Here is a 72,089-nt window from a genome sequence, read left to right on the forward strand (position 1 = left end):
ACACTTTTTCACGATTCCCTCAGCAGTTACCGCAGCATGAATTATGATCGACAATAGTACTACAATTCCACTTTTAGCGTTTATCTTTTCCATGATTCAGTATCAGTAGTTTAGATTCCTTTATTTCTCAGGATCCAGTTACAACAACATCAGTCACATTTTCCTGATCCAGCAGTAGCAGCAGCAGCTACATTCCTATTGCATAGTTCATCATTCTTGGGTAAGTAGAGGTATGTTGTTTTCTAAACTTCAATCATGCAATTCCTTATATGCTACCTTGAATATTTTGGAAAATTCCATCACCATGCTACATTTCCTTTCATGAGCCATGTCAAGTTGCATGAGTACAAGCAACCAATTCAGTTGGGGGGGGGGGGAGGGGGGAACTATATTCACTGCATATTCACTACCATGATTCCATTTCTTCACCACTATCACTCCATTTTTCTTTCTCATTTACCATTCACCAACATTTATTTTCCAATGATACTTTGTTGCATTTTGATTCATACACAATATTGGCATGCTTCATTAATACTACAAAAGGGCCTTCTTATGCACATTATGATTTCTAATGAGTGTTTACATTATTATTGAAGTAAAGAGAATAGAAAACGAAATGAATGTTGTTAACACAAGAACCAACATTCTTTGTATTCATGGTTGTCACACAAGAACCAACCATAAGAAAATGTAAGTTGTTACTCATGTCTTTCACATATCCTGGAAACATTCATTATTAAAAGACATCATCATGTAAAGCCAAAGTTCAAGATGCCAAATGTTCTTAAAGAGACCCATGCATGGTTGCATGAGGACATGCAACAAGTTCAGTTGGGGAGGATGTTGGGACTCAAAAATGTCATATTTTCATCCACCTTTTTCTTCGCTATTCCTTACATTTCATCATCCATTAACCTTTTATCATATCATTTTCATAAATACATTTGGGTTTCACCTTCTTATTTTCCATTTTATTCATTTTTGTATTACAAGTGAATTTATGATTAAATATTAGAAAATATACATATTTTTATATATATCTCAAGAATATATGAGTTTTGTGATGTGTAGGAAATATGTGAAGAATTAATTCCAAGAGACTTCTCAAATATCTCCTCCACCATATTAAGGAGATAATTATTCAAGTCTATTCCTAAGGAGAAGATCATGGAGGACTTAGTTGGCATATCTTATCCAAGATATGTGAGAGATGTGTGGAGGATTCAAAGGGATCATATTTTGTAATAATGGGAAAGTAGTTGAGAGTTCTTAAGAGAATATTAGATATGTAATTATGAGATGGTTATCTTCTTCATGTATATAAGAGAGTGATCTCTCTTCATTTTAAAAGATAGAGATTAGCTTTAAGAGATAGTTTTGTAATTAGGAGAAGGGGATTCTTAGCTTTGATTCATATTCTTTTATTGTTACACTTTCATGATTTGTTATTTGGTTCTTGTAATATAATTTAAAATATCTTTATTGTTGTGAGCTCACATATGTTGTTTGTCATTCAAATTCTTCACATGTTGTATTGCTTTTCCCTTATGCAATTTCTTGCTTTTATAGTTAATGTTTCAATGCCTTCTTAGATTAATTTGACCTCAGTAATTTAGATTAGATTAGATTGGATTAGTTCCACTTCGGTCTTGCGCATATAGTGCATGTGCCTTGTAAGCCTACGAACCTTGGATTGACAAATTAAATAGTTGGGCAAGTACTACAACAAAATTAAACAATAATATTTTCACCCAACAGTGTATATGGATTAGTCTTCTATTGTGCTATACCACACTCCTTATAGAATTCTTCAAATTCCTTGCTGCAAAACTCTCCACCATTATCTGTCTTCAGCACCTTTATTTTCTTCTCTGTTTGATTTTCCACGAGAGCCTTAAATTCTTTAAACCTGTCAAAGACTTCAAATTTCTTATTAAGGAAATATATCCATGTATTCCTTGACAAGTCATCTATAAATGATACATAGTACACAAACTTACCGAGTGATGGAAACTTCAAATGTCCAAACACATCACTGTGCACAAGCTCTAATATCTGTTTCGCCCTCTTACCACCATAGCGGAAACTCACCTGATTCTGCTTCCCATATACACAATTTTCAAAGAAATCAAAATCCAGAGAGCTATTACTCATACCTTCTACCATACCTTTACCATTAAGTATTTGACAACCTTTCTCTCCTATATGTCCAAGCCTTTGTTGCCACATCATGGTCTTCCCTCCAGAGACCACTAGATTTTTTGCTCCACTTTTAGGAACCATAGAACTGTTGCACCCATCAACAACCGTACTACCTTGTAGCTTGTACATAGTTCCAATACAAACTCCCTGCATCAATACTAGTGCTCCCCAAACCATCTTGTAGGTATCTTTCTCAAACATTGTCTTTACATTTGCATCATCTAGCTTGCTTATAGAAATCAGATTTCTGGCCAATGTAGGAATATGCAGAACACTTGGAAATGTTCTAACCCTTCCACCTTGCAACTTCAATTTTATTTTTCTGTGACCAGCGATTCTAGCCTTCTTATCATCCCCTAAGAAGACATCACCACCATCGTATTTCTCATATTTGCAGAACCACTCTCTATGGGGAGTGAAGTGAAAGGATGCAATTGAGTCAATCAACCATGCCTCATGATCTACTTGTGTACTTGAAGAAGCCAAGTACACATCCCCACCTTCATCTAAGGTAGTTTTCACCTCTGCAGAAGGAGCATCATCAGATCCCTTTCCTCTATCAGAAGCTTTAGATTTACAGTCCCTTTTGTAGTGCCCTTCCTTTCTGCATTTCCAGCACACCACCTTTACAAGTTTTCCTAAATACTTAGATCTCCCTCTAGATATAGATCTCCCACTAGATGACTTATTTTTATTTCTATTTTGGGACTGTCCTCGTGCAGACAACGCAACACCGTTCTGGCTACCTATTGCAATAACTAGACTATCCCAAGAATCTGGTAGAGAACACAACAAACTAATGCACTTATCTTCATCTGATATTTTAATATCAACAGATGCTAACTGGCTTACCACAGTATTAAATGCATTCAGATGCTCTGTCACCGAGTCTCCATCTTTCATCCTCAGGTTATATAGCTTTTTCCACAGGAACAATTTATTCACCAGAGACTTAGATTTCTACAAAGTCCCTAACTTGTCCCTCAAAGCCGTCACCGTAGCTTCCCCTGATACATTCAGAAATACTAAATCTGAGACACACAATCTTATTGTGCTCTTTGCCTTCCGATCCAACTTCTTCCATTCTTCAATGGACACTCCCGTTGGTTTAGTACCCAAATCTACAGTGATCCACTGATCTTTATCCACCAACAGATCCTCCATCTTGAGTTTCCACAACTAAAAACTTTGACCATTAAATTTCTCGATCTCTATCTTTCCATTGCTCGCCATCTTCTTTCACCACCAGAATTGATCTCCCAGATCTCCCACTGAATAGGCTCTATCATAGGCCCGAGCGAAACCCCTCATTAACAAAGGCGTCCCCTTGAAGCCAAAGTTGCTCCGATATCAAATGTAGGTTCTAACCCTGTACAAAAATTAGATGCATACGAATTCTAAAACACATAAAAGAAACAATAGCGAGAGGCTAACACATAAAATACATATACACAGAGATTTTCCCCTGGATCCCAAAACTGGGACTACCAACATGATTTTTCATTACGTTCCTTTCAATGTTATAATACATATTTATACATGCTGAAGCATCTAATGCCATGGACCGAAAAAACCATCACGTCGAATACCATGAACCAAAAACCATTGCGTCCAAAAAAACCATGTGCGTAGATAATGCACAAAACCATAGGTGGGTCCGCCCAACCTAACATAGAGTCCAAAATCCAAATTTTTCGGGGTGCTACCCCAGACCCCATAAACTGGGGTTACAGGCACCCCTCAAACCCCCTGTTAACTATGTGGAAAGAATATAACACAACCCAACACAGGAAAAACATAAAATTACTCAAAAGGGTGCTCACTAGGAATGAGTTGATAAGGATTGATGGAGGAAACAAGAACAAAATATGCATCAATAATGAACTAAGGATGAGAGGACTATGCTTTATCTACAAGGGACCATGCACCCTTAACCATTCATGTCCAGGTGATAAGAAGAAACAAGGGCAGATCATGAAGATTCATCCATAGTTGGTTTCACCGGTTTTTAGAAGAGAACCTATGAAGGATCCAAGCAGTCAAGTACAAATGGTGAGCAACAACACCATGTTTTTCAAAGAAACTTATAGGACAGGTCGATGATAATCAATCAACTTGACAAAGTAAATCGGGAAAGGAAGGAGGGAATTCCTCCTGATGTTGAGGTAGTTGAGTCTATAGATACCCAAGAGAACATCCATAAAGAGTATGGGCAATCAAGTATAGATAATAGTCCACCAATACAGCAATGTTAGACAATCAAAGAGGGTGGACAACTTATCCCCACATGTGAAAGAGGCCAGGAAGAAGACATTCTAGGAGAACCAAACGAGGAGCCAATAATAATAAATCAAAATGATGAGCATGATCATGCAGGGTATCATGACAAATATAGTATGCATGATAAGCCATTTCTGGAGGGTCAAACAAAGGTTCAAGTTAAAGTTGTGATCATGGGGCATCTGGTGCAGTCAAATATAGAGACATTCTGTAGGGCACAAGAATTTCTAGTAGAAGAATTTTGGGAAAGGTTCATGCATTTCAACACAGATCTTACAATGTTGAAGTAGACAGTGAGGGTAGCCTGAGACATTGTCTTACAGAAGAATAGAAAATTTGAGGACCTCATAGTGGTATGTGTTGAATCAATGACATAGTTTTCTAGTGTTGAGGAACAACTCAAGCCCCTCACAAGGCGGAAAGAGGAGTACATTTGGGAGTTGCAAAGCAGCCCTCTACAAGAGTACATAGATAAGGCTTGCAACTCTACCAACCTGCCATTATACATTGGGGATAGTAAGGAAGAGTTATACAAATGGATCATGATGGGTGATTGGGTGGAGCAACATGAGTTGAGAATTAGGAAACATCAGCATGTAGATTTATTCCATGTGCAAGGATTCATGCATTATATACTTCCCACGAGATGGATTTATGAGATATTATGAGTTGGAACTCTATCGACGGGATACTCTTAGCCAAAGGCATATTGCAACTTGGGCCCTCAAGCACAGGCAATGATGGAGGGCTGAGGTGGTGTCATAACCAACATGTCCAAGGACTTCGGTGGCATTGGGATCTAGAAGAATCCATTGGGGGTAGGATTGACCAAAGGATTGTTTTGGATTTAGGTATCGAAGGATCCATTCATGATGATTTAGAATGGAGGCATGGAATAACACATTGGGTTGTATGGGATCTTGGTATCAATATACAAATTCTTCTTTTGTGGATAGAAGTGTATTACCTGAGGGCAAACAATCTATGTTTCAATATATTTAATTTCTTTGTTGATGGGCAGCCATACATGCCAAGGCATGGGCTTTAGTAGGTCTTGTGTGGGCATGTAATTTTGTTTCTATTTATTTACATAAAGAAGAGGTTGCATTCTTAGATCACTATTGTGTTAGGTGTTTTAAGTGTAACAATTCCATTAGAACACCTAGAGTGTACCATATCTCATTAAAATTTTGATGTTGGGATATTACAGGATTCAATCATGCAATATTTCCATGTTAGTGGAGCCCTATAAGCCAAGTAGACTTTCTTCATGGTTTTTGTAATATTTTGACAAAATTATCACCATTCAACAATGGGGTTAAGATCCATTGCAATTTATTCTTTTTAAATGAAATAGTCAATGAACACTACTTCCATAATTAAGGATAATTTGTATAAGTTCAAAATATACATCCAAATATGCATATAAAAAATAAATGGCTAACATGCATGCATATAAGCGTAGTAGTTATATTTCTCATAATGCATTTTTAATGGGGGGTTAGGCAAAAAATATATTCCATCATTCCCAACATAGCTTCATCTACAATATCCTAGTATGAAAGAAATAACCAAAATTGCTTCTCTAGAAGGCTTTGAGAAGACGGAGACTTCGAAAGGAAAGACAATTTCAAGAGGAGCGACTTCTTTTAGGAGGTGATGAGACAATAGGTTTTTTACTTGAATTGTTATTAGAGTTTTAAATATTGTGACGAGGGATTTCCATTGTTTTTAAGTATTTTTAGAAAGTATTGACATCTTGAAAATAAAAATAGAGATGTAGTTAGAGTAAAAATAATTGGGAAACAATCATGAGACGTCATGGCTTATTGAGGAGGACATCATAGCTTGCTTAGAAAGATTTTTGAGTTTAGCACACTGATAAATAAATTCTAAAAAATGGTATTTTGGACAATAGCTTGGCAAGGCCACAATAAGTGGCGTCTAAGAGGAGTTATGGCTACAATGCGTGGCTGCCTAAGAACAATAACTCCTTTGAAATAGTATAGTGAGCAGTTGTCTCTTTAAAATTCTATGTACATTATTTTTAATGCAAGGAAAATAGCTTGGCAAGGCCACAATAAGTGGGTGTCTAAGAGGAGTTATGGCCACAATGCACGGGTGTCTAAGAAGAATAACTCCTCTGAAATAGTACAGTGACTAGTTGTCTCTTTAAAAGTCTATGTACATTATTTTTAATGCGAGGACAATAGCTTGGGAAGGCCACAATAAGTATGAATCCAATATAAATGATAAAGACTCCCCGTTGAGATATATCAAGTCTTATTTTGTAATCGAGCTCTGCTCAGTTGGAGGTTGTAATCGAGTCTTATTAATCAAAATACTAAAATATAATTAATAATTAAACAAAACCTTTATGCAATTTTAACCATATAATTAAAATATTAATAAATTTTACGAGTAATAATTTTCATTATATTAAAAAAGACTTTCACAAACAATTAAATGCTACGCTGAGATGCTTAATTACATGAGAGTATTTATAAAAGTCTTAATCAACACAAGGATACTGCTATTTTCCTTGAGGGTATCTCCAACCCATTCATAACAATATCCCATAACACTTTTTGCACAACGCATGATTCGCACAGTAATTATTGGTTGTTTTATAGTTTTTATATATACATAAGTTTCATATTTAGCTTAATGCCCATGCATTTATGAACCCAAGCTTGTTTGTTTCATTTCCTCCCTGTTCCTTTACTGTTTAAAATACCACAACCATTGTTTAAAATATCACAATTAATATTTTATCATTTTAACTAGCCATAATAGTATGCATAATTTGATGGCAAATTTCAAAATTTGATCGAACAAAATTAAATAAACTTAAATAATTGTAAAAATTCAAACAATTTTGAATAGCCAAAAATTGTAGACAATTAAATTACGCTTTACTATAAAAGTTATCTATTATTGTAATTCATTGATCCATGAGAAAACAATGTCGGGGAGCGTATTCTAAAGACGTTGATGCAAAGCCAAACATTTCAACTCGTGAACAAAGGCAAAATAACTCTACCCCTTTGCGCGTGAAGAAATCCAAGAAGAAGAATAACTCATCAATATACAAATGCTTCTTTTCTGGATAGAAGTGGATTACCTGAGGGCAAACAATCTTTGGGCAGGAGGATTTGTAATATATATATATGGATATGGTCAAAGTGGATGGAATCTTCCCATGGTATTTAATGTGGCAGTTGCCCATGGCATTCACCCATGGTAGTTGCCTTTGTTTTTCGAGGGAAAAGAATAAAATAAAGTCTCTAAAGAGTCAATCAAGCCTATAAAAGGCGATAGGAGAGTTATTTATCTATTTGGATTTTGATGTGAACTTGGCAAGGCTAGTTCTAGTTGATCCTAGGTATGAAAACCCATGGGAGTAATTTGTGTAGTGGATCCATATAGGATCTACGATTGTGCTTCAATATATTTAATTTATTTGTTGATGGGCAGCCATACATGCCAAGGCACGGACTTTAGTAGGTCTTGTGTGGGCATGTAATTTTGTTTCTATTTATTTACATAAAGAAGAGGCTGCATTCTTAGATCTTTATTGTGTTAGGTGTTTTTAGTGCAAGAATTTCATTAGAACACCTAGAGTGTACCATATCTCATTAAAATTTTGATGTTGGGATATTACAGGATTCAATCATGCAATATTTGCATGTTAGTGGAGCCCTATAAGCCAAGTAGACTTTCTTCATGGTTTTTCTAATATTTTGACAAAATTATCACCATTCAACAATGGGGTTAAGGTCCATTGCAATTTATTATTTTTAAATGAAGTAGTCAATGAACACTACTTCCATAATTAAGGATAATTTGTATAAGTTCCAAATATAGATCCAAATATGCATATACCAAATAAATGGCTAACATGCATGCATATAAGCATAGTAGTTATATTTCTCATAATGCGTTTTTAATGGGGGATTAGCCAAAAAATATATTCCATCATTCCCAATATTGCTTCATCTACAATATCTAGTACGAAAGAAATAACCAAAATTGCTTCTCTAGAAGGCTTTGAGAAGATGAAAACTTCGAAAGGAAAGACAATTTCAAGAGGAACGACTGCTTTTAGGAGTGATTCAATTGTTGAATTGAGGCTCATGTGATCCATATCAAGTTTAAGAGAAATTCTTCGGTGTAAATCACAAGATAAATCATTTGTTGACGCGTTTCGAACCAACAAGTGTGGTTCATCGTCAGGGCAAGTTGAAGAAACAGATCTAGCTTAGCAAGTTAAATAGTCTGAGCAGAGACTCCAACGGCTATCTTGACTAATGACTAATTTTGAATTTAGGACCAGAGTCAAGATTTAATGGAAATTAGTTAAATTATGTGAATATATAAATATAAATTAATTTAAAAATCGTTAAAGGTTAGTTAAAAAGGTATTGTTTAATAATTAAAAATTATAATTCGTTATTTAAATGAGACTTAAAGCGTGTGTGTGTATATATATATATATATATATATATATCTATATATATATATATATATATATATATATATATATATATATATATATATATATATAAAGAAATATATAAAGAAATATATACAAAGGTTAGTTAGAAAGATAAGATTTTCCTTCGGAAGTATAGAGTTACATGTGATACCTAAATTCAATGCAAGATTACCTTATTATTAATAATAATTAAAAAGCATACCACATACACTAGATTTTCATATAACCACACTAGATTTTCCTTCCGATGTGATACCTAAATTCACATGCAAGATTATGGTAAAAGTCCACCAAAAAAAGGAATTCACATGCAAGATTATGCTAAAGGGTCAGTGGGTCCCATGATAAAAGTAAAAGTTTTTGAACAGTCACAAATACTAAATTCACATGCAAGATTATGCTAAAGGGTCAGTGGGTCCCATGATAAAAGTAAAAGTTTTTGAACAGTCACAAATACTAAAGAAACCATATTTATGATTAAACACTTCAATCCAAATTCCAAGAGCACCAATAATTCAGGTTTGTTTATTTTTCAACTAATTAAATCATATTGGCAATGTTCAAAAACAACGCCTCACCAAACTCATTCCTGTGTTGGTGTACTATTTGTCACGACACAAATAGTACAGCGAATCAAATAGTATAGTGCTTTGTTGTAAAAAATTATGTTTTTTTGTTTTGGAGATGGATTTTTTTTTAGGATTTGAAATTTTGACAAAATGAATATAGTACTATGGATGATCCGAATCATAATTTTCTAATCAATAATCACAAAAAGTTTAAAATGTACCTCTACCCCTTTGCGCGTGAAGAAATCCAAGAAGAATAAGCCTATTCTGAAGACTTTGATGCAAAGCCAAACATTTGAACTCATGAACAAAGGGGGTCGCGCCTGCATTGGGCGGCCCGCCCCGCAATCCCCGCACGGTGTACTGACATACAAGGTCTTGTTTTGGGTGGTACCGCTTGGGGGCCGCCCACGTGGGCCTCGCCGATCCCGTGTGAAATGTTTTGGCGCGTAATATGACATGGGCCCGCCCACCCCATATGCGCGCAGGGAGAACTGAAAATGACATGCCGCTCTCGTCAAATATTTTCCCTGGAGTTGTGGAAAAACTGATTGCCCTAATTATGAATGTCGTCAAATATTTTCCCTGGAGTTGTGGAAAAACTAATTGCTCTAATTATGAATATCTTTATGTCTCTGTACCGCGGAGCTGAAGATTTCGCGGTCAAAGATTATGACCTTTATTGTGGAAAAACAACTTAGTCTTAATTATTGAAGTCTGTATGTGTGGGGAAACTGAAGGTAGCGTGGCAATTTTATTGAAATAAATTTTCAAAAACTTATTAAAAAAAAAACATTTATTAACAAGATTACCAAAACCTACTTTACATGAACAAATTTATTATTATCTTACATTAAAAAAAACCTCATTATTAATAATAATTAAAAAATATACCACACATATATTTTTTTAAGCTACATGTGATACCTAAATTCAATACAAGATTACCTCATTATTAATACTAATTAAAAAATATACCACATAAACTAGATTTTCATGTTACCTCCTAAAGCAAATGCTCTTCCATTGAGCTAGCACACTCTAAAAAATTATGTGAAGAGTTATGCCAATCCTTAAAATTACATTTATTGTCATTGATTTTAAATTAAAGAAAAAAGATAAAAGATAAAAATTAAAAACTAAGAACAAACCCAAACACCAAACCAAGTGAAGAGTTATGGCAATCGTTAACATTACATTTATAGTCGTTGATTTTAAATTAAAGAAAGAAGATAAAAATTAAAAACTATGAACAAACCCAAACACCAAACCCAAACAGCTTGTGGAAGCTCTGAAATTTGTGACCAAGGCACTAGTGTCTTTGCACACCATTTTGTTTATGCACAGGGATCTCAGGTGGGATAACATGATGAAGAACATTGAATCAGATGAGTGGTTTATAAAAGATTTTGAGGATGCCATTGGTGAACCTCAGATTTACCCTCATAATCTTAGTGGCTTGAACCATGCTCGAGATGTCTAGGGGTGTTCATGGGGTTAAAGTTGATGTGTGGAGTACTCGACACCTTATCACGACAAGTGGGCTAAATATGTTTGAGTTTTTGAGGAATTTACAGAATAGATGCTTGGAACAAGACCCAGGTCAGAGGCCTTCTGCTGCAGATTGTTATCATCACCTTCTTTAGTTGTAGTATTCCCTTACTAAGATTACATATTTTCAACCATGGTCAATTCTCATTATTACTATTCATAGGATCCAGAATCACATGATTATTGAATGTTGTATTATGAGAAAATTTGATATATCTAATGAAGAACTTGTTTCAGATTGTACACAAGGAAGACACCCCTTTCTAGAATGCCATTAGTTCACAGTGGCGATCGCATGTAAACATGCTGCATTTTTCATAACATTAAGCTGCTTATCATAACCTTGTCACTCAATTCTAATGGAAATAAGCATATTTCGATGGTGTTCCCTGATAGGGGGATTTTTAAAAATGGGTGTTCTGATTTGTAGCTTTGATATAATTCGATTTTTAATTCCATGAACTGTATGCTTATTCTATTATACAGTTTGGTGTATGCCACACTAGAGAAATTGAAACAAAAACTCTCTCCCTTTTTTTCATTCAAATAAATTATATATAAAGAAAGCTTTATTTTTTTATGGTTTATGGTGAAGGGCACATGATATTTAATGCTTAGCGTATCAAATAGTGTTGAATGTTAAAGACACTGTAGTGAAAGGAAAAGCACAAAGAAGCGCAGATGATATTTAATGCTCAGCGTATCAAACAATAATGAATGTTAAAGATCCTGTAGTGAACGACAAAGCATAAAGAATAATTGAGGACTCAATTGTCCATAATACCCAAGTGCAATTTACCCATGTAAAAGGCCCCACACAGTTTGACGTCATATAATAGCTTAAAAAAATAATAACCTGAATGACTTGAATACAAACATCTCATGTAAGACTAGTGATAGAACAAACGAGAGTGCACCTGGACATTTTCAATTCATTTGGAGACCGATTTCTGCAGTCTCATGAAAGAAAAAAGTTTTGCAGTTGGCCCCCATTTCTAACATTCAACATCATTGGAGATGAATAGCCAAAAGAGAGCAGCTCAATGCACCCTTTAAAAATTTCACTTTTTTTCCATTTTTCTCCATTATATCATATAGACATGTTATGCTCAATTGAAAAAATGATTCATCACCACGGCCACACCAAAATCTCACTGTTTCAATCCACTCCAAACTTATCTCATCAACTACACAGGTTTACACACACATGCATCTTATGATAGAAGAGAAAAAGGCTCTGCTAGGTACTGGAAACTTTAGATTCAAAGTAGAAGGAAAAAATTAAATCCATAGCTACAACATCGCTATATAAGTGGGGAAAGGGAAAACAAAAGTGATACAATGAATCTAGTTCTTCCTCAATTGAATGAAACTATGAAATTACAAATATGTAATGTAGGAATACTCTGATTGTCATGCAGAATCCAACTTAAACTCTATCCACTAATTCCTCCAAGAAAGCTTTCCAGCAACTAATAAAAAGACAAATGTAAGAATAAGCCAACTGTCAACAACCATATAGGTAAGGCAGGTCTACCCTTCCCTAAGGGCAGGTGCCGAATAGAATTGTGAGCTTTTGCCATTAAGTCCAGCAACCTTGTTAGATCCTTTGGGGGCAGTGACTATGCCGAGAGTACCCTAGGTGACCAGGCCACTATGACCTTATCATAAACATGCAGACTGTAATTGAGACCAAAAGGGATTTAGGAGTGTGGCATACTACGTTGAGAGAGCCTTAGGTCACCAGGTCATTATGAACCTAATCGTAAATAGGAAAATTGTAACTGATCAAGAATTATCGCACAAAATCTTACATTTGTTTAACCTCAAACATTAACAACTAACGCCCAAACAATAAATGGATATGGAAAAAAAACTGAAATAAGTAATTTGAGGATGTTCTAGTTTCAATTATTCCTTGAAATAATTTGCTCGACACTATTGGAAAAACAATATATGTAAACCAATCAAAATTTCAATATCCAAAAGACTGAAAGAATATGAAGATGAAGTGTGACTTTACTGAAAAAACCACTCTTTTCCTCAAACCCCATCTTAAGGGTTGTAACAAATCATTCTCAAGCAGCACACGGACAAGCAAAAATTCAATCAGTCCACAGATGTGTAGAAATTTTTGTTTTCCCACCCCGGTTTTCAGTTTCTCCTTATTTCTCCCATATAGTTAAATGCCCTTTCCCATAACCATACATTTAACAAGCTGAAAAAAATAAATTTGCTGAAAACACAAATTCTGGAAATTTTACAGAATGCTGGAAATTGCAGAAATAAAAATCAGCAGTAATAAACAGCCATTAAAACACATTTAAACACTGAGATTTTTGGTCAATGTGACCCTGGAAAAACCCCCTACAACTCTTGGGGAAAACCAGTTTGAGAGCTCTTCTTTATTTCTAAAAATTGCCTTTTACAGTGAGAAATTTTCAGCAAAAAATCAGCAAGCAAATTTACAACTTATCTCTTTTCCCATGCTTCACAGCAAACTAGAAATTACAGCAAACACGACAGCAATAAATTTTGTACGGTATCCTCGATTTTCGTGCCCACTTTTAGCATTAAATGCTGTTGTATGGCCCTCGTTTTGCGTGTAGAAAAACCAGCAAACTGCTCCTCGATTTTTGTGCAAACCTCTCCTCGAAAATCCTGCCAAAATCTGCCTTTCACTGTGTGCTGAATCAGCTGTACAAATCTGCTCAACTGCTGCCTTGGAATGTGTGCCAAGATGCTGTCTCCTTCTCCTCCCTGCTCAGAAATTTCTCTTGCTCTCTTGCTCTCCTTCTTCCAATCTGCTCATGAAAGAATTGAATCGAATGTGATCTTTTTCTCCTTTTCCTCCCTTAATATAACTCCAAATGACTTTTGGGTGACCCAAGTGACTTTTGGGTGATCTCTAAATCCAATGGTTGAAATAGATTTAGATCAATGGCTGAGATTAAATGCTCATTTAAATCTCACTTTTTATTTTTTAATTCACCCCACTTTAATAAAGACCCACTTAGTCGTTTATTTCCAAAGTCACTTTTCCTTTCTAATTTTTCATTGACTTTATAAAAGTCACTTTAAAATTAGACTTAGTAACTTTATCACTTAAAGTCACTTTTAAATTAGATTTAACTTTATAAAATTATAAAGTCACTTTAGGAGAAAAATTAAATTCTTTTGGACACTTTTCCCTAGGCCAAAGATCAAAGCCTAAGGGAACCACCTGTCCTCCGGTACCAAATTTCAACACTCCCTCTTACCGAGGAAGGTGTTGCTCACCACACCCATCTTGTCTCTGAAGTAGACATGCTTGCCCCGTGGTAAGGCTTTGGTAAGGATATCTGCAACCTGCTCATCAGTGGAAATATACTCAAGCTTCACAACTCCCTTCTGAACATAGTCTCTGATGAAATGATATCTGATCCCAATATGCTTTGACCTGTCATGAAATATTGGATTCTCCGTGAGTTTAATGCAACTCTGATTATCCCAGTAAATCACTGAAGGTCTCAACGGCTGACCAAATAAGCCAAACAACATCTCGCGAAGCCAGATAGCCTCACAACTAGCTAGACTGGCTGCCATATACTCTGCTTCCGCTGAACTCACTGCTATTGACTGCTGCTTTCGTCTGAACCATGACACTACTGTTGAACCCAACCCAAAACAGCACCCTGAAGTGCTCTTCTTATCAGAAGCACAACCTGCCCAATCAGAATCAGTGTATCCTGCCAATCTCACTCCATCTCCCTGCCTGTAGTCCAGACCATAATCCACTATCCCCTGCAAGTATCGCAAAATGTGTTTTGCAACCACCCAGTGAACCTTCCTAGGCTCACACATAAACTGACTCATCGTTTTGACTGCAAAACAGATATCTGGTCTATTGTTGACCAATTACATCAAGGAACCAATCAGCTGCCTGTACAATGTGGGATCCACCAACTCGGAATCTGAAGCATGAAGCTTCTTCCAGTTGGTGATCATTGGTGTCGACATGGGTCTATAATCCTCCATGTGGAATCTGTTAAGGATGTCCACAATATATTTCCCCCGCCCCAGGAAGAAATGCCCCTCCTCCTGCCACACCTCCAAACCCAAAAAGTAATGCATCAAGCCGATGTCCTTCATCTCAAACTCCGTCGCAAGATCTCTCTTGTAGTGCTTTATGAGTCTCTCTGCACCTGTAATGATCAAGTCATCCACATACAGCACCAGAATGAGAGGCTCCTCACCAATCACAATAAAGTAAAGGTTCGGATCTGCCTCACTCTTTGTGAAACCCATCCCCTGTAAATATGTATCTATCCTGGAGTACCAAGCTCTGGGAGCTTGCTTCAGGCCATAAAGGGCCTTCTTCAGTCTGCACACATGGGACTCCTTCCCATGCACCTCAAAGCCCTGTGGCTGCTCAATGTACACCTCCTCCTGTATGAAGCCATTGAGAAATGCGGTCTTCACATCCATCTGGTGGATCTTCCAACCCATCTCTGCTGCTATCGATATAATGGAGCGGATCGTAGTATATCGAGCCACGGGAGCGAAGGTCTCCTCATAATCAACTCCCTCTACCTGGGAGAACCCTCTAGCCACAAACCTCGCTTTGAATTTCTCAATGCTGCCATCTGCAGCATGCTTTACCTTGTAAAGCCATCTGGAAGTAACCACGGATTTGCCCTCAGGCCTTGGCACCACCTCCCAAACATCATTCTTCATGATAGAAGAATACTCCTCCTGCATGGCCTCTCTCCAGACCTGCTGGCTAGCTGCCTCCTCATAGCTAGAAGGCTCAGAGTCAAGGATGCTGGTAACCATCGCCATATAGCTACAAAACCTCTCAGGTGGTCTACTCTCTCTGACCGGCCTCTTCGGCTCAGCAACAGATGTGGCATCTCTCAAGGTGTCCTGAAGCCACTTGGGCTTTCTCTTCCCTGAGCATGCTTCTCCCATAGGAGAATGAAACTCCTCCTCCTCATCACCATCAGTAGCCTGAACTCCTGACTGTCTATCTGATGTCCTCCTGCCTGCACCTAAACCTGTAGAAGCTGAGGCACTGTGTGAACTTTCCATCAATGGACTCCCTAGTGAACTCCTCTGTGAACTGCTCTGCATGCTGCCCGGAGCACCACCCCTCTGGCTCGGCAAGCCACTGCTCACTGACGGACCTGACATCCTCATAGATGTACCTTCGGATGCTCCTGATCCCTGCCCACTAGATCCCTGCGACTAACTCAACTGCTGCTGAGGGTCTGGCTGATCCAGATACTCTAACTCCCGTGACCTCCTAAAGGCCCTGTCCTCCTCGAACTTCACATCCCGTCTGACAACAACTCTCCTCTGTGCAGGAATGTAAATCCGAAAGGCCTTTGAGGTCTCACTGTAGCCCACAAAGATACCCTTCTCTGCGGTGGGCTCTAGTTTGGTCCTCTTCTCCTTGGGTATATAGGAGTATGTAATGCATCCAAAGATATGAAGATGACCAATATCAGGCTTCTTCCCAAAGAAAGCCTCCTCCGGAGTCGTGTGCCCCAAGGCACGATGCAGACTCCTGTTCTGCAAGTAAACAGCTGTGTTGCAGGCCTCTGCCCACAAGAACAATCGCAACCTCTGATCATGTAACATGGCTTTGGCAGCCCCTATGATGGATCTGTTCTTCCTCTCCGCAACCCCATTCTGCTGGGGGTTGTAAGGAACAGTGAACTCCCTCCTAATGCTTGCCTCTGCACAATAGTCAACAAACTCTCCAAGGGTGTACTCTCCTCCATTTTCCGACCACAAGGACTTGATCTTTCGACCTGTCTGAGTCTCCACAAGAGCTCTGAACTCCTGAAACCGCTTGAAGACCTCACTCTTGGTCTTCAAAAAATAAATCCAAGTCCTCCTAGAGTGATCATCAATGAATAAAACATAGTACTCATATCCACTCAAGGAAACATGAGACATCCGACCGCTCACATCGGAATGAATCAAATCAAGTATCCCCGTCGCTCTGCTGTCACTGCTGGGAAAAGGGGATTTGGCAAATTTGCCCATCGCACAACCTCTGCAAGTATGAAAGTGATCAGTACTGAAATCTGGCACACCTGTAGTGATCTCCCACAATGTCCTCAAGGCTCCATGATACATATGTCCCATCCTGCGGTGCCAAATCTCACACAGCTCAGAACTGCTAGCTCTGCTGTCAATACTACTGCTCAATGCCAAAAGGGGCTGGAATGCAAACTTGTACACCTTTGCATGGCGTACACCTATCACTCTAGCTGAATCAGCTGGAGTGCCCCTGGGATACATCAACACCTGTCCTCCCCTGAACAGTACCTCATATCCTCTGTCCTCCAAAGCTGAGATGGATATGAGGTTCTTCCTCATCCCTGGCACATAAAGAACCTCTGACACCTTCAAGGGAGGTTTGGACTCCCTCTGAAATGTCACTGTCCCCACCTCGACTGCTCTAACAACTCTGTCATCACCGAGTACTACCTCAATATCAGTGCCACTCTCTGAAAGCTCTGAGAAGTACTCACGGACTCCTGTCATATGACGTGAAGCCCCACTGTCCACATACCAGATACCTGAAGATGCTCCGCTAATCGAGGGAAAAGCATGCTCCCTCTGAACCTGTGTGGCAGGTGATCCTGCACTAGAGGACTCACACGTAGTGAACACAAACTCTCGGTCAAAACGACCAGCAAAGTCCTCAATCTCTGCTGAAGCTGCCACGTCCTGTTTCTTCCCCTTCTTCTTCTTCTTCTCCGGACACACAACTGCATAGTGTCCCATCTTTTGACAATTCCAACACTTCACCTTGGAATTGTCATTCTGTGTGTTCCCTTGTTTACCTTTACCTTTGCCTTTCCCCCACCACTGCTTGTGGAAGCCTGCTTCTTCCCTTTGCCTTTCTTGCCTCCTGCCACCAGTGCTACATCCTCATCCTGCTCAACTGGCTTGGCTGCCCCAAGCTGACCTTTCTTGATCTCTGTCTGAATGCAATCATCCCAAAACCTCTCCCACGTGGGAAGGGTCTCACGTGCACAAACCCCATCAGCAAAGTTCAACCATGAACGGGGGAGGCCATTCACTGCAATCCGCACCAACTCAGTGGGTGGAATGGCCTCTCCAATCGCTGCCAACTCATCTCTCACATTAGTAATCTTTGTGAGATATCCAGCTGCACTATCATTACCCATCTTAATGTTCTTCAGCTTCTCCTTCAGGACCATCTTCCGGTTCTCATTGGTACTCTGGTAGAGATTGGACAATGCTATCCACATCTCATGGGCATTGCTCTTTCCTCTCACATGAGGAATGCAATGGTCTTTGATTCCGTCTAGAATCAGCCTCTTACCCTTGTTGTTCTTTTTATTATAAGCTGTCAACTGAGTAGCATCAGTAGGAACAACAACAGGGTTCTGTGTGGTATGCACCATGATATCCCAGACTTCTCCCTCCTCAAAGATACTCTGCATTCTCTCCTTCCAAACGTTGTAATTTATATACCCATCCAGCCTATCCTTCACCCTCAATCCCAATGACATCCTGTTGTCCTAAAACTGAAAAATAGCACTGCTGTAGTAAAGATAAAACTGTTGTTTATGAAAAAATCATCTTGCTGGAATTTTCTGAGTGAAAAATCAGCAACTGTAATTTTTCCTTTTGCTGTCCCAAACTGCCCTTCAGCACTCAAGCTCTGATACCATGTAAAAATTTCTGTTTTCCCACCACGGTTTTCAGTTTCTCCTTATTTCTCCCATATAGTTAAATGCCCTTTCCCATAACCATACATTTAACAATCTGAAAAAAATAAATTTGCTGAAAACACAAATTCTGGAAATTTTACAGAATGCTAGAAATTGCAGAAATAAAAATCAGCAGTAATAAACAGCCATTAAAACACATTTAAACACTGAGATTTTTGGTCAATGTGACCCTGGAAAAACCCCCTACAACTCTTGGGGAAAACTAGTTTGAGAGCTCTTCTTTATCTCTGAAAATTGCCTTTTACAGTGAGAAATTTTCAACAAAAAATTAGCAAGCAAATTTACAACTTATCTCTTTTCCCATGCTTCACAGCAAACTGGAAATTACAGCAAACAGGACAGCAATAAATGCTGTACGGTCTCCTCGATTTTCGTGCCCACTTTCAGCATTAAATGTTGCTGTATGGCCCTCGTTTTGCGTGCAGAAAAACCAGCAAACTGCTCCTCGATTTTTGTGCAAACCTCTCCTCGAAAATCGTGCCAAAATTTGCCTTTGACTGTGTGGTGAATTAGCTATACAAATCTGCTCAACTGCTGCCTTGGAATGTGTGCCAAGCTGCTATCTCCTTCTCCTCCCTGCTCAGAAATTTCTCTTGCTCTCTTGCTCTCCTTCTCCCAATCTGCTCATGAAAGAATTGAATTGAATGTGATCTTTTCCTCCTTTTCCTCCCTTAATATAACTCCAAATGACTTTTGGGTGACCCAAGTGACTTTTGGGTGATCTCTAAATCCAATGGCTGAAATAGATTTAGATCAATGGCTGAGATTAAATGCTCATTTAAATCTCACTTTTTATTTTTTAATTCACCCCACTTTAATAAAGACCCACTTAGTCATTTATTTCCAAAGTCATTTTTCCTTTCTAATTTTTCATTGACTTTATAAAAGTCACTTTAAAATTAGACTTAGTAACTTTATCACTTAAAGTCACTTTTAAATTAGATTTAACTTTATAAAATTATAAAGTCACTTTAGGAGAAAAAATAAATTCTTTTGGAAACTTTTCCCTAGGCCAAAGATCAAAGCCTAAGGGAACCACCTGTCCTCCGATACCAAATTTCAACAAGATGCACCACTAAATCAAAAAACTAATACATAGAGAATGGAATGGGCAAAATGTTTTAAAAAAAGATAAGAAAGAAACCAATTTAAAAATAAATAAATAAAATAAAATAACCCCCAAAATCAATTTTTAGAGTGCATGAGAACTTACCCTCTCAAGCTCATCCTAGATTTCCTGCAACTTTTCAATGGAGAGCACAAGCTCACCATCTATGTGCTCTTCCTCTTCCCCTTTTGATCTCTTGGACTTGTCCATCTTGCCGAGTCCTTCTGACCCAAAAGTCCTAAAAGTCCAACAGAGTCGAAGGCATAGGCAGAGTGGTGGAGAGTGGTCCTAGCATTCATTATTACCTCCAAAAACGTTGCACGCTCCATCTTACCATCATCAATGAAGAAAACTTCCAAAGCTTAAAATTTAGATCCTATCATTCATTATTACGTCCAAAAATGTTGCATGCTCCATCCTGCCATCCTCAGTGAATAAAACTTCAAATGAAATATTATCATTAAAATACCAAACAAGTTGTTGATTATTTATTACTTCCACCTACAAATGAGCATTTGCCAATCTAGGAGATATGTTTTGAAATAGTACCATTGGTTGTAGTGTGTGTGCTGAGCTACCAGGCTGCAATGGTGGCACCTAATTTACCAGGAACGAAACTTAGGAAAATGACTCAAAATAGATGTGCATCTACATCCTATTAAACTAGCAATATTTATAGTAAATAGAACTAATATCTCAACTATTTTCACATTTTATGAACTGCACCTATAGAGGTCCAGCAGCTGCAAGACCAAAAGAGTTATTCTAAAGCTTCAAGCTATAAAAAATTTGACCATCGCGCCATCTAAGTTTCCCATTGATATGAAGGCCTTGACATACTGATGATGCAAGTAAAATAGGCAATGGAGGCCTACACAAAGCATTAACCAAATATCACAGGTTGCTTTAATCAGGTTGACACTTATCATAGTAAATACAATTCACATCTAACAACAATAAAGCTAATTTTTTCCATTTGTTATTTAAAAAAATGAAATGGAATTGACTATCTAATACCCACCCAAAGCCTACTACTCACTAATCTCTAGGGACAAGTGCATTGCCTAAACCTATCAAATAACCAAGAAGATCTAGGACAGGAGGTGGAGTTGCTGCTATGGGTACTACTTTTGATTGAACATTGGGACCTTTGGCAGGTGAAACATTGATTTCTATCTCAGTGGCTGATAATTCTTCATATGGAAGGTAACAATTTACTTGCAAGTTTGGAGGTAACAAGGTACATTGGTAAGTAACAACGTACAAGGTACATATGGAAAGACATATGGGAGGTAACCTGTACAATCATAAAAAGTGCTTAGAAGAATATATGTGTGCTTTGACTTCTCAACAACATCAAGGAAAGACTTAATTTCAAAAATAAATTCTTTAATGATCTTTTTACCTATTACTTACCACTTCAAATAGAAGTGTTGAGCGTGACAACTGCCAAAAAAACATATTATTATTAGACATATTGGAAGTAAACTTCTTGAACTAAGCATAAAATATAATACTTATACTAGAAAAACCTATACAAATGCAAACATCTCAAACAATTGTAGGAATTTACAGGGTAAGTTCCTTAGACAGAACACCAAAGGACACCGCTCACAACCAGATCGCAGATCAATACACCAGTATTTTTGACGTGGTTAAAACCCTCAAATAGGGAAACAGTCCACGGCCTGAGCCAACGCGGCCACTTCAGGCAATTTATTAATAAAAGAATGAAAATTTACATAAGCTTCTCTCGTAGATGGATTACCCTACAAATGACCCTCCATGCGCTTTAAATAGAAATCATGGACCAATCGGGTGTCAAGCCACGGATCAAGTGTCGGTAATACCAAGGAGAGAATGAACCGTCGGATCACTACATATCATGACCGTCGGATTGTAAGTTACAAAATGTACAAGGTAAAGAAACACACTTTACCTAACTCTATACCTAACTCTATACTAGACAAAGTTGTACTTAACTATTTCCTATGTGTCGGAATATCCTAACATCTCCCCTTAAGAACAACTTGGGATAGGATTGAAGGATTTACAAATATGACACAATAGGAGAAGGAAGGAGGCACTAGAGCCTATCCCCCCTTAGTGACAACTTCCTGAACTCCAACCATAAGTCGAAGTTTAGTGAACTTCGCCTCTATGAGAGCCTTTGTAAAGATGTCTGCAACTTGATCATCTGTTGAACAATATTGCACTTCAAGAACATGGTCATGGATGAGCTTTCTGATGAAGTGCATGTGCAATTCAATGTGTTTGCTGCGCTGATGTTGGACTAGATCTTTGCATACCTGAATGGAACTTTGATTATCACACCAAAGTGTAGTTGGATGCTGCTACTGAAAGCCAAACTCTGATAGGATCTGACGAAGCCACAAGGCTTCCTTACTAGCTTCTACGGCACCACGATACTCTGCTTCTGCTGATGAAAGAGAAATGGCACCTTGTTTCTTGCAAGCCCATGTAATAGGTCCTGAACCAATAGTGAACACATAACCGGCAGTAGACTTCCGATCATTAGGGTCACCAGCGCAATCGGAATCAGTGAAACCAACCAATAGAGGAGATGCTTTGGCACTGTAATGAATCCCAAACTGAACTGTACCTTGAACATAACGAAGTATTCTTTTAGCTGCTTTCCAATGACTTTCACGTGGTTTTTGCATAAACCGAGCAACAAGGCCAACGGCAAAGGAAAGGTCAGGTCGAGTATGGGTTAGATACAAAAGTTTTACTACAAGTTGATGGTATAAGGTAGCATGAACTTCAGGAGAAGTACAAGTGATTGAAAGTTTGACTCCAGACTAGAAGGGAGAAGGGGCTGGCTTACAGTCTTCCATGTGAAAATGGCGTAGAATATCACATGCATACTTGGACTGGGAAAGGGAAATACCCTCCTTGGATTGCAAGACTTGAAGACCAAGAAAATAATGTAAGTGTCCTAAGTCTGTCATTTCAAATTTCCTTTTAAGGCTGAACTTCACATGGTTTATAAGGTTGGGATCACTACCGGTAAGGATAAGATCATCAACATAAAGAACAAGAATGATAAGAGACTTGCCCACTTTCTTGGTGTAGACAGTATTGTCAGAATGACACCTAGAAAAGCCAGATTCTAAAAGAAAGCTATCCATTTTGGCATACCAAGCTCGAGGAGCTTGCTTGAGACCATAAAGGGATTTCTTAAGCACCAAAGGACACCCTCACAGCCAGATCGCAGATCAATACACCAGTATTTTTGACGTGGTTAAAACCCTCAAAGAGGGAAACAGTCCACGGCCTGAGCTAACGCGGCCACTTCAGGCAATTTATTAATAAAAGAATGAAAATTTACATAAGCTTCTCTCATAGACGGATTACCCTACAAATGACCCTCCATGCGCTTTAAATAGAAATCATGGACCAATCGGGTGTCAAGCCACGGATCAAGTGTCAGTAATACCGAGGAGAGAATGAACCATCGGATCACTACATATCATGACCGTCGGATTGTAAGTTACAAAATGTACAAGGTAAAGAAACACACTTTACCTAACTCTATACCTAACTCTATACTAGACCAAGTTGTACTTAACTATTTCCTATGTGTCGGAATATCCTAACAACAATGACAGATGAACTTAAGCCTTTTCATTGAAATAACTTACCACTTCTTTGGTATCCATTTTAGAATCCAAACTAAATCCCAAAACTTAGAAGACTAGCCATTGTTGAACTTCTTTCCTTCCCATTCTCAAGCTTAAAATGGTGATCCCCATGCTTATGATCATAGGGCATAATAGAAATGGCATCCAATAATCCAGATAATGCCATCAGCTGCAAATCCTTCTATGCTAAGTATTTATTGTAGCTTTTATGGAGGATATAGAGCTTGTACCATGCATAAGAATGATACAAATGACTTTCTAATATCTAAAATATCTTTGTTAACTTTGAATAGTAGATTGTCATCATTTGAGGTTTAGGAATATTCTTGACCATACACAAGGCCATGAATATCTTCTATAGAGTGAAAAGCTTCCTACATATCATATGCCATCTGTCATAAGAAATAGTATAAGGAAAAAATATATTAAAAATAAAAATAATTTAGCTCACAGACTCTATAGTAGGTTCATGAAATTTCACTCAACCCAAAGCTTCCTCTGCAATAGGGTATTCTCGAATAATTAATTCCTACAAGTTCAAACTATATCAACCTTCCCATCTAGACAAATATAATCCTATATCTAATTCAATAGATAACATTTTAGATTTCTACCACCCATTCGATAGTGATAACTTCTTAAAGGTGTGCCAAAAATCTACTCAACATGACATCATAACTATTTACATCATGGGAAATATTGGTAAACACCCAACCAAAGATAAATGGTTTCTAGAATATGATTTTTCTACACATTTCCCTGATCCCATTTCAAATTTCCCTCATCCCATTTCACAGTGGTAGCCAACAATCCAGATGATGCCATCAGCTGCAAATCCTTCTATGCTAAGTATTTATCTTAGCTTTTCTGGAGGATATAGAGCTTGTACCATGCATAAGCATGATACAAATGAACTTCTAGTATCCAAAATATCTTTCTTAACTTTGAATAGTAGATTGTTGTCATTTGAGGTTTAGGAATCTTCTTGACCATACAGAAGGCCATGAATATCTTCTATAGAGTGAAAAGCTTCCTACATATCATATGCCATCTGTCATAAGAAATAGTATAAGGAAAAAACATATTAAAAATAAAAAATTTAGCTCACATATTCTACAGTGGGTTCATCAAATTTCATTCAACCCAAAGCTTCCTCTACAATAGGGTATTCTCCAATAATTAATTCCTTCAAGCTCAAACTATATCAGCCCTCCCATCTAGACAAATATAATCCTATATCTAATTCAATGGATAACATTTTAAATTTCTAGCCCCCATTCGATGATGATACCTTCTTAAAGGTGTGCCAAAAATCTACTCAACATGACATTATAACTATTTACATCATGGGCAATATGGATAAACTCCCAACCAAAGATAAATGTGTTGTGCCTTTTTCCCATAAGCATTTATTAGCATACCCTTTTTAGTTGAGAGAAGATCCTTTGGATAGTGGGATACAATCTTTAGTTCTTGTGAGGGCATCCAAAAATCACCCTTAGATAATTGAATGCTAGCATCTTTACAACAGTTTGTGCTCACTGAGTTGATACTTGTCTCAGTGGAGCTTTCCTTGAGGGTCTTTTGCCTAACACTTTTCCTTAAGGTAAAAGTGTGTATGCATTGTTGTATGTAATCTTGATCTTCCATATTATCAATACAAGGAGATACAGATCCTCCAGTTGAATATGAAATAAGTGTGAAATCAAATAGCTCAAACTATTCATACTTTGTGTTTTCATCGAAGTTGGCTGATGTTGCATGTTCTTCATCAGAATTTGTCCATATTTTTCCATACTGTTGTATTTTATTTTTCTACAGTACAACTTTCATCCACACTAGCCCCTGAATGTTATTTCTCCTCATTCATTTCTTCAACCTTATCCTCAATATACATCATACTGGACAATCATCATTCAAGTATAGAAAAACCTCTGGATGTTATTGGTGAATAATTATAGTTAATGGGTTCTCATGTAATGATTCCCAATACCAATGGAACAACATATAATTTGAATCACTCAAGTAATGAATCTCAATTTAACAACATTATAATATAATTACATTCTACCATAAATACACATCAAGAATGCTTTGCCTCGTAGATTTCAGCACCCATGTATTTGATGGATTTATTGGAATGAAGGGAAATTAGAAAGCCAATGATCTCCTACAATTATGTATTGCCTTGTCTAGTAACCATGGCCTCTTAGACAACCAAGATTGAGCTCCAACTCACCCCAGCAAATGAAAATAATGCTCAGCGGAGAGGGAAACAACTATAGTAAGTAGAAATCCACCCAAGAACGCTTAATATTAAGGTCATAACTATTCATTTATATTGCATTGTTGTAAGAAAGGATGATCATATTTTATATATTTCGTCTAGTAAGGCCTGCACTTCATCATTTCCAGCTCTAACCAAGGTTTCATGTTCCCATTGTAATTAACAACAGCTGCATTGTCAATCTCTAAATAGTCCATGCTAGGATTATATCCTAAACCTATCACATGCCAAGACTTGTCCAAAGGATGGGTCAAGCCATAAAACGTTCAATCCAAGGGGTAGTGTTCCAAGCTTCCACAACACTCTATCCTCATTCTGACATACAATAAAAGAAAAACTTAGAAATCGAACAAAGAAAAACCCATTAAGTTTTCTAGCTAATTACTTTAGATTTACTTCAAATACTTTAAAGTAAGCATCACAGGAATTAACATAAACAAACCACACTACACACTTACCGTGTTCTACTACTTGTGATATATTCCAATTATATCTTGTTTCTCCCATTATTTGAGATCAAATACATTCATCCGATATGCCCAACCACAAGAATTAGGATCAAGGTGCCTGGATATGTGCAGATTGGAAAAATTAAGGTATTCGTCAAACCGGCGAAAGCTTTCTCCACAAGTTTCCACTGAACCATTATCCTTTCCATGAAGATCTAGTGACCACAAGGGCGTCAAATCTTTCTACACCACAATATCATCATCCAAGAAAAGGATCTTGTCCATTTTGGGATAAACTTGTGGAAGATAGAAACGAAGATGATTTAACATTGATAAATATTTTGGATTTATATATTTGAAATTGGAGGAATGTGCTGAGAGTGTAGTCGAGTGATCTTCCTTAAAATAATACTCTTTCATAGATGTAGATTCAAGTTGGCGAAGCACAGGGCAATAGGAGGAATTGAGCCATTTAAAATCATCAACATTTTCTACATGTATCACAACTTTCCTTGGGCGATTAAATAAAAACCACATTTTCATGGCCCCAAAATTTAACTTGTCTGTGATGAGATGAAATACATGTTTCTCATATTCCTGCAAACACAAGTAAATCACCTACAATGAAATCCAAATATTAAATGTAAAATGCAGCAAAACTATTGGACTTCCAAACTTTAGAGTAATTTAAATTAATAACACTTCACCTTAGCATTCATGATAGTTGAATTAACAACCACAGATGCAGCCAATATATTATCAAAAAATAATGCATAGTGATAAAGAGTCAGATCCTCGAACTTGTCCTTTTTAGAAAATTATCGCTTTTCAAGAGGAAGAAAGTAATAATCTATGGTCAATCCCATGGACAGACAGTGCAAGCCCTTGGGAACAGACTTTGTTGCCACCTGACTTAAAAGTTTACTTTGCTTTTCCAAGGTCCTTGCTTGTTTGGAGACTGAAGCATGGCTTGCAACTTCGTTGTTACTGTCGCACAGCTATAAAATTGTTCTCTAGCCTTGTATAGGACATGATCCATAGCCTTGATCTTCTTAGGTGCACTGAAACATTCATATCAATTATCGCTCATGAAAAAGAGAATGAAAAACAGAAAGATTGACAAACAAACTGCAACTTTAAAAGAAACAAAGGATATGAACACCAAATGCAAATGGAAACACTTACTACTCTTGATTTAGAAGCAGCTAATGCGAAAATCTAGGGGGTAGTGTTCCAAGCTTCCACAACACTCTATCCTCATTCCGACATACAATAAAAGAAAAACTTAGGAATAGAGCAAAGCAAAACCCATTAAGTTTTCTAGCTAATTACTTCAGATTTACTTCAAATACTTTGAAGTAAGTATCACAGGAATTAACATAAATAAACCACACTCCACACTTACCAGGTTCTGCCACTTGTGATATATTCCAGTTAAATCTTGTTTCTTCCATTCTTTGAGATGAAATACATTCATCCCATATGCCCAACCACAAGAATTAGGATCAAAGTGCCTGGCTATGTGCAGATTGGAAAAATTAAGATATTTGTCAAATCGGCAAAAGCTTTCTCCACAAGTTTCCACTAAACCATTAACCTTTTCATGAATATCTACTGACCACAACGAGGTCAAATCTTTCTCCAACACAATATCATCATCCAAGAAAAGGATCTTTTCTAGTTTGGGATAAACTTGTGGAAGATAGAAACGAAGATGATTTAGCATGGATAAATATTTTGGATTTATATATTTCAAATTGGAGGAACGTGTTGAGAGTGTAGTCGAGTGATCTGTCTTGAAATAATACTCTTTCACAGCTGTGGATTCAAGTTGGTGAATCACAGGGCAATAGGAGGAATTGATCCATTTAAAATCATCAACATTTTCTACATGTATCGCAGCTTTCCTTGGGTGATTAAGTAAAAACCACATTTTCATGGCCCCAAAATTTAACTTGTCTATGATGAGATGAAATACATGTTTTTGAGATTCCTGCAAACACAAGTAAATCACCTACAATGAGATCCAAATATTAAATGTAAAATGCAGCAAAACTATTGGACTTCCAAACTTTAGAGTATTTTAAATTAATAACACTTCACCTTAGCATTCATGACAGTTGAATTTACAACCACAGATGCAGCCAATACATTGTCAGAAAATAATGCATAGTGATAAAGAGTTGGATCCTCCAACTTGTCCTTTTTAGGAAATTTCACTTTTCAAGGGAAAGCAAGTAATAATCCATGGTCAATCACATGGACAGATAGTGTAGGCCCTTGGGAACAGTCTTTGCTGCCAGCTGACTTAAAAATGTACTTTGCTTTTTCAAGATCCTTACTTGCTCGTCTGCAGACTGAAGCATGGCTCGCAACTTCTTTGTTACTGTCGCACAGTCATAAAATTGTTCTCTAGCCTTGGATAGGACATGACCCATAGCCTTGATCTTCTCAGCAGCACTGAAACATTCATATCAATTATCAACCATGAAAAAGAGAATGAAAAGCAGAAAGATTGACACACAGACTGCAACTTTAAAAGAAACAAAGGATATGAACACCAAATGCAAATGGAAGCACTTACTACTCTTGATTTAGAAGCAGCCAATGCGAAAACTATTACCTTTGAGGTAGATCAGAATCTGCATTAGCCTCACCCAATGTACACTAACATTCTTTAATACAAAGCATCAATTCATGGTATAAATCAAGATTAATCCTAGCCTAGGAAATGCTTGAATACACCCTAGCCATGATCAGTTGGTTTCACATTAATCTAACAGTGGAGTCAGAATTCTCGTTCTCATTCTCCTACCTCCAAATGCTATATTTTCCTACGACAACATAATCTACCTCCTTGGAATGTTTAATTGCTACGTTTTCAAGCTCAACTCGTTTTTCTTCATCCTGTTGAATCAACATTGTTGACCATTCCTCCCTCGTCTTTTGTCTCAAATGCTGTAAGCATTAAACTACTATAAATTAAAGCATACTATGCTAAAATCTAAGATATATAAATTTTTTCTATTGGAGAAGTAACATTCAAAAAGGATTTTGGAAAATAATATAACAATTCCCTTTTCCATGAGAACAAAAAGTAGCGATCTAGTGCAGTAAAGAATTTTACCCTCCGCAAAACTTTTGTTGGACTTCCTTCGAGTTGCAAATGGTCTGCATTACAACAACCATTGTCCTAAGAGTTTGACTAGAGACATTACCTTACAGTAGGCTACCAACATCATAAACCAATTAACTAGGGAAAATCAAAACTTACCATCAAGATCATTCTCTTTGACGTCTCGATGTTCACTTCGTATGTCAACCTCTTGAAACCTCATAAGAAGTTCTTCGTCAATGGAAGCTTTTTTCTACACCTCATCATTCATTTTACCCCCCTTAGGATTTTCCTTGCCTTCTTCATTGAAGATCACACCATCTTGTTGTGAATGTAACTTTTCTAAGCTGTCTCCAGATGTCATTTGCCTCTGCTTGATGTACACCATTGGAAATAGAGAAGCACCCCTGCCAATGTCAATTTTCACTTCCTGCTTAATACAACCCTACTCAACTACATAGATCATCATCACGTAGGTTTCCTTACATGTTTAGTAGAGAAAATAACCAAAATCTTCGCCAATCGTACCTCAGAGTTAGTAATATCCCTTTGGTTTACTTCGGAGGGCTTTTCTAATACCCATGAGGAAGATAGATCATTTCGTCCAACAATATCCAAGCTTATAGTTTCTGAGTCCTCTCTGTTAGCTGTTATGACATCAATCACTTGCCCAGTAAATAAAGTTTATTTTCAATTCTATGCTCAATAGGGGAAAAAACAAATTTAAGATATGCAAATACAGCAGGTTTCGTATACTTGCCTCCTTTGGGAAGAGAGAGTCAATGCTCTTTGTTAAACTCTGCTTTCTCCAGTCATCTACCTATTCCTATGAACACCACAAACAAATAGACAAGAGAGATTTTAAACATATGACAGAGCTCTAGTATCCTCAATAGTTCCTCTCTATTTCGATCCACTCAAGTTGATTAAATTTCAGTTTAGGGACACTATTTGTTTTCTAGGATTATACTAACGTAAGTGCAAGTGCATTGCCCAGATCCTGAAAAAGAACAAAATGGCCATAGAAAAATAGAATTGGTTTTCAAGATGTGGAAAGAGAATACAATTCTAATAGATTCATCTCCTGAGAAGTTGTGCCCTGTTTTTTTAAATGACAAACAACGCATAAAAGGTTAGGTAGAAAGACTTGATGGAGAAGAATATCTATAAAAATACTCAAACACTAAAAATGTGGTTGCTTTGCTATCATGGATATGCTAAGATCGAGATTTCATTACACATGAATAATAAAATGGTGTGTATAATATCTATCATTTTTTTTGGCCAACGTGCTCTGAACACTATGGGAATAGTGTGAAAATGATATGTATAGTAGAAAGTAGCTGGTGAACAAGATTGTCGTTATGAATTGGGTCTAGGTTGGGTGGATCAGAACTGGTTTTAGCTTGACTGATGAGAAGTGGATTTAGCTTTATGGATGAAAAGTGGGTCTGGATTGGATAATGAGGGGACGGGAAGAATGATTGTTACCCTTCCCACCCAAATTCAATTCCCATGAGTAAGATGTTGAAATGAACTCTTAACAAATATATTTTTATAATACCCATCCAGCTTATGCAGAATCCAGTGCACACTTAGTACCATCCTCCTTAGAATGAGGAGTTCCCAGCGAATTCACCAAGCAGTTGCCCAACGAATTTACTAGTCATATGCATTTCCCTTTGTTAAAAAATGGAAAGTGCATTGTTATTTCTTGCTATCAGGATGAATGGTTTCATTATCTTTGGCAAGGGTAATTACTCTAGGGGCAGTTGGTAAAACCTTTGCTCTTGCATGAGAGAGGTACAAACTTTGAGTCTTTCTCCTGGTAGGTATTGTACCGTGTTAGTATAGAGATGGAGTTCATAGCTTGACACAGATCAAATGAAAGGAAACCTATAAAGAAAACTCACAAAATGTCTAGAAAAATGTTAGAGGTGCTAAAATTTTGACAATAAGCAAGGAAAGTAAGTTTGATAACATCTACGCCTTCAGATCCCATGAAAAAGCTAAAAGGAAAATCAAATTCCAAAGTAGGTCCATGGGGTTTTGGTTCAATGGTTAACTGGGGGTGGTGAAGGCAAATCAAATTTTGAAGCAGGTCCATGGGGTCTTGGTTCAATGGTTAACTGGGGGTGATGATAATTCCTCGCCAAGGCTCAGATCACATAAATACATTGTTCAGTGGGTTCTCAATGAAAGGGATCTTTCTAAAATAGTATAAGACGACTACACTTCATTGTAATGGAGATCTTACTTGAATGTTGTAAGAAGTCTACACTTCATTGTAATACTACCAGATTAAGAAAGGGCATGCTTGCCAACAAAGATAAATTAAACGTAGACCCACCCCAAAAAAAGAGATAGAAGCAACCTGATGAGGGAGGAGGGCAGGAAGAAGCTTACCAGTGAGGGAGGAGGGTAGGAAGAAGCTTACTAGCGAGGGAGGAGGGAAGGAAGAAGCTTACCAGTTGTAGATGTAGATATGGAGTGACGAAACCTAGCTTCCAGAAAAACCAATGGCATGACCACAAAGATAACAAGGAATCCCACCATAGCTATTCGATGATGAAAAGCCCGACCTCCCCATCCTCCATTTCTATCGTGCTGGTAGCCCTGCCACCCTCCATTCCACACACCTCCTCTTTTCACAGGCATCTTTAGCTCTCAACCCTAACACCACATTTCTCCTTCTCCTCATCCTAAACAGACATTGAGTAATGCAACCCTTACTCAATCATAATCCTCTACATCAAACCCATATCATGGTTAGTAGAAAAATACGAAGTCAGCAACAACCAAAAAAACCCTTAGATCTCATATATACTTTAGAGCATTTGATAGAAAATTTTACCAAAGGCATTACGAAATGGATAGATTAATTGATTTCGTGAAATTTTGAGAAAGAAAGGGACACTGACATGGTAAAAACCTAGATGAAAATGGGCATAGGAGTCGAAAGTAGACAGATTTGAGGGTCTCTATCTCTGTTAGCCTTTTTTGTTAAAAAAACAAAACATATAATTAAGGGAAACACGTCATTCGGATTCAAATGCCAACATAGATGTTATTATTAATGGGGATCCTCGCCAGTCTAGCTAACTGTTCATACACTACGACATAGGAAGAGGAGGAACAGGTAGGCAGTGTTGGGTATATATGACACCCCTCAACTTACTAATTTAACTGAGCAGGTATCAACTTGGCCTGCCTTGCATTGAGGCATGTAAAGGTAAAGGGAATGCTAGGGGGGTAATTTGATGCAAAGAAAGGGTGAATTATGCATCCTTGAATGCACATCATGAGACTTCGTTTAAGATTCGCGATTCTGAAGCTGTGAGAATACTAGAGTGTAAGCACAAGAGAGAAGCTAAACATATTGTGATCTAACATTTAAAATGGTGACTTGTTGATTGATTTCTCATTCAGAATGAAGAGAAAAAAAACTTGATGATTGGGGGAGAGAAATGATGAGTGTTTTGTTGAGTAAAGGAAATACATCATTTTGAGGCCATGGATAGATCTTAATGGCCTGGGATGCCAGTGTTAGTAAAACCTTACCTAAATGCCTTATGACTGCTACGTGGATGAGTGTTACACTTACATTATTGATGCACTAACCATAGGGAGTTGGTATAATATTCATGGTTATGGGTGCTTACAAAACTGGGTTTTCATATACCTATGAACTGAAAGGGAAGCAAGTACCCTTTCTTCAAGATAGGAGTAAGGATGTAGATTTCAACTAGCCGACAATTTTTTTTTTTTTTAAAGAATACTTTTTACACATCCTGTGTCCATTAGTACGAATTGGTTTATAAACATAGTGTTGGATTAATGTCATAACACTTATAGACGTTGTTTTGATTCTCAGAAAACATGTTGTATGTTGCCATCTGCTTCAAATTTTGCACAAGAAACAATTGGTACTTTAACAAGACTTGAGTGTGCCAACATGGACTGAAGAAGAGGTTATTAGCATTGCAAACCCTCTTCTCAGGTCGATATGTCAATTTTAAATTTAGCAAAAATTGGCAATAAAACATATGATGTTCTAGAAGATAAAAGATAGATAACACAAGAATCTACAACTTCTTACCTCTATTGTTTTCATGTTTAGCATGCCCTGCCAAAATGGCATCAAAGTTAAGGTGAGGGCAAGGTATCAGAGCTAAGGTGAGGGCAAGCCCAAGCAAGGAAGAAAGAAATCGCAAGAAGTTTTCTGACAACACTGACCTCCTTCCTCTTCAAAGATCAGTCATCGTGAAGCACTGAAAATCCTACTGCAAAATTCTAGGTTGCAGATCCCAGAAAGGAAATGAGATCAAGGCCTCATCAATCAAGCATCTCTAGGATAGAGCTCTCTATCAAATTGTTGGTCAAATGATCTATATATAAGGCCTTTTGTCATGACTACAGCCAAGAAGCTTTGGTTTCTTTAGGGCCAAATCTTCTATTATGAAATCACCCTTGAATTGAATTTGGTTTGGAGATAGTGTCTCACTCGGAATTCATTCTCTGTTGAAAGTTTATATAAAATCATATCTGAAGCTATAAATTTCCCAGCATCTAAGTTCATATATATAATATTATTCTTGAGCTCATTGACATGACTTCATCCTTGTATTAGGGCTTTTTCTGTCTCATAGAGAAGTATAAAAGGCTACAAAAGGTGAAGTATCCTCAGCCCTAGGACATCAATCAAGAGGGTTTGAAAAATAGTGTTCGTGGTTTTCCATTGGTTAGATGCTTATTGAAGGTAAAGGATCAAGCTTTGTGCATCTCTGAGATTCTAGTATCAAAGGAAAGGGGGTTCATGGCAAAGCCAACTTGTAAGCCACTTCTCCAATGCGCTGAAGTACTTGGTATGGTCTGTAGAATTTTGGAGAGAGCTTTTGACAACCCTTGTCTTTGAGTGATGTTTGCTTATATGGTTGCAGCCTCAAAAAGACCTGATCCCCTTCTTGAAATTGGTGCTCTGAGCGATGCTGGTCGGCTTGTTGCTTCATGCGGTTCTGAGCTTGATGAAGATTCTCTCTAAGATGGGCGAGCATGGTTGCGCGGTGTTGTAGGAGTTGATCCACTACTTGTACTTTGGAGCACCCCTTGAGATAAGAAGTAGGGGAAGGCGGAAGTTGACCATATACTGCTTCATAGGGAGTCATTTTGGTGGTGGCATGATAGTTGGTGTTATACCACCATTCAGCCAGAGGTAACCACTGTGCCCAAAGGTGTTGCTTTTCTGAAGTGAAACACCTAAGGTAGGTTTCTAGACATTTGTTGACGGCTTCGGTTTGACCATCTGTTTGTGGATGATATGAAGTACTGAGTTTGAGTTGAGTGCCTTGTATTCTGAAGAGTTCCTACCAAAAATTACTGGTGAAGATCGGGTTGCGGTCGGACACAATAGAAGTGGGCATGCCATGCAATTTGAAGATCTGATCCATGAAAGATTGAGCAACCAAATTTGGTGTAAACGGGTGGGGTAGGGCGCAGAAATGAGCATACTTCGACAGTCGGTCCACAACCACCATGATGACTGACTTGTTCCCTGACTTTGGAAGACCTGTAATGAAATCCATAGAAACCTCCGTCCAAATTGATGCCGGAATGGGAAATGGTTGTAAAGTGCCTGGTGTGTTGACGGTTTCCCCTTTGTGGCGTTGACAGACATCACATTCTGCTACGAAAGTCAGGATGTCCTTTTTCATGCATGTCCAAAAAAATGATCTTTTGGTGCGAGCATACATCTTCTAAAAGCCCGAATGTCCTGCAATGGGAGATGAGTGCAATTCTGCCAAAATGCGACTTTTGAGGGTGGATGTTGGTGATATTACGACTCTGTCCTTGTAGCGAAGAATATCATTCTGCCACGAGTAGCCCTTGCTGGAATTAGGATCTACCTGCAATTGAGAAATGAGTTGGGAGAGCCCGGGGTGTGAAAACCATTCCCTGTGAGCCTCTTCAATCCAGTCTGGAATGGGGAGGGAAATTACGAGCAGAGTACTTTCCTCCTCAAATTGGCGAGATAATGCATCTGCTACACTATTGTCTTTCCCTTTCTTGTAAATGATCTCATAATCATATCCCAACATTTTTCCTAACCATTTATTTTGTTGTGGGGAGGATAGGCGTTGCTCCAAAAAATATTTAAGACTGTGATGATCTGTGCGGATTTGGAAACGTCACCCCAATAAGTAAGGTCGCCAGGTCTTGACTGCATGTAAGATGGCCATCATTTCCTTCTCGTAGGTAGATTGGCCCAGATTCCTCCCACTGAATTGTTGGCTTCTGAAGGCCAATGGTCGCCCTTCCTGCATTAAGACCGCCCCAACACCTGTACCCGAAGCATCACATTCAATGACAAAGGATTTGGTGAAGTCAGGTAGTGCTAAGACTGGAGTGGAACACATGGCGTTTTTGAGAGCGGTAAATGCCTGTTGTGCTTCCTCGTTCCAGAAGAAGGAATTTTTCTTTAGGAGTTGAGTGAGGGGCTTCGCTATGCGGCCATAGTTGCGGACAAATTTACGATAATAGCCTGTGAGACCCAAAAATCCTCTCAAGCCCTTCAAGGTCTTAGGTTGAGGCCATTCTTGCATTGCCTGGATCTTTTTGGGGTCCACCTTGACACCTTCACGCCCCACAATGTGGCCCAAATACTCAAATTCTTCCATGCCAAACGAACACTTGGGCATCTTGACAAATAATTTATGCTTGCGGAGCAGTTGCAAGAGTAGATCTACATGCTGAAGATGTGCCGCCCAAGTGCCACTATAGATGAGGATGTCATCGAAGAAGACAAGGACAAATTTTCTGAGATATGGTTTGAGAATGTGATTCATAAGGCTCTGAAAAGTAGAGGGGGCATTACAGAGACCAAATAGCATGACCAGGAACTCATAATGGCCTTCATGAGTTCTGAAATCCGTCTTGGGAATGTCGACTTCCTTCATGCGAATTTGGTGGTAGCCTGAGCGAAGATCCAACTTAGTGAAGAATTGAGCACCATTGAGTTCGTCCAGCAAATCGTCAACCACCGGAATGGGAAATTTATCTTTGACTGTCAACTTATTGAGGGCCCTGAAGTCGGGACACATCCGCCACTCCCCATCTTTCTTGAGGACCATGAACACTAGGGATGAATAAGGACTAATGCTGGGACGAATGACACCTACTTCCAATAGTTCCTTGATGATTTTTTCTATTTCATTCTTTTGGGTGAACGGATATCTGTATGGCCGCACATTTGGGGGTTGGGCCCCTAGAACCAAGGTGATGCTATGATCATGTTCCCCTCGCGAGGGTGGAAGCTCATGAGGCTTGTCAAAGACCGTCCGATGGTTATTTAAAATCTGTTGCATCTCAGGATGAATTGGCAGAGACATGGTTTCGACTACCTGGACGGCATTAAATTGAGCTACCACTCCATGATGGCCCTTTTTTAACAATTTTTCCATCCTATGCGAGCTGATGATAGAGGGGGCTCCCGCCTGGAGTCCATGGAGGGTATGTGTGGAGTTGTTCTGCTTAAAACTTATATATAACTCCTCGAAATCCATTGTGATTGGCCAAAGAGTGCGAAGCCATTCAGCGCCTAGGACAATGTCGCAACCCCCCATGTGTATGGAAAACATGTGCGTTTTCAACTGATAATCCCCCATTTGAAGTTTGACATTTTCACAGCGGCCTTCACATTTCATTGTGCTCCCATCCGCAATTTGGACTTGGAAGTTAGAAACTACCCGTACAAAACAATGCGTTGCTTCTACGATTTTTTGATTGATGAAATTATGGGTACTTCCACTATCAATCAAGACTACTACTGGGCGATGTTTAAGAAAACCCCTGATTTTGAGAGTTTGAGGGGAAGAAATTCCTGCCAACGCATTTAGCGAAATAACTGGTTCGTCAGATACAATCTCCTTTTTGTTGTCTTCTTCGATCGCCTCTGGTTCCTCAAGTGGTGGATCTTCCTCGGTGGAGCTGTAGTCAGTGGCATCTATTTGAAAAAACTTGGGCTCCTTGCATTTATGACTCGGGGAATATTTTTCATCACAGTAGTAACATAGTCCTTGCTTCCTTCTTTCGGCCATTTCCACAGGTGACACCTTTTGGATCTTAAGTGTCTGAGTCGTGTTGTGAGCCTGTGGGGGACGACCTTTAGCGGGGAAATTGGGGCGGCTGTATTGGGCTGCTAATGCATGTTCCACCTTACGAGCTACCTGGCAAGCCTCTGTCCACGTGGGAGGGTGGTGGAGTAGAACTTGAGCTTTGATGGCTTCTTTAAGACCACTGATAAAACATTCCGTGTAGAACTCATCTGTGAGACCCTTAGTGCGGAAGGCTAAGGCTTCAAAAGTGGTAATATATTCATCCACTGTACCCGTCTGTCGGAGCTTAGTGAGACGCCCCAAAAAAGAGTCTTCCTGTTCAAAGCGATCTCAAAGAGCTTTGGTAAATTGGGCCCAATTCTTAAATGGTCCATTGCAATGCTGATGCCATTCCCCACATTGCCATCGTTCATTTTCCAAGTACATGGTCCCCACCATAAGCTTAGTCCCATCATCTAGAATATGATTCAATTTGAAATACTGCTCCATTTGTGCTAGCCATGCGGACGTGTGAGAACCGTCAAATTTATGCATATCCAACTTGGGAGGTCGCTGACTGGGTGGTGGATGGGTGTGCCAGACGTGAGGAGAGTGGCTAGACTCACCCTCATGGTATTCATGGCCATTATATGCCTCCTCGTGGGCTGGCTCCTTGCCCTTCGAGAGTACTTGCTGTATCTAGAGACTTAGTCCGCTAATCTCACGTTGGAGGGAGTTCATATTTTCTTCAAGTTTGTCCAGCCTTTCATGGGCCATTGGTTGAGCTCTAGTTTCTACCATACACCAACTTGATGAAAAATTGGGACCGCCTAAAAATTTTTTACTAATAAATTGAATGGTACCACCTTGCTCAGCTCGTCGTCCTGATGCTGATGGGCTAGATCACCCATAAGTGCCTCGGAAGATCTCAGACTTCTTCTTTTTTTTTTTTTTTTTTGAAAACTCCTAATGGAGTTTTACTCCTTGATCAATACTACAGTCACCAAATCCTCAAAATGTCAATGCTGCCAAAAGTCCTACGAAAAGTATACCCCGATATAGGAACCCTTCACAACAACTCCGATCTGGTGGATCTGAGAGATCTAAATGGTGGAACAACTGCTGTTGCGGATCTGATGGAGCTGCGGGACTGATGTCTGCTGCTACGGCACGTCTTTGCACACGCGGATCTGGAATAGATGATGTGTGATCGCCCGATAGAAAAGGGAACTATGGTCTTGAGGAGTGTCAGGTGCTACAGATCGCAATATACATAAGGGTCTGACAGTAGTACTCGGCCCAATGTTTCAGGGCTCTAACTAAGGAGGATCGACCGTACCCTTAGCCGTACAACCCGACTACCCTATTGTACGGGCGAGTAATCTCTCTGAGTGCTGTTCTCGGTGTACTGTAGCCACAAGACGGCCGAAGGTTTATCTATGGCGAGGTTTCAAGGGAGCCTAGGGGGCTTCCTATATACCCAGAGGGTACGTGGAAGACAATCCGTGCGCGGTTCTGTCTAATGCGCTACTACTCGAAGGGGTACCCACAGGGGTTACAAGGGAGTCCAACAGACGCGACCACCTCTTGTATTTCCTGCATGCATGCCTCCCCAAATCCGCAGGTTTATGCGCTCAACGACAGATCCTGTGGTTTAAAGACGCCGGAACACGTCTCTGGCCAAAAAAAATTTTGCTAAAAATTGGAGATCCCACCGAGCCCTGGAAAGTGCTCTGATACCACTTGTTATGCTCTTAACCTGCAAAATGATACCCAAATACAGAATATGCGAAGAAAAGATACCCAGAACACATAATAACAATGATTTTATTATTCAGAGAGTAATGTTCACTTGCCTCTTCGAGGGGGCAACCTCCAATAGAGCAGAGCTCGACTACAAAATAAGACACAATGCTCCTCGCAGGGAGTCTCTATCCTTTATATATGACTCATACATGCAATACCACGGGCCAATACCGTGGGTTTTATTAATACCATCTATCTAATACTACGGCCCATTTGCAACTTACTGTGGTCCCGTCATTAATTGCGGGTTAACCACTTACAAATATTAATATGGGCTTTATTGACTCTTGACTATGACGTGATCCCATGACATAAATAAGGGGGTTAGGGTGGGACCCTAACAGAAGTGTTCTAACCCTTCCACCTTGCAACTTAAACTTTAATTTTCCACGACCAACGATTCTAGCCTTCCTGTCATCCCCAAGGAAGACATCACCACCATCGTGTTTCTCATACTCGCAGAACCACTCTCTATGGGGAGTGAAGTGAAAGGATGCACTTGAGTCAATCAACCATGCCTCATGATCTACATGTGTACTTGAAGAAGCCAAGTACACATCCCCACCTTCATCTGAGGTAGTTCTCACCTCTGCAGAAGGAGCATCATCAGATCCCTTTCCTTTATCGGGAGCTTTAGATTTACAGTCCCTTTTGTAGTGCCCTTCCTTTCTGCATTTCCAACACACCACCTTTACAGGTTTTCCTGAAGACTTAGATCTCCCTCTAGATTTAGATCTCCCACTCAATGACTTATTTTTGTTTCTGTTTTTGGACTGTCCTCATACAGACAAGGCATCACCATTGTAGCTACTTATTGCAATAACTAGACTATCCCAAGAATCTAGTAGAGAACACAACAAACTGATGCACTTATCTTCATCTCAAATTTTAATATCAACAGATGCTAACTGACTTACCACAGTATTAAATGTATTCAGACGCTCTGTCACCGAGTCTCCATCTTTCATCCTCAGGTTATATAGCTTTTTCCACAGGAATAGTTTATTCACCAGAGACTTAGATTCGTACAAAGTCCCTAACTTGTCCCTCAAAGCCTTCGTCGTAGCTTCCACCTATACATTCAACGATATTGAATCTAAAACACACAATCTTATTGTGCTCTTTGCCTTCTGATCCAACTTCTTCCATTCTTCAGTGGACACTCCCGTTGGTTTAGTACCCAGATCTATATCGATCCACTGATCTTTATCCACCAATAGATTCTCCATCTTGAGTTTCCACAACTCAAAACTCTGACCATTAAATTTCTCGATCTCTATCTTTCCATTGCTCGCCATCTTCTTTCACCACCAGAATCGATCTCGCAGATCTCCCACTGAATAGGGTTTATCATAGGCCCAAGTGAAACCCCTCAGTAACAAAGGCGCCCCTTGAAGCCAAAATTACTCCAATACCAGATGTAGGTTTTAACCCTGTACAAAAATTAGATGCATACGAATTCTAAAACACATAAAATAAACAATAGTGAGAGCATAACACATAAAACACATATACATAGAGATTTTCGCCTGGATCCCAAAACTGTGACTACCAACTTGATTTTTCATTATGTTCCTTTCAATGTTATAATACATATTTATACATGCTGAAGCATCCAATACCATGGATCGAAAAAAACATCGCATCGAATAACATGGACCAAAACCCATAGCGTCCAAAAAAACAAGTGCGGAAATCATGCACAAAACCATAGGTGGGTCCACCCAACATAACATAGGGTCCAAAATCCAAATTTTTCGGGGTGCTGCCCCAGACCCCGTAAAGTGGGGTTACGGGTGCCCCTCAAACCCCCTGTTAACTATGTGGAAAGAATATAACACAACCCAACATAGGAAAAACATAAAATTACTCAAAAGGGTGGTCGCTACGAAGGAGTTGATAGGGATTGATGGAGGAAGAAAGAACAAAATATGCATCAATAATGAACTAAGGATGAGAGGACTATGGTTTATCTACAAGGGACCTTGGGCCCTTAACCATTCATGTCCAGGTGATAAGAGGAAACAAGGGAAGATCATGAAGATTCATCCATAGTTGGTTTCACCGGTTTTTAGAAGAGAACCTATGAAGGATTGAAGCAATCAAGTACAAATGGTGAGCAGCAACACCATGTTTTTCAAAGAAACTTATAGGACAGGTCAATGATAATCAATCAACTTGATAAAGTAAATCGGGAAGGGAAGGAGGGAATTCCTCCTGATGATGAGGTAGTTGAGTCTATAGATATCCAAGAGAACATCCATAAAGAGTATGGACAATCAGGTATAGATAACAGTCCACCAATACAACCATGTTTGACAATCAAAGAGGGTGGACAACTTATCCCCACGTGTGAAAAAGGATAGGAAGAAGACATTCTAGTAGAACCAAATGAGGAGCCAATAATAATAAACCGACATGATGAGCATGATCATGCAGGGTATCATGACAAATATAGTATGCATGATAAGCCATTTCTAGAGGGTCAAACAAAGGTTCAACTTAAAGTTATGGTCATGGGGCGTTTGGTGCAGTCAAATATAGAGACATTCTATAGGGCACGAGAAATTCTAGTAGAGGAATTTTGGGAAAGGATCATGCATTTCAACACAGATCTTACGATGTTGAAGTAGAGAGTTGGGGTAGCCTGAGACATTGTCTTACAGAAGAATAGAAAATTTGAGGACCTGATAGTGGTATGTGTTGAATCAATGACATAGTTGTCTAGTGTTGAGGAACGACTCAAGTCCATCACAAGGCAAGAAGAGGAGTACATTTGGGAGTTGCAAAGTAGCCCTCTACAAGAGTACATAGATAAGGCTTGCAGCTCTACCAACTTGCCATTATACATTGGGGATAGTAAGGAAGAGTTATACAAATGGATCATGATGGGTGATCGGGTGGAGCAACATGAGTTGAGCATTAGGCAACATCAGCATGGTAGATTTATTCCATGTGCAGGGATTCATGCATTATATACTTCCCACGAGATGGATTTATGAGAGATTATGAGTTGGAACTCTATTGATGGGATACTCTTAGCCAAGGGCATATTGCAACTTGGGCCCTCAAGCACAATCAATGATGGAGGGCTGAGGTGGTGTCATAACCAACATGTCCAAGGACTTAGGTGGCATTGGGATCTAGGAGAATCCATTGGGGGTAGGATTGACCAAAGGATTGTTTTGGATTCAGGTATCGAAGGATCCATTCATGATCATTTAGAATGGAGGCATGGAATAACACATTGGGTTGTATGGGATCTTGGTATCAATATAAAAATGCTTCTTTTGTGGATAGAAGTGGATTACCTGAGGGCAAACAATCTTTGGGCAGGAGGATTTGTAATATATATATATATATTTGGATATGGTCAAAGTGTATGGAATCTTCCCATGGTATTTAATGTGGCAGTTGCCCATGGTATTGTCCCATGGCATTGGCCCATGGTAATTTCATTAGAACACCTAGAGTGTACCATATCTCATTAAAATTTTGATGTTGGGATATTACATGTTTCAATCATGCAATATTTGCATGTTAGTGGAGCCCTATATGCCAAGTAGACTTTCTTCATGGTTTTTCTAATATTTTGACAAAATTATCACCATTCAGCAATGGGGTTAAGGTCCATTGCAATTTATTCTTTTTAAATGAAATAGTGAATGAACCCTACTTCCATAATTAAGGATAAATTGTATAAGTTCAAAATATAGATCCAAATATGCATATACCAAATAAATGGCTAACATGCATGCATATAAGCATAGTAGTTATATTTCTCATAATGCGTTTTTAATGGGGGATTAACCAAAAAATATATTCCATCATTCCCAACATAGCTTCATCTACAATATCCTAGTAGGAAAGAAATAACCAAAATTGCTTCTCTAGAAGCCTTTGAAAGGACGGAAACTTCGAAAGGAAAGACAATTTCAAGAGGAGCGACTGCTTTTAGGAGGTAATGAGACAATAGGTTTTTTACTTGAATTGTTATTAGAGTTTTAGATATTGTGACGAGGGATTTTCATTGTTTTTAAGTATTTTTAGAAAGTATTGACATCTTGAAAATAAAAATAGAGATGTAGTTAGAGTAAAAATAATTGGGAAACAATCATGAGATTCCATGGCTTATTAAGGAGGACATCATAGCTTGCTTAGAAAGATTTTTGAGTTTAGCACACTAATAAATAAATTCTAAAAAATGGTATTTTGGACAATAGCTTGGCAAGGCCACAATAAGTGGTGTCTAGGAGGAGTTATGGCCACAATGCATGGGTGTCTAAGAAGAATAACTCCTCTGAAATAGTACAGTGAGCAGTTCTCTCTTTAAAAGTCTATGTACATTATTTTTAATGCGAGGACAATAGTTTGGCAAGGCCATAGAAAGTGGGTGTCTAAGAGGAGTTATAGCCACAATGCATGGGTGTCTAAGAAGAATAACTCCTCTGAAATAGAACAATGACTAATTGTCTCTTTAAAAGTCTATGTACATTATTTTTAATGCAAGGACAATAGCTTGGGAAGGCCACAATAAGTATGAATCCTATATAAAAGATAAAGACTCCCCATTGAGATATATTGAGTCTTATTTTGTAATCGAGATCTGCTCTGTTGGAGGTTGCCCCCTTGAAGAGGCAAGTGAACACTGCTTTCATCTCTTAATAATAAAATACTTGTTGTTTTTCTCATTTTCTTCTATGTTCTGGGTTTTATTTCTTGCATATTTGGTATTCTAGAATTTCTCGCAGGTCAGGGGCATAACAATTTATGAGTGGTACATGGAGGCTTTTCCAATGGTTTTTAAAATTACCATTCTCCTTCAACATACCATGTGTGGTTCAACAAGTGCAAGGTTATGTTATGATTGTGACACCTTGTTAATCTTTGAAATATCTTGCAACGTTTTCTTTCCAAAGTATACATGAATTTAATCATCCAATCACATTTGCCTTTGTATAATCCTTAGATTTACTTCCAACATGCGAATAGATTTTATTGAGACTTGTATATTGAAGATGCCAACTATTGACGTGATTTTAATGGTGTCTTGTGCTAATAATTACAAATCATGGATAAGCTTACATAACACAATGCCTTAATTTGTGGATGAGATCATCAAGGCTACCTTTTATTCATGAAATTTTAAAAATAACTACAATACTTACAATCTCAAACTCCTACCTAAAAAACAAGATTGTAGGGGTCAAAGGAAGGGCTTTATGAAACCTCTTTAAGAAAAGATAGAATACCACACATAACCTACAACATAATAGAGCTACTAATCCTTAATTCAAAATTGAATTTACAATACTTACAATCTCAAACTCCTACCTAAAAAACAAGATCGTAGGGGTCAAAGAAAAGGCTTTATGAAACCTCTTTAAGAAAAGATAGAATACCACACGTAACCTACAACATAATAGAGCTACTAATCCTTAATTCAAATTTATTCAATTTCTCCAAGACACATAGTTAGACTTAAAAAATTACTAGTAATAAATATCATAATCTTAATTCACTATGCATGACTAACCATTAAACCATCTTTTAAACACAAAATCTTATTAAAGTGTAAAATTGTTCAAAACCGGCCTATGTTTCATCCAAGGTTGCATGGGTACATCAGCAAACATTTCAACTCGTGAACAAAGGCAAAAAAATATATGAGTGGGGGTCGGGTCCGCATTGGGCGGCCCGCCCCGTAATCCTGGCGCGGTGTACTGACATACAAGGTTTTGTGTGGTACCGTTTTGGGGCCGCCCGCTTGGGGGTTGCCCACGTGGGCCTTAGCGCGTAATATTTAAAATGTACCTTGTTTTTAAAAACTAAAATATTTACATTTTTCACTTTTTTTTTTTTTTCTCGGCAACACTAACTAATTTATATTAATATGTACAGGTAAACTTTACATCCAAAAAGACTGGCTACCCAGGGCCAACTGTGGCTCCATGGGTGGCTCTGTCAGACTCATACTTCTGCCTCGCAGGGCGATAATACCAGTTTAGTTCAATACTCATGACTCGAAGATTTTCCAGTGTATCACCAAAACGGCCCACGCAGGGGCATCCCCAAAAGACGCATAACCCAGAAAGATTGTAGAAGCCCAGAACCCAACCCAGAACATAAAATAAACAAGCAAAGACATAAGACGTATACCAGACATAAGACGCTGAACCCAGTAAGACTGTAGTGGCCACTAACATGACTCAGAATCATAAAGGAAACAAACCAAGATATAAAACGAAAACTTGCTATCAACCGAGACCCCGTACCCGACCTGAGAGAAGGAAGCAAAATCGAGGGAGTGCCGCTTGGAGTTACTCCGCTGGTTTTTCTTCCAGAATTCTGCTCCATCCTTGTCCCTCTGGGATGCCATCCCACATAGCCATGGGATCCTGCGCGGGGGTTGGCAGCTCTTGTTCTCGAAGTCGGGAGGGGGCTTGCTGAGGCTCCCTCTCTGAATTACCCTCTGCATTCGATGGCTCCCCCAATGGGCGCTTCCCCCTATCGCCCTCTGAACGATCCTCAGCAGGGACCAGTGGCGGTCCTTCCTCATTCTCCTTGGGAATTTTGGTGAAAAGCACTGAGATGTGTGCATTAATTCCAGCATTGTCCCTGGAGCTACCCAGTGTAAAAGTGACTGAGCCAAATGCTGGGAGCATGGGCGCTCCATCATTAGAGCTACCAGCTTCCAGAAACTGACTAGCTGGAATTGGGGTGGCTCCCGCTCTTCTGTAACAATAGCAGCAGCAGCAATGATGGTGAACATCCGCTGCAAGGGGACGAGAGGATTCTCCACGCCCTGAGCCTCTTCTGCAAAGCATCCTTTCACGCGGCCGCGCCATGGTATCCTCAAATTCCTTATCCTGTTCCAGAGCAGAGGAGGGTCGACTGTTGTTGCGTTCCCTTCTAGTTGCTTGCTGTCCCCAAATTGGGTCGAAGCTGAGCTCAACCGAGCATAGACAGAGACCAGTAGAAACAAGTATGGAGCGGATCTCGTCCGAGCTCTCAGCAACCAAATCACGGCATCTGCGCTCAGAGTTCTGAGTATCCTTCTCGTCGCACTGAGCTCCATTCATCATTCTTAAACCCATTAACATTCCCTCGGAATTGGCCCGCATTGAATGCTCTCTGCAGGTTTTCCATCGCCTCCAGCATCTTCATTAAGGTTGCTCTTATGCTTCTCCCGTCGTGAAGTCTCGGCGGCGAGAGGCATTAAAGACCCTTGCTCCTCACGTGGCAGCCCATGCTGGGCATGTGGCTCTCCATTAACTGACTTGATGACACCCGCATCCGGGGTTACATTTTTCACTTTAATCAGAACAAAGATTGTTTTTAAAAATATTTAAATTTTTCACTCTAATAATAACAAAGATTTCAATTTTTTTTTCCGCCCAAGCAAAATAACTCCTCGGTCACATTGCGCGTGCAGAAATCCCGGCAGAGTTTTTTCGGAGTTGTCTATAATGCGACTTTTTGGAGATTTCGGTGACGGAATCCGGCTGAAGAAATTGAGGTTAAATCTTGATTTGTTGCAGTTAAAATGGTTTTTTAACTGCATATTTGGATTCAGCACCCTCGAAAACCCCTGGGACGCTTTCATTGTGTAGAAACTAGCTATCAAACTTGCGATTCCAATAAATTCCTGCCTGATTTCGACCGGAAAAACCCGCCAGAAAGACTTTCAAAAAGTCGCGTTATAGACAACTGCAGTTTTTTCTTTTGCTGAAAACTCGTCTGCCGAGCTGTCCGAATAAATCTCAGTAAACGGGGCAAAAAATTATCCCCCGTAATCTGACATAGAAGGTTTTGGGTCCGCCCGCTTGAGGGCCGGCCACGTGGGCCCCGTAACGGCGCGTAATGCGTGCAGGGAGAACTGAAAATGACATGCCGCTCTCGTCAAATATTTTCCTTGGAGTTGTGGAAAAACTAATTGCCCTAATTATGAATGTCTTTATCTCTTTATGTCGAAATACATGGGTTCAATATAGTACGTGAAAACATGAAAGTCAAGCGTCAACAAATTTTTATAGTACGTTGAATTCTATTAAATGTTATTTTATTAAATTCTATTTTTTATTTATTTGTTATTATTTATTCTATTTTTTATTTATTTGCTATTATTTTTTTATGATAGTGATGGTTGAATATTATTTGTGGAATGCAGCGGTGAGAACTTAAAGTTGCACTTCGGAAGTTTCATTGTTTTATTTTTAATTTCATAAGTTTGGAAATAGTGAGGTTATATTATTATCATATATATCTATCACTGTTTATCTAAAATCTCATAAACTATTAATAGATATTTTAAAAATACAAGTTAGTAGTTATAATTTAGCAACATATTTTAGAATTTTTAATGGAGTCGTCTAATGAGGTGGAGGAATTGCTCGGGTGGCCAAAAGTGGCCGGAATCTGCCCAAAAGAAAATTCACAAAATCTTGTAGAGGCGGTGTTTCAATTGTGTTTTTGATGGTGGAAAAGGATTCAACACCATCAAAAACATCAAGGACACCTAAAATTTTGAAGTTTAACAATTATAATTTGGATTTACAAAAATCCTTGCGGGATTTTCTCTAAATATAATTGGAATTTCCATAACTTTCAAGGCAACTCCTCCGCCTTGTTAGACTACACGATTTTTAATATTCGAAATCTATATACTTCAATTTGAAACTTTATATAGAATGATAATTATTGCACTTTTATCTTTAACATTGATATTAAAATAAATTATTAATATATAAATTTTTATCGGTTTATTTTAATTTTAGAATATATTTTATTAATATAAACACTAATTCAATACAAAAGATAGTTGAGACTATATTTAAATAATTAATATATAAAGTAATGCTATTTTTTAAATATTTTTGTTATTAAATTTTGGGGTGGCGGGGGTGGTGGCTCGCCACCTCATTTATGATTTTTTTTTTGATATTTATATTGAGGGGTTTGTTTTTAAATTTTTACAAAATAAGGGTCATTGTGAAAACTAACGAGGCCGCAATTTCGACTGATTCCAGGAGCTAGGTTTATGCCTCGAGGTCAGTCAAATTGTAAGACACTTAAACCTGGCCCACACTCCAACTTTGACTAAAATTTTGACTGGCTTGTTCTTCCTCATACAAGCTCGGATTGGCGAAACATTCACACCTCCATGACGAGGACGATGAGATCTACGCTCTGGTCTTGGGTCGAACTCATTCTGAGCACTTTGATTTTCAAGCATTCATAAGCCCTCTTTGTCCTGTGTGTCTCTCTGGAGCCACTTGGATCACTCCTTGATGTTGCTGAGGTCATTTTTTACTTCAATTTAGATATCACATTGGTTTTTTTTGTAGTTTCCTGTGGATTCTTCGTAATTGCTTTTGTCACCTTTCTTTTTGGTCCTAGCATGATCCTTTTTATTCTTCTTCCTTTCATATCTTATTTTCAACAATTATCCTTTCTGAAGTTGCATTGATTTTATGGTATATTTTATTTCAGTAGCATCTTCGTCTTCCAATATCATCATAGACTCTAGTATTAAAATTTCTTTTGTCTCTACGATTTCAGTGTCCTCTCTCTACTAGAGTTTCTTTGGCTTCTTTATTTTCTTCTTGAGGGTAAGGGTTTGAAAAAACCCTATGTCTTCTTTCTTTTCTCTTTGGACAAATATTTTTTTCTTCTAATGCCTCAATAAAATAATTTATTACTAAACAAGGTTCCCAATTGTCACTTCTTAAATTTGTTTTTCCTCAACAAGAAATTTGATTAACCCAAACTAATATAAGGCTCTGTCAAGATTCCTAGAATTATTCTAGATATTAAATGCCATTATTCTAGGGCTACTGATCAACTAGTAGGCTAAAATTATCTCCTTCCCCTTTAGAAAATGCATCAAAATCCTAATATGGTAGAAAAAAATAGTTTCATGAGTACCTTCATAACTAATAAATTTATAGAGAATGAACAATCACTTCTTTGACATTGTTACACTATATAGAAAGTATCCTCTAATTCTATCTCGGAATTTGTGAACACCATTAAATGAATTAGAGCTTACAAAGGAGAAAAATATGCAACACAAAATCAATGAACTTTTTAACATAATGTGATTCATTGGACGATATCAGTAGCCTTAAATCTCTCAGTGTGGCTCCCATTGCTTATGAATTAATCCTCTATCTAATCATAAATTGGAATAAGCCTATATGAACTATTTGGAATATTTGATCTATTTAATTCTCTATTAACTGGATTTACTTCAAGTTTGCTCACATTAAATAGGACTTATATCCATTATCAATTTTACAGGCATATCAGGAAGCCCATTAGAGGAGTAATGTAGTCTACCTACTCCATTAACGATGATATATGCATCAATAAAACATCGAGCCATCATCCTTAATTCCATTGCATTAGAGATATAATATTGTGACCTTATTATCACTTTGAAATCATTTCCTGACGTAAATATGGCATTCATAGGTTTTAGTTGACGTTCCAGTTTTAGTTGGGCGACCAATTTGGTGAAATTCACTTATTATGGCTTTAATGCTAGAAATGATTACTAAGACATTCAAGCACCATTTTTAATAGTTCTTATAGTGCTTTTGTTAATTCCCAAAGGCTTGAGGACAAGGCATAAGGCCTAAATCACGAACTCAATGTTAAGCACCTGTAATACTTTATTAGGCCCAAAGGCCCCAATACTGTTAACCTTAGAAGCCTTCACAAAACCAGGCCCTTGGTGCACTTGTTGTAAATTGACAAAAAGAGTTTATCTGCAACAATGTTTGTTTCGCATGGTCCATTTATCAGCCATACCTATCATAGAACATTGCATACTTATTTATAGTTTTACATTAGGCTCAACTCAAACAAACAACCTACTTTTACCATGGGCAATTCCTAATGTTATGGGTAAAAATCCCAAAAAAACTATCCTAAAGTATTTCATGTTTAGGGGTTGCTCTTTAGTTGACATTAATGTGCCCGATATCCATTTAAGCCCAGTCCTCAAGATAGAAATTGTGAAAATCGTGGGTTCATGTCATTTCTCCAACAAAGATTGCTGGAAATATTATTTTAATTAATGTGAAAGATATGGGAAGACTATAGATGTTGAAGATAAAGATTTTAAAATGAAGATTGTTGGAAATATTCTTGTTGGGATTTTTGATGCCTAGATTGGATATCTTCTCTTTGAATTCATTTTTGCTCTAAATACCTAGTTTAAATGGGAGCGTAGGATGTATGGTTCAAATGATTATTCTTCGACATTTCCAACGGTATATGCTGATATATGTTGCTCATGCTAGCTCTAACATAATGAGGACATATGAAATAAGATTATGTCAAGTTGACTAAGCCATGTAGTATGAGTTAGCTCACCCAATTTTACAACTAGGGGTGATTTGAGTATAATTGAAAAAAATCTAAGCTCAAAGAGATTCAAAGTGTGCAAAAGAACCTAGGGAATACTATTGACATTTTAAAAGTGGAGCAAAATTTTGGTTTAGGAAGTGAATGAGTCATTTTTCCATTTTCTGATGTTTTAGACAGTGAAAATTTGAGATAAAAGTAAGATATTCATGTTACATGAGGTAAAACTTTTATCCATTGATTTTCTATACTTTCCAAGATATGCCCTATGGAAGCTTTCCTAACTCATTGGTCTATTATAACTTTTGATATATTCCCTATTTATCCACATGACAAGATTTACAATATTATTAGAAAAAATTGGTACATGGTGCGAGGTAAAAAAGGGATATTATGTATAGAAAAGTGAGTGTTTCCTTTGAGAATGGTCAATCTCTCTTTTATCTCTCTCATCCCAAGCCCAAAATCAATAAGTAATATCTTGTACAACATTAATTCTTGGAGATACATTTTTAAGGCATAGTTAAGATTCTTTAGAAATTTATGGAGAAGGTATCACAATTCTAGTTATAATTAGATCTATGAATTAGGGATTTGTCTCTAGCAACCAGATTAACATACATCTTTGCATTTGATAAGAGATAATGTGAACAATCTATATTCTCAATTAGGGTAGCATATTTTGTGATCTTCATGAGTAATTTATTTTAACTTTGTTGTTTTATAGATCTTGGAAATCTCTTAATCATAAACTTCTTAGACTAAATAGAAAGCAATGATCCAATCATAAAATATTTGCATGTTAGTAGAGCCCTATAAGCCAAGTAGGATTTCTTAAGATACCCTATAATCTTTTGATAGAATTGTCACCATTAGTGTCCATTGTAATTTCATTTTTTAAGTAAAATATTCAAGAAACATTACTTCCACTATTAAGGATAATATGACATGCTCAAGATATAAATCGAAGAGGTAGTGTTTATGCGCTATATTTATCTAGTAATTAAATCCCTAACATGTATATAAGCATGGTATTTATGTTTCTCATAGTGTGTTTTTAATTGGGGAGTTAGCAAAAAATATTTTCCATCATTCCCAAGGTAGCTTCATCTACAGTATCATCATCATCATATTCTAGTATGAGAGAAATCACCAAAATTGCTTCTCTAGAAGGATTTGGAAAGGAAAAAGCTTGGAAAGGAAAGATAATTTCAAGAAGAGGGACTCCTTTTGGGAGGCAATGAGGCCTATGTGTTTTACTTGAATTTTTTTTATGGTTTTAAATATTGTGATGAAGGATTTTCATTGTCCAAGTGTGCAACATTCTTATATAGTATTGACATATGATAAATAAATGTAGTAGTTATAGGAAAAGTAATTGAAGAATAATCAATGGACATCATGGTTTGCTGAGAAGGATTATCAATTTTGGCACACAGAGAGCCACAATCCTAGGTGGGAATTCAATCACAAGCATCCTAGAATTTTCCAAACGTTACATTGAAAATCTTGTATGGTGTTTCCCTAGTAATGTAGGTTGTGAAAATATATAGTTCATGGTGAATTAGGCTCTCATCTTTAGGGTTGTGAGAAATGGTTTTTAGAAGGAACAACATATTTCTTGGAAACCATAGGAAATGTTATTAATCCTACAACTAATTCAAAATGTAAAATGAAAGTAGAAAAACAAGCATATGTTAATATTTTACAACTTTGGGGTGGTGGATAATGCTTGATATTTGAAATTGGGCTCCAAATTTTGGCAGGTTCGATGCTTGTAAATTTTAACGGAATTCCGTGAATAATAACTTTCTAGATGATATTTTCAAACAATGAACTTGAACTTTCGTTGGACATAATTAGCTGGGATTAATACTCCCTTGCCATTCAGACAAATTCCCCTTTTTTATTTCTTTTAGTTGAAAATCAAGTCATCATTAATTACTTTTCCAACCATTGTATAAGGATTGCAAGAAACCTCATTGGGATTTATGTTAGGGTCCAACCCTAACCCCCTTATTTATGTAATAGGGTCGACTCATAGTTGTAGTTAGTCAAAGAGTCAATAAAGCTCATATTAATAATTGTAAGTGGTTGACCTACATTTAAGAAAGGGACCACAGTTAGTTGCAAACGAGCCATGGCATTAGATATATGGTATTGAGAGAACCATGGTAATGACCCATGGTATTGTATTTATGAATCCTATATAAAGGATAGAGACTCCCCATTGAGATATATGAGTCTTATTTTGTAATTGAGCTCTGCTATGTTGGAGGTTGCACCCTCGAAGATGCAAGTGAGCACTGCTTTCATCTCTTAATAATAAAATACTTGTTGTTTTTCTCATTTTCTTCTATGTTCTGGGTTGTATTTCTTTGCATATTTGGTATTCTGGAATTTCTCGTAGGTCAAGAGCATAAGAATTTATGAGTGGTACATGGAGGCTTTTCCAATGGTTTTTGAAACCACCATTCTCCTTCAACATACCATGTGTGGTTCAACAAGTGCAATGTTATCTTATGATTGTGACACCTTGTTAATCTTTGAAATATCATGCAACCTTTTCTTTTCAAAGTATACATGAATTTGATCATCCATCCCATCACATTTGTCTTTCTATAATCCTTGGATTTACTTCCAACATGTGAATAGATTTTATTGAGACTTGTATATTGAAGATGACAACTATTGACATGATTTTAATGGTGTCTTGTGCTAATAATTACAAATCATAGATAAGCTTACATAACACAATGCCTTAATTTCTATATGAGATCATCAAGGCTAGCTTTATTCATGAAATTTTATAAATGACTACAACACTTACAATCTCAAACTCCTTCCTAAAAAACAAAATTGTAGGGGGTCAAAGGAAAGGCTTTATGAAACCTCTTTTCAACTTGAAACAAAATATAAGGAGGTAGGCCATAGGTTCTCCACCACCTCAAGTTAAGTTCAGATGAATGGTTTATAAAGTAGTATGAGAGATTCATCACAACTGACTTGAGAGGTAAATCCTCCAATTTTGAACTCAATTACTTTTCCTTAAAGATATCTTCAATAACCACCAAATATCTATAATAGTAATCTTATTATGAATCCAACTATTATTATTACGTAAAAGCACTTGATACTAGATAAAAATATATACATTTTTAATCATATTAACCACGTGTATCAAAAACTATATACATTTCTAGGAAAATAATAAATCGAGTGATTCTATTGAAATAAATTCTAAAAGAGTTATAAAAAAAAAAAAACATTTATTAACAAGACTACCAAAACCTATCTTACATAAACAAACTTATTATTATCTTACATAAAAAAACCTCATTATTAATAATAATTAAAAAGTATACAACACATATATTTCTTTCGGAGTACAGAGCTACATGTGATACCTAAATTCAATACAATATTACCTTCTTATTAATAATAATTAGAAAGTATACCACATAGACAAGATTTTCATATAACCACACTAGATTTTCTTTCTGAAGTATAAAGCGACATGTGATACCTAAATTCACATGGTAAAAGTCCACCAAAAAAAAAGGGTTACTTGCAAGATTATGCTAAAAGGTCAGTGGATCCCATGATAAAAATAAAAGTTTTTGAACAATCACAAATACTAAAGAAATCACATTAATTCAATCTCAAAAAAAATAACTCGTCTGCCCAACAATGCGTCCACAATATGTCATCCTCGTGACGCTCGTCTTTGCATGATTGATGATGTCATTCATGTAAATTTAATACATGAAAACTTCAAAACTTGACCGTGGTTGGGAGTGTAGATGGTTTTCAAATCCAAGTTTTGAGTTCGCCTACTTCTATATAAGGTAGGCTATGCAATTGTATTTCTCACCTCTTGCTTACGGAATTTTCCCTACTCCAGTTCTAGATATGGATATCATTGATTTGCGCATATTCTATGTCCATGTTAAGCATTGATTCACAGTAACTTATGAATGTCCACGTTATGTATTGTTGAAATGAAGTCATTTTTTTTGCAAAAGTGGGAATCTTGTTGCCTTCAAAGTCATTCTAGTTTTAATATCTGTAAGCCAACAACATGAACAGCACGCGACAAGAATGTCACTGACAAGCACCTCATTGGGAATCCTAGCAAGATCAAGAGCAACAACACCATGAACAGCAACAACATCGGCAACAACATCAACACCGAGAGCAACAACACCATGAACATCAACAACAGTGGCAACAACAGTAACAGTAGTAACACCAAGAGCAACAACACCATGAACAACAACAACAAATGCCACAGCAACAACACCAAGAACAATCCCTTCATCAGCAACAAAACCATGAACAATCGCGTCGGCAACAACAACAACAACAACAAGAGCAACAACACCATGAACAACAACAATAAATGTGGCGGAAAAAACAACCCGATAACTTTTTAGAGCAACTTATGACACCAGGTAATGGAAACTTAACTAAACCAACTTATACTAAGTGGCTTTTGTTTTCCTCTCTGAAATTTATGCTTCGCTTTTGCTTCACTACTGCACTAGATGCACAAATATGTCATCGTTAATAATTTTGGCATTAATATGTCATCAATTTCTTTTCCTTAGGGTTAATTACATTGTCATTGCATGGTAGGTATGGGAAAGAATAAATGCAGTCGAAGATTATCTATTTATCTAAGACTGATTATGTGTTGACATATAGTTAGTTTAGAGCCAAATAGTCTTCTTATAATGCATTCCCATATCAATTCAAGGTTTTGGTTAAGTACATTATTATTGCATGCCAGGTATGGGAAAGAATAAATGGATTCAAAGATTATCTATTTATCTAACACTGACTATGTGTTGATATATAGTTAGTTTAGAGCCAAATACTCTATTTACTTATAAATAGAAGAAGATGGACATTGGTATATTGTAATTCTGATTTATGTATGAGCAAAACCTACCTGCATGGTTACTTTGTTTTAATGATTTTATGGTCGGGTCGTGATATCTCCTAATAAGTAGTTAATTGAATAATTAATTAAATAAACAAATTAAATAAAAAATTATCAATCAAAATTAAATTTAATGTATATATTCATTTAAATGTATCTAATTAAATTTAAGTGTATCTATTGTTACATATTTAAAGATATTTATGTGATATCTTGCTTCATACTTCTTTAGTGCAGTACATGCAGTTAAATATTTCTTCAGTGTAGTATATGCATAAATATGTCGTGGTTCATGATTTTGCTTTCTTTTTGGTCTACACAAAGGCGTCATCGATTTCTTTTCTTTTGGTTTTGGTTAAGTACATTATTATTGCATGGCAGGTATGGGAAAGAATAAATGCAGTGCAAGATTATCAGTTTATCTAGGACTGACTATGTGTTGATATATAGTTAGTTTACACTACTACATAAAAGAGGGTTTTAAGACAATATTTGAGACAATTTTTGGGCAAATTGTCTTAACTTAAGACAAAAAAAAAATTGTGTATTGCCTTAAATGTTGTCTTTAAACCGGTGTCTCAAAAATTATTGTCTTAAAGATTATTGTCTTAAAAAATGGTGTCTTAAATATTATTGCCTTAAAAAATATTGTCTTAAAGTATATTGTTTTAAAGATTATTGTCTTAAAAAATATTGTCTTTATAAAGGGAGTATATAACACAACCATTATTCTCTCTTTGGAGACAATTTCATTTTTGTCTCTCTAAAGATAACACTTGGATTAGAGACAATATGTCTTTAATACTAGCTATTTTCTCTCTAGAGACGATAAAAAATTTATTTAAAGATCACTTTTGTCTCTTTAGAGACAATATAAAACAATGAATCCAAAAATATCTCACCATTGAAATAAATTGATATAAAAAATATCTAATTAAAAATGAACTTAAAAATCATTGATTAATTCATGTTACCTCCTAAAACAGACGCTCTTCCATTGAGCTAGCACACTTTAAAAAATTTATGTGAAGAGTTATGCCAATCCTTAAAATTACATTTATAATCATTGATTTTAAATTAAAGAAAAAAGTTAAAAGATAAAAATTAAAGACTACAAAGAAACCCAAACACCAAACCAAGTGAACAGTTATGGCAATCCTTAAAATTACATTTATAGTCATTGATTTTAAATTAAAGAAAAAAGGTAAAAATAAAAAACTACGAAAAAACCCAAACAGGTTGTAGAAGCTCTGAAAGTTGTGACCAAGGCACTGGTGTCTTTGCACACCCTTTTGTTTATGCACAGGGATCTCAGGTGGGATAACGTGATGAAGAACATTGAATCAGATGAGTGGTTTATAATAGATTTTGAGGATGCCATTGATGCACCTTAGATTTACCCTCATAATCTTAGTGGCTTGAACCATGATCCTGAGATGTCTAGGGGTGTTCATGGGGTTAAATTTGATGTGTGGAGTACTGGACACCTTATCAGGACAAGTGGGCTGAATGTGTTTGAGCTGTTGAGGAATTTATAGAATAGAAGCTTGGAACAAGACCCAAATCAGAGGCCTTCTATTGCAGATTGCTATCAGCACCTTTTTTAGTTGCAGTCTTCCCTGCCTAATTACTGAGATTAGACATTGCCAACCATGGTCAATTCTTAGTCCTATGTATCCCATTATTACTACTCATAGGATCCAGAATCACATGATTATTGATTGTTGTATTATCAGAAAATTTGATATATCTAACGAAGAACTTGTTTTAGATTGTACACAAGGAAGACACCCCTTCCTAGAATGTCGTTAGTTCACAATGGCAATTTCATGTAAACAGGTTGCAATGTTCATAACATTAAGCTGCGTATCATAGCCTTGACACTCGATTCTAATGGAAATAAGCATATTTCCATGTTGTTCCCTGATAGGGGGATTTTTAAAAATGGGTGTTCTGATTTGTAGCTTTGATATAATTCGATTTTTAGTTCGATGAACTGCATGCTTATTCTGTTAAAATAGAAACGATGTGTTTCACAGTTTGGTGTATGCCATGCTAAAGAAATTGAAACAATAGCTCTCTCCCCTTTTTTCATTCAAATAAATTATATATAAAGAAAGCTTTATTTTTTATGGTTTATGGTGAAGGGCAGATGATATTTAATGCTCGGCGTATCAAACAGTATTGAATGTTAAAGACCTTGTAGTGAAAGGCAAAGCATAAAGAAGGGCAGATGATATTTAATGCTCAGCGTATCAAACATTAATGAATGTTAAAGACCCTGTAGTGAAAGGCAAAGCACAAAAAGTAATTGAGGACTCAATTGTCCATAATACCCAAGTGCAATTTACCCATGTAGAAGGCCCCACATAGTTGGACATCATATAATAACTAAAAAATATAATAACCTGAATGACTTGAATACAAACATCCCATGTAAGACTAGTGATAGAACAACCCAGAGTGCACCAGGACATTTTCAATTCATTTGGAGACTGATTTCTGCAGTCTCATGAAAGAAAAAAGTTTTGTAGTTGGCCTCCATTTCTAACATTCAACATAACTGGAGCGAATAGCCACAAGAGAGCAGCTCAATGCACCCTTTAAAAATTTCACTTTGTTTTCCATTTTTATCCATTAGATATAGACATGTTATGCTCAATTGAAAAAATGATTCATCACCACCACCACAACGAAATCTCACTGTTTCAATCCACTCCAAACTTATTTCATCAACTACATAGGTTTACACACATATGCATCTTATGATAGAAGAGAAAAAGGCTCTGCTAGGTACTAGAAACTTTAGATTCAATCTCAGAGAGAAAAAGTAGAAGGAAAAAGTAAAATCCAGAGCTACAACATCGCTATATAGGTGGGGAAAGGGAAAACAAAAGTGATACAATGAATCTGGTTCTTCCTCAATTGAATGAAACTATGAAATTACAAATATGTAATGTAGGAATACTCTGATTCTCATCCAGAATCCAACTTAAACTCTATCCACTAATTCCTCCAGGAAATCTTTCCAGCAACTAATAAAAAGACGAATGTAAGAATAACCCAATTGTGAACAACCATATAGGTAAGGCAGGTCTACCCTTCCTTAAGGGCAGGTGGCAAATATAATTACGATCTTTTGCCATTAAGTCCATCAACCTTGTTAGATCCTTTGGGGGCAGTGACTAGGCCTAGAGTACCCCAGGTGACCAGGCCACTATGACCTTATCATAAATGTGCAGACTGTAACTTAGACCAAAAGGGATTTAGGAGTGCAGCATACTACATAGAGAGAGCCTCAAGTCACCAAGTCATTATGAACCTAATCGTAAATAGGCAGACTGTAACTGATCAAGAATTTTTGCATAAAATATTACATTTGTTGAACCTCGAGCTTTACCAAATCATGCCCAAACAATAAATGGATATGGAAAAAAAAATTGAAATAACTAATTTGAGGATGTTCTAGTTTCAATTTTTCCTTGAAATAATTTGACTGACACTATTGGAAAAACAATATATGTAAACCAATCAAAATGTCCATATCCAAAATACTGAAAGAATATTAAGATGAAGTGTGGGTTTACTGAAAAAACCGCTCTTTTCCTCAAACCCGCTCTTAAGGGTTGTAACAAATCATTCTCAAGCAGCCCACGAACAACCAAAAATTCAATCAATCCATAGATGCACCAATAAATCAAAAAAATACTACATAGAGAAAGGAATGGGAAAAATGTTTTAAAAAAAGATAACAAAAAAACCAATTTAAAAATAAATAAATAAAATAAAATAACCCCAAAAAGCAGTTTTCAGAGTGCATGAGAACTTAACCTCTCAAGCTCATCCTGGATTTCCTGCAACTTTTCAATGGAGAGAATAAGCTCACCGTCTATATGCTCTTCCTCTTCCCCTATTGATCTCTTGGACTTGTCCATCCTGCCTAGTCCTTCTGACCCAAAAGTCCTAAAAATCCAACAGATTCGAAGGTGCAGGCAGAGTGGTGGAGAGGGAATGGTCCTAGCATTCATTATTACCTCCAGAAACATTTCATGCTCCATCTTGCCATCCTCAATGAAGAAAACTTCCAAAGCTTAAAATTTAGATCCTATAATTCATTATTACGTCCAGAAATGTTGCAGGCTCCATCCTACCATCCTCAGTGAAGAAAAATTCAAATGAAATATTATCATTAAAATACCAAACAACTTGTTGATTAATTTTTACTTCCACCTACAAAAGAGCATTTGCTAGTCCAGGAGATATGTTTTGAAATAGTACCATTGGTAGCAGTGTGTGTGCTGAGCTACTAGGCTGCAATGGTGGCACCTAATTTACCAGGAATGAAACTTAGGAAAAGGACTCAAAATAGATGTGCATCTACATCCTATTAAACTAGCAATATTTATAGTAAATAGAACTAATATCTCAACTATTTTCATATTTTATGAACAGTACCTATATAGTTCTAACAGCTGCAAGACCAAAAGAGTTATTCTAAAGCTTCAAGCTGTAAAAGTTTGACCATCATGCCATATAAGTTTCCCATTGATCTGAAGGCCTTGACATATTGATGTTGCAAGTAAAACATGCAATGGAGGCCTACACAAAGCATTAACCAAATATCACAAGTTGCTTTAATCAGGTTAACACTTATCATAGTAAATACAATTCACATCTGACAACAATAAAGCCAAATTTTTCCATTTGTTATTTACAAAATAAAATGAAATCGACTATCTAATACCCACCCAAAGCCTATTGCTCACTAATCTCTAAGGACAAGTGCATTGCCTAAACCTATCAAATAACCAAGAAGATCTTGGACAGGGGGTGGAGTTGCTGCTATGGGTACTGATTTTGATTGAACATTGCGACATTTGGCAGGTGAAACATTGATTTCTGTCTTAGTGGCCGTTAATTCTTCATATGGAAGGTAACAATTTACTTTCAAGTTTGGAGGTAATAAGGTACATTGGGAGGTAACAAGGTACAAGGTACATATGGAAAGACATATGGGAGGTAACTTGAACAAGCATAAAAAGTGCTTAGAAGAATATATGTGTGCTCTGACTTCTCAGCAACATCAAGGAAAGACTTAATTTCAAAAATAAATTCTTTAATGTTCTTTGTACCTATTACTTACCACTTCAAATAGAAGTGTTGAGCATGACAACTGCCAAAAAAACATATTATTATTAGACATATTGGAAGAAAACTCCTTGAATTAAGCATAAAATATAATACTTATACTAGGAAAACCTATACAAATGCAAACATCTCAAATAGTGACAGATGAACTTAGGCCTTCTCATTGAAATAACTTACCACTTCTTTGGTCTCCATTTTAGAATCCAAACTAAATCCCAAAACTTAGAAGACTAGCCATTCTTGAACTTCTTTCCTTCTCATTTTCCAACTCAAAATGGTGAGCCCCATGCTTGTGATCATAGGGCATAATAGAAATGGCATCCACCAATCCAGATGATGCCATCAACTACAAATCCTTTTATGCTAAGTATTTATTGTAGCTTTTCTGGAGGATATAGAGCTTGTACCATGCATAAGCATGATACAAATGACTCTCTAATATATAAAATATCTTTGTTAACTTTGAATAGTAGATTGTCGTCATTTGAGGTTTAGGAATATTCTTGACCATACACAAGGCCATGAATATCTTCTATAGAGTGAAAAGCTTCCTACATATCATATGCCATCTATCATAAGAAATAGTATAAGGCAAAAATATATTAAAAATAAAAATAATTTAGCTCACAGATTCTATAGTAGGCTCATGAAATTTCATTCAACCCAAAGCTTCCTCTGCAATAGGGTATTCTCCAACAACTAATTCCTACAAGATCAAACTATATCAACCTCCGCATCTAGACAAATATAATCCTATATCTAATTCAATAAATAACATTTTAGATTTCTGGCCCCCATTCGATAGTGATACCTTCTTAAAGGTGTGCCAAAAATCTACTCAACATGACATTATAACTATTTACATCATGGGAAATATGGGTAAACTCCCAACCAAAGATAAATGGTTTCTAGAATATGATTTTTCTACACATTTCCCTCATCCCATTTCACAATGGTAGCCAACAATCTAGATGATGCCATCAGCTACAAATCCTTCTATGCTAAGTATTTATTGTAGCTTTTCTAGAGTATATAGAGCTTGTACCATGCATAAGCATGATACAAATGACTTTCTAATATCCAAAATATCTTTGTTAACTTTGAATAGTAGATTATTGTCATTTCAGGTTTAGGAATCTTCTTGACCATACACAAGGCCATGAATATCTTCTATAGAGTGAAAAGCTTCTTACATATCATATTCCATCAATCATAGGGAATAGTATAAGGAAAAAAATATATTAAAAATAAAAAATTTAGCTCACATATACTACAGTAGGTTCATCAAATTTCATTCAACCCAATGCTTCCTCTGCAATAGGGTATTCTCCAGTAATTAATTCCTACAAGCTCAAACTATATCAACCTTCACATCTAGACAAATATAATCCTATATCTAATTCAATGGATAACATTTTAGATTTCTAGCCCCCATTCGATAATGATACCTGGTTAAAGGTTCGCGAGAAATCTACTCAACATGACATTATAACTATTTACATCATGGGTAATATGGATAAACTCCCAACCAAAGATAAATGTGTCGTGCCTTTTTCCCATAAGCATTTATTAGCATACCCTTTTTAGTTGAGAGAAGATCCTTTGGATAGTGGGATACAGTCTTTAGTTCTTGTGAGGGCATCCAAATTTCACCCTTGGACAATTGACTGCTAGCATCTTTACAACAATTTTTTGCTCACTGAATTGATACTTGTCTCAGGGGAGTTCTCCTTGAGGGTCTTTTGCCCAACACTTTGCCTTAAGGTAAAAGTGTGTATACATTGTTGTATGTAATCTTGATCTTCCATATTATCAATACAAGAAGATATAGATCCACCAGTTGAATATGCAATAAGTGTGAAATTAGACAGCTCAAACTATTCACACTTTGTGTTTTCATCGAAGTTGGCTGATGTTGCATGTTCTTCATCAGAATTTGTCCATATTTGTCCATACTATTGTATTTTATTTTTCTACAGTACAACTTTCATCCGCACTGCCCCTTGAATGTGATTTCTCTTCATTCATTTCCTCAACCTTATTGTCATTATACATCATACTGGACAATTATCATTCCATTACAGAACAACCTCTGGATATTATTGGTGAATAATTGTAGTTAATGGGTTCTCATGTAACGATTCCCAATACCAATGGAACAACATATAATTTGAATCACTCAAGTAATGAATCTCAATTTAACAACATTATAATATAATTACATTCTACCATAAATAGACATCAAGAATGCTTTGCCTTGTAGATTTCAGCACCCATGTATTCAATGGATTTATGGGAATGAAGGGAAATAGGAAAGCCAATGATCTCCTACAGTTATGTATGGCCTTTTCTAGTACCTATGGCCTCTTAGGCAACCAAGATTGAGCTCAAACTCACCCCAACAAATGAAAATAATGTTGAGGGGAGAGGGAAACGACTCTAGTAAGTAGAAATCCACCCAAGGATGCTTAAGAACACTCTAGGTAAGGAGAGACAAATTCTTAATAGTCATACAGAAAAAAAATTAGCAACTCTTTAAGGAAATGGAACATCTCCAGATCCGTGGCAGTTGATCTCTAACTCAACAAGAAAGTGGATTATGAGTAACTCAAAGCTGATGCATTTCATAGAGCATTAATCAATCAAGGGTTTCTGAATGATGCTAATAGAAATTCAATGGAGAGTTATTTATTTCAGCCATGAGCACAAAGACAAGGAGCACAAATAATATAACTAAGGAGTAAGAATGATGATAACTTATACACCATAAGTTTATTATATCTTAGGAACATATATTGGATGAGTCCCTAGCTATATGCAGATTGGAAAAATTAAGGTATTTGTAAAACCAGTGAAAGCTTTATCCATAAGTTTCCACTGAACCATTAACCTTTCCATGAATATCTACTGACCACAAGGGAATCAAATCTTTCTGCACCACAATATCATCATCCAAGAAAAGGATCTTGTCCATTTTGGGATAAACTTGTGGAAGATAGAAATGAACATGATTTAGCATAGATAAATATTTTGGATTTATATATTTCAAATTGGAGGAATGTGCTGAGAGTGTAGTTGAGTGATCTGCCTTGAAATAATACTCTTTCATAGCTGTGGATTCAAGTTGGCGAAGCATAGGGAAATAGGAGGATTTGAGCCATTTAAAATCATCAACATTTTCCACATGTATTGTAGCTTTCCCTTGGGTATTAAGTAAAAACCACATTTTCATGGCCCCAAAATTTAACTTGTCTATGATGAGATGAAATACATGTTTCTCAGATTCCTGCAAACACATGTAAATCACCTACAATGAGATCCAAATATTAAATGTAAAATGCAGCAAAACTGTTGGACTTCCAAACTTTAGATTAATTTAAATTAATAACACTTCACCTTAGCATTCATGATAGTTGAATTCACAACCACAAATTCACACAATACATTGTCAGAACATAATGCATAGTGATAAAGAGTCAGATCCTCAACCTTGTACTTTTTAGGAAATTATCGCTTTTAAAGAGGAAGAAAGTAATAAGTTGTGGTCAATCGCATGGACAGATAGTGCATGCCCTTGGGGATAGACTTTTCTGACACCTGACTTAAAAATTTACTTTGCTTTTCCAAGGTCCTTGCTCATCTGTAGACTGAAGCATGGCTTGCAACTTCTTTGTTACTATCGCACAGCCATAAAATTGTTCTCTAGCCTTGGATAGGACATGACCTATAGCCTTGATCTTCTTAGGTGCACTGAAACATTCATATCAATTATCAGTCATGAAAAAGAGAATGAAAAGCAGAAAGATTGACACACAGACTGCAACTTTAAAAGAAACAAAGGATATGAACACCAAATGCAAATGGAAGCACTTACTACTCTTGATTTAGAAGCTGCCAATGTGAAAATCTAGGGGGTAGTGTTCCAAGCTTCCACAACACTCTATCCTCATTCTAACATACAATAAAAGAAAAACCTAGAAATCGAACAAAGAAAAACCCATTAAGTTTTCTAGCTAATTATTTCAAATTTACTTCAAATACCTTAAAGTAAGCATCACAGGAATTAACGTAAATAAACCACACTACACACTTACCATGTTTTTCCAATTCTGATATATTCCAGTTATGTCTTGTTTTTCCACTTCTGATCAAATACATTCATCCCATATGCCCAACAACAAGCATTAGGATCAAAGTGCCTGGGTATGTGCGGATTGGAAAAATTAAGGTATTTGTCAAACCAGCGAAAGCTTTCTCCACAAGTTTGCACTGAACCATTAACCTTTCCATGAAGATCTACTGACCACAAGGGTGTCAAATATTTCTGCACCACAATATCATCATCCCAGAAAAGGATCTTGTCCAGTTTGGGATATACTTGTGGAAGATAGAAACAAAGATGATTTAGCATGGATAAATATTTTGGATTTATTTATTTCAAATTGGAGGAACGTGCTGAGAGTGTTGTTGAGTGATCTGCCTTGAAATAATACTCTTTCATAGCTACAGATTCAAGTTGGTGAAGCAAAGGGCAATAGGAGGAATTGAGCCATTTAAAATCATCAATATTTTCTACGTGTATCGCAGCTTTCCTTGGGGGATTAAGTAAAAACCACATTTTCGTGGCCCGAAAATTTAACTTGTCTGTGACGAGATGAAATACATGTTTCTGAGGTTTCTCAAAAGACAAGTAAATCACCTACAATGAGATCCAAATATTAAATGTAAAATGTAGCAAAACTATTGGACTTCCAAACTTTAGAGTATTTTAAATTAATAACACTTCACCTTAGCATTCATGACAGTTGAATTCACAACCACATATGTAGCCAATACATTGTCAAAAAATAATGCATAGTGATAAAGAGTTGGATCCTCCAACTTGTCCTTTTTAGGAAATTTCACTTTTCAAGGGCAAGCAAGTAATAATCCATGGTCAATTGCATGGACAGATAATGCAGGCCATTGGGAACAGTCTTTGCTGCCAATTGACTTAAAAATGTACTTTGCTTTTTCGAGGTCCTTACTTGCTCGTCTGCAGACTGAAGCATGGCTCGCAAATTCTTTGTTACTATTGCACAATCATAAAATTGTTCTCTAGCCTTGGATAGGACATGACCCATAGCCTTGATCTTCTCAAGTGCACTAAAACATTCATATCAACTATCGGCCATGAAAAAGAGAATGAAAAGTAGAAAGATTGACACAGAGACTGCAACTTTAAAAGAAACAAAGGATATGAACACCAAATGCAAATGGAAGCACTTACTACTCTTGATTTAGAAGCAGCCAATGCGAAAACTATTACCTTTGAGGTAGATCAGAATCTGCATTAGACTCACCCAATATACACTAACATTCTTTAATAGGAAGCATAAATTCATGGTATAAATCAATATTATTCCTAGCTTGGGAAATGCTTGAATACACCCTAGCCATGATCAGTTGGTCTCACATCAATCTAATAGTGGAGTTAGGATTCTCTTTCTCATTCTCCCGCCTCCAAATGTTGTATTTTCCCACGACAGCATAATCTACCTCCTTGGAACATTTAATTGCGGCATTTTCAAGCTCAACTCATTTTTCTTCATCCTGTTGAATCAGCTCTGTTGACCTTTTCTCCCTCCCCTTTTGTCTCAATTGATGTAAGCATTAAACTACTATAAATTAAAGTATACTCTGCTAAAATCTAAGAAATATAAAATATTTCTATTGAAGAAGTAGCATTCAAAAATGATTTTGGAAAATAATATAACAATTCCATTTTCCATGAGAACAAAAAGTAGCGATCTAGTGCAGTAAAGAATTTTACCCTCCGTGAAACTTTTGTTGAACTTTCTTCAAGCTGCAAATGGTCTGCATTACAACAACCATTGTCCAGGGATTTTGAATAAACATTACCTTACAGTAGGCTACCAACATCATATACCAGTTAACCAGGGAAAATCAAAACTTACCATCAAGAGCATTCTCTTTGACATCTCGATGTTCACTTCCTATGTCATCCTCTTGAAACCTCATAAGAAGTTCTTCGTCATTGGAAGTTTTTTTCTACACCTCGCCAGTCATTTTACCCTCCTCAGGATTTTCCTTGCCTTCTTCATTAAAGATCACACCATCTTGTTGCGAATGTAACTTTTCTGAGCTGTCTCCAGAAGTTATTTGCCTCTACTTGATGTACACTGTTAGAAACAGAGAAGCACCCCTACTAATGTTAGTTTTCACTTCCTACTTAATACAATCCTACTCAACTACATAGATCATCATCACATATGTTTCCTTACATGTTCAATAGAGAAAATAACCAAAATCTTCACCAATCGTACCTCAAAGTTAGTAATATCCCTTTGGTTTACTTCGGAGGGCTTTTCTAATACCCATGAGGAAGATAAATCATTCCGTCCAAAAATATTTAAGTTAAGAGTTCTTGAGTCCTTTGTGTTAGCTGTTATGAAATCAATCACTTTCCCAGTAAATAAAATTTATTTTCAATTCTCTCCTCAATAGGGTAGAAATCAAATTTAAGATATCCAAATGCAGCAGGTTTCTTATACTTGCCTCCTTTGGGAAGAGAGAGTCAATGCTCTCTGTTAAACTCTGCTTTCTCCAGTCATCTGCCTGTTCCTATGAACCCCATAGATAAATAGATAAGAGTGATTTTAAACATATGAAAGAGCTCCAGTATCCTCAATAATTCCTCTCTATTTCAATCCACTCAGGTCAATTAAATTTCAATTTAGGGACACTATTTATTTTCTGGGATTAGACTAACGTAAGTGCAAGTGCATTGCCCAGATCCTGAAAAAGAACAAAATGGACAAAGAAAAATAGAATTGGTTTTCAAGATGTGGAAAGAGAATAGCATTTTAATAGATCCATCTCCGGAGAAGTTGTGCCCTACTATTTTAAATGACAAAAAACACATAAAAGGTTAGGTAGAAAGACTTGATGGAGAAGAATATCTATAAAAATACTGAAACACTAAAAAGGGGGTTGCTTTGCTATCATGCATATGCTAAGATCGAGATTTCATTACACACCAATAATAAAATGGTGTGTATAATATCTATCATTTATTTTGGCCAATGTGCTTTGAACACTGTGGGAATAGTGTGAAAATGATATGTATAGCAGAAAGTAGCTGGTGAACAAGATTGTCGTTGTGAATTGGGTCTAGGTTGGATTGATCAGAGCTGGTTTGAGCTTGAATGATGAGAAGTGGATTTAGCTTTATGGATGGAAAGTGGGTCTGGCTTGGATAATGAGTGGACGAGAAGAATGATTGTTACCCTTCCCACCCAGATTCAATTCCCACAAGATTCAATTCCCATGAGTAAGATGTTGAACTGAACTCTTAACAAATATACTTTTATAATACCCATCCAGCTTATGCAGAATCAAGCACACACTTAGTACCATCCTACTCAGAATTAGGAGTTCCCAGCGAATTCACCAAGCAGTTGTCCAGTGAATTTACCAGTCATATGCATTTCCCTTTGTTAAAAAATGGAAAGAGCATTGTTATTTCTTGCTATCGGAATGAATGGTTTCATTATATTTGGCAAGGGAAGTTACCCTAGGGGCAGTTGGTAAAACCTTTGCTCTTGCATGAGAGAGGTACAAACTTTGAATCTTTCTCTCGGTAGGTATTGTACTATGTTAATGCAGACATGGAGTTCACAGCTTCACATAGATCAAATAAAAGGAAACCTATAAAGAAAACTCACAAAATGTCTGGCAAAATGCTAGAGGTGCTAAAATTTTGACCATAAGAGAGGAAAGTATGTTTGATAACATCTGCGCCTTCAAATCCTGTGAAAAAAGCTAAAAGGAAAATCAAATTCCAATGTAGGTTCGTGGGGTTTTGGTTCAATGGTTAACCGGGGTTGGTGAAGGCAAATCAAACTTCGAAGCAGGTCCATGGGGTCTTGGTTCAATGGTTAACCGGGGGTGATGATAATTCCCCACCAAGGCTCAAATCACATAAATACATTGTTCAATGGGTTCTCAATGAAAGGGATCTTTCTAAAATAGTATAAGATGACTACACTTCATTGTAATGGAGATCTTACCTGAATGTTGTAAGAAGTATACACTTCATTGTAATACTACCAAATTAAGAAAGGGCATGCTTGCCAATAAAGATAAATTAAATGTTGACCCACCCCAAAAAAAGAGACAGAAGCAACCTGACGAGGGAGGAGGGTAGGAGGAAGCTTACCAGCGAGGGAGGAGGGCAGGAAGAAGCTTACCAGTTGCAGATGTAGATGCGGAGTGATGAAACCTAGTTGCCAGGAAAACCAATAGCATGACCACAAAGATAACAAGGAAGCCCACCATAGCTATTCAATGATGAAAACCTCGACCTCCCCATCCTCCATTTCTACCACGCTGGTAGCCCTGCCACCCTCCATTCCACACGCCTCCTCTTTTCACAGGCATCTTTAGCTCTCAACCCTAACACCACTTTTCTCCTTCTCCTCCTCCTAAACAGATATCGAGTAATGCAACCCTTACTCAATCATAATCCTCTACATCAAACCCATATCATGGTTAGTAGAAATATATGAAGTCAGCAACAACCAAGAATACCCTTAGAGCTCATATATACTTTAGAGAATTTGATAGAAAAATTTACGAAAGGCATTACGAAATGGATAGATCAATTGATTTCATGTAGTTTTGAGAAAGAAAGGGACACTGACATGGTAAAAACCTAGATGAAAATGGGCATAGGGGTCGGAAGTAGATAGATTTGAGGGTCTTTATCTCTGTTAGCCGTTTTGGTTAAAAAACCAAAATATATAATTAAGGGAAACACATCATTCGGATTCAGATGCCAACATAGATGTTATTATTAATGGGGATCCTCACCAGTCTAGCTGACTGTTCATACACTACGACATAGGAAGAGGAAGAACGGGCAGGCAGCGTTGGGTATATATGACGCCCCTCAACTTACTAATTTAACTGAGCAGGTACCGACTTGGCATACCTTGGATTGAGGCATGTAAAGGTAAAGGGAATGCTAGGGGGTAATTTGATGCAAAGCAAGGGTGAATTATGCCTCCGTGAATGGACATCATGAGACTGTGTTTAAGATTCACAATTCTGAAGCTGTGAGAATACTAGAGTGTAAGCACAAGAGAGAAGCTAAACATATTGTGATCTAATATTTAAAATGGTGACTTGTTGATTGATTTCTCATTCAGAATGGAGAGAAAAAATTTGATGATTGGTGGAGAGAAATGATGAGTGTTCTATTGAGTAAAGGAAATACATCATTTTGAGGCCATGGATAGATCTTAATGGTCTGGGATGCCAGTCTTAGTAAAACCTTACCTAAATGCCTTATGACTGCCACATGGATGAGTGTTACACTGTTATGAAACCAGCTCAAGACAATATGGGGGCAATAGGGGCACAACAATATTAATAAGGGTATAACTACAATAGTAATGGGGTAATCACTAGTATTATAGGGACCCAACATACACTTACATTATTGATGCACTAACCATAGGGAGTTGGTATAATATTCATGGTTATGGGTGCTTACAAAACTGGGTTTTCATATACCTATGAAGTGAAAGGGAAGGAAGTACCCTTTCTTCAAGATAGGAGTAAGGCTGTAAGCTTTAAACCAGCCGACAGAGAATTTTTTTTTAAAGAATACATTTTACACATCCTGTGTCCATTAGTACGAACCGGTTTATAAACATAGTGTTGGATTAATGTCATAGCACTTCTAGAAGTTGTTTTGATTCTTAGAAAACATGTTGTATGTTGTCGTCTGCTTCGAATTTTTCACAAGAAACAGTTGGTCCTTTGACAAGACTCGAGTGTTCCAACATGCACTGAAGAAGAGGTTATTAGCATTGCAAACCCTCTTCTCAGATCAGTATGTCAGTTTTAACTTTAGCAAAAATTGGCAATAAAACATATGATGTTCTAGAAGCTAAAAGATAGACAACACAAGAATCTACAACTTCTTACATCTATTGTTGTCATGTTTATCTTGCTTTGCCAGAATGGTATCAAAGTTAAGGTGAGGGCAAGGTATTAGAGCTAAGGTGAGGGCAAGCCCAAGCAAGGAAGAAAGAAATCACAAGAAGTTTTCTGACAACACTGACCTCCTTCCTCTTCAAAGATCAGTCATCGTGAAGCACTGAAACTCCTACCACAAAATTCTAGGTTGCAGAACCCAGAAAGAAACTGAAATCAAGGCCCCATCAATCAAGCATCTCTAGGATAGAGCTCTCCGTCAAATTTTTGGTCAAATGATCTATATCTAAGGCCTTTTGTCATGACTACATCCAGGAAGCTTTGGTTGCTTTAGGGTCAAATATTCTATTATGAAATCACCCTTGAATTGAATTTGGTTTGGAGATAGTGTCTCACTCGGAATTCTTTCTCTATTGCAGGTTTATATAAAATCATATCTGAAGCTATAAAGTTCCTAGCATCTAAGCTCATATATATAATATTATTCTTGAGCTCATTGACATGCCTTCGGCCTTGTATTAGGGCTTTGTCTATCTCATAGAGAAGTATAAAAGGCTACAAAAGGTGAAGTATCCTCGGCGCTTGGACAACAATCAAGAGGGTTTGAAAAATAGTGTTCATGATTTTCCATTGGGTAGATGCTTATTGAAGGTAAAGGATCAACCTTTGTGCGTCTCTGAGATTTTGGTATCAAAGGAAAGGGGGTTCCTGTCAAATAAAGATCATTTCAAGGTTCTTGAAATCTAAAACACAATTTTCTAAAATCTTATTTAAATAGGTATGACTGTTATTGGTGTCTAAGCCAAATGCATCTCAACATTTCTTCTCATATCAACTGATTGAGGTAATCAGGACACACATGTGGGTTTAGCCTAGAGCCGTCACTTTTTATATGATTTTTGCATCTTGGGTTTAAAAAACCTTTATATACTCTAATTAGTAATTTCTTGTACCCATGCTTGGTGCATGCTGCACATTATTTTTCATAGCTGCCAAATTTGTATTACATCAGTTAAAGCTAGGATAGAATTAGTCTTAGTCAAAGAAGTCTATTTTATTTCATGGATTCAAACATAATTTAATTTACTATGGCTTTTCATTTCCTTTAATTTACTCTGGTTTCAATAACCATCAAATCTTCCAAAGACAGAAATTCGATAATAGAACTGGAGTCAGATAGAGACTTACCACTGCGAGAAATGGATACAGTCGAAAGTTATTCCCCAAGGCTTGGAGGG

At 37.2% G+C, this 72,089-nt stretch overlaps 1 pseudogene; it reads right to left on the reverse strand.

The window, feature by feature from the left end:
* Positions 1 to 25,961: 25,961 nt before the first annotated feature.
* On the reverse strand, positions 25,962 to 45,586 carry LOC149213222 (polygalacturonate 4-alpha-galacturonosyltransferase-like; annotated as a pseudogene).
* Positions 45,587 to 72,089: the final 26,503 nt, after the last annotated feature.

The sequence above is a fragment of the Pinus tabuliformis genome, chromosome 1_1, assembly GCF_031772625.1.
Source record: "Pinus tabuliformis cultivar Carrire ecotype Pingquan chromosome 1_1, CPIR1, whole genome shotgun sequence".
Classification (NCBI taxonomy): domain Eukaryota; kingdom Viridiplantae; phylum Streptophyta; class Pinopsida; order Pinales; family Pinaceae; genus Pinus; species Pinus tabuliformis.